Source organism: Sinohyriopsis cumingii, chromosome 17 (genome assembly GCF_028554795.1).
Source record: "Sinohyriopsis cumingii isolate HCF-2022 chromosome 17, ASM2855479v2, whole genome shotgun sequence".
Classification (NCBI taxonomy): Eukaryota; Metazoa; Mollusca; class Bivalvia; order Unionida; family Unionidae; genus Sinohyriopsis; species Sinohyriopsis cumingii.
The window spans coordinates 84,535,412-84,607,500 of NC_142977.1; the positions used below are offsets into that span (position 1 = coordinate 84,535,412).

General features: G+C 38.8%; 2 protein-coding genes across 2 annotated transcripts; one reads left to right on the plus strand and one right to left on the minus strand.

Moving 5' to 3' along the window:
* Positions 1-13,307: 13,307 nt before the first annotated feature.
* Positions 13,308-14,205, minus strand: LOC149779346 (uncharacterized). The gene is made up of 2 exons (XM_089938423.1): positions 14,009-14,205; positions 13,308-13,503 (listed from the first exon to the last, which is right to left on the minus strand). The coding sequence occupies exons 1-2, from the start codon at positions 14,203-14,205 to the stop codon at positions 13,308-13,310; spliced, it is 393 nt and encodes a 130-aa protein (XP_089794549.1).
* Positions 14,206-16,916: 2,711 nt separating this feature from the next.
* LOC149779347 (uncharacterized) lies at positions 16,917-58,827 on the plus strand. Its single transcript, XM_089939968.1, has 6 exons — positions 16,917-17,011; positions 21,379-21,472; positions 22,768-22,838; positions 54,421-54,572; positions 55,726-55,879; positions 58,438-58,827. The coding sequence occupies exons 1-5, from the start codon at positions 16,939-16,941 to the stop codon at positions 55,837-55,839; spliced, it is 504 nt and encodes a 167-aa protein (XP_089796094.1). The 5' UTR covers positions 16,917-16,938; the 3' UTR covers positions 55,840-55,879; positions 58,438-58,827.
* The last annotated feature ends 13,262 nt before the right edge of the window (positions 58,828-72,089 follow it).

Consider the following 72,089-nt stretch of genomic DNA (forward strand, 5'->3'; position numbering starts at 1 on the left):
AATGGAATCACTCTAATATCAGTGGAGAGAGAGGGGATTCTTGCTTTTTATGTTAAATAAATAGATTGAGAAAAATATACATTTTAGAGTAGTACTTTTTCCACTCTTTTGAACCTACAGAAATGAGAGTTGGAAATGCCATTTTACATATTAGGAATCAACCACAAGTACATTTCCCTGCAAAGAAAAGCGTCTAAAATCCGTAAGTGATCCGATGCTAAGGTTGCAGCAGACATTGCTAATTCGCAGTATATAGCCGTTCGCTGTATGATACAACCTTATGAGACACATTTTGATATTTTATATTAATGGGTATTAAAGTCTGAATGCCTTGAAAAGGTATCATTAAGATTGGTACATCAAATGTTCTAACATCGTTATTCAGACAGTACCCGGAAAGTCCAGAGAACGACCATACAAAATCAAGGATTCCATCCATGGAGATTTTGAATCTTAACTTGAGGACTCTATGAAAGTTTAGGTTATCCTCCAGGAGGACTTTAATAATAATAATAATAATAATAATAATAATAATAATAATAATTATGAGGACTTTGTATAGCATCTAAACTTTATAAGCTCTAAGCGCTTTACAACATTAGACAACACCTGTTATATTAAAATCTTATATAATGATATTATTACAACAACAAAAAAACAACATGCAATTAAAAAACATAAAAGAACATTCTGAAAATATTTAAGGTAGGGAACATTATTAGGTCTTTAATTTTGTTTTTAGTGTCGAAATAAGTGAGTTTTAAAATAACTCTTGAATGGGATGACTGTCTTTGTGTCTAAGCTCAGTGGGCAATTCATTGCTGGGCCCTGGTATGCAAAAGAACGTTGTCCATATGACTTCGTTTCCTTAGCGGGAATAATGAGTATACGATTATCAAAAGAGGGGTGTATGTATCTTGCTGGTGTGTACACATGGGTGAGGTCGGACAGGTATGTTAAACTGGAGTCCGTCAGTGAAACGTAGCACAGAGAACAAAAATTGTGTTTGATTCTGGATCGAATGGATAGCCAGTGAAGGGTACAGAGCAGCGTGGAGGTGTGCTCTGATCGTGGTGCTCTAAGTATGATCTGAGCAGCTGTGTTTTAACGTTTTGAGGTTTCTGAAATAGATATTGAGATGAACCAGACAGAATTGAGTTACAATAGTCCAGTCTTGAAAGTACTAATGAACATACAAGCGTTTTAGTGGCATCGACTGAAAGATATTTGCGAATGTAGCTCACTCGTCTCAGCTCAAGATATGCAGCCTTGCATATGTTCATGACATGTTGGTGCAACGTTAGAGTACCGTCCTGGGTGACACACAAGTTTCGTACTGACAGTGTGAATGTAATGTTAGTGTTACCGATATTCATTGTTTGAGGTAAAGGATGTGACTGAGAAAGTCTTTGTGTTGTGATCAGAATGTCCTCAGTTTTATGATCATTCATCTGCAGTTTGTTACATGTCATCCATGATTTGAAACCATAAATGAACCTCTCTACATCTTGGAAGGTAACATCAACTTCCGGTGAGTGGCTAGATTTGCATATTTGGGTGTCATCAGTGTACCATTGGTGAGACACTGGATGATGATCTATGACACTTGAGAGCGGTTGAGTGTACAGAATGAAGAGATCAAGTCCAAGAGCAGACCCCTGTGGAACACCACAACATAGATTTACTTGGATGGAGTGTATTCAATTTGCAGGCACAATTTGTGTCCTGTTGAACAAGTAGGACTTGAACCACAGTAAGGTTGTCTCATGAATGCCAAATACATGCTGGAGACGGTGAAGTGATATATCATGGTCTTTTGTGTCAAATGCTGCAGACAAATCAAGGAGGATGAGGAATGTAATCGTTCCGCTATCCAAAGCAGAAGGAATGTTATTAACTACTTTTTAGAACAGTAGTTTGAGTGGCAAGGGAGACATGAAGATTGTACATGGATACAACTTATCTTTGAATTCAGATGAGATACAAGCTGGGATAGAACAATATTTTTCTAAGATTTTTTTATATGAATGGGAGATTAGAAACTGGGGGATAGTTCTTTAAATCGTTATCGTCGAGTGTTGGTTTTTTCAACAGAAACAATTGCAATGACAGTTTTGAAACAAATATTGGGATTTCTCTGAATGAGAGAGTGGTATTAATAACATCAGTTTGTGAAGACAATGCTAAGCTATACACTCAAGTGGCACTGATGTTGACATTGGATCGAGTTCATACGACGTTTGGTGTGCTCTTCATCACGATTGTACGTACTAAATCCATAGAGACAGGTTCAAATGCTGCAAATGGTTGACGCTGAAATTTGTATCCCAGCTGAATGGCGACTTCATCGGTCGTGGAAAAGAAGTCAACGCCCGACGATGACTTCGTCTTTGATGACTGTAACGCTTCCTTAAAATCCTTGAGTACATCACAACATGATTGTTTGTCTGCTGAGGACGCAATCATATATAGCCGATCCAACGTTAATCTTCTCATGATCAGGTTCAACAACAGTTTGTGATTAACGCTAAAACGGAGAAACATATCAATATGACTCAGTGGTCTGCGGTTTTCCTGCGCAAAGAAGTCAATAACGATTAAATTTCTTTTATCGTAATGCCATATTAAATATCAGCTGTTTCATCAGATCATATTGCCTTCATAGTGTGTGCAATGTCGCATGCAAACACATGCTGCAAATCCAAAGTGGGTTTAACCACATACTGGTCTTTTTACGACCACTGGAACTGATGTCTCGTGAGGAGCAAAAAATTCAAGTTTATGAAAACCGGACTTTTATTTTATAAAAAATAATACTTGGTGGTGATTTCGTTGCTGCGATATTGAAGCTATCGGGAACACCGTGTTAAATCACGCCATTATATATATATATATATATATATATATATATATATATATATATATATATATATATATATATATATATATATATATATATATATATATATTTCACCATTTACACCCGAATTTAACTGAGTGTTGTAGACTTGAAACCTCAGTCATTGTGAAACATGGTGCTGAGAAGTGGTAGCAATAACTCCGGGAAGCCACTCGTGAATAGGCGGAAAAACTTAGGAAATTCTAAGTAAAGACAAAGCTTCGTAATGTTTAGCGAGTTATTTGCTCGATTGTTGCAGAATATTACGGCATTGTAATGTGCAGTATGTATACTTCATTACTAGAACCATTAGTACGTATAATTACCTGTGTAGAATTAATTTACATGCGTATTTGAGAAATGAGCTATGATTGTGTAAATAATTATGTAGATTGCTAGCTTGTAGTTAGAATTAATATTGTAATTTGCTATTCGGTTAATTCGTATTAAACTAGTGCATTTATGTATGTGATATTCTATATTTTGCAACTGTTGAATTGAGTTGTTACTTTGGAAAATGGTTGCAGTGTGTAAAATTAGTTAATATGGATATTTGAATATTTGTATACACTTGTGGGATTGTAATGTACAGAGATGCGTCTGATTATTGTGCTATCGTTCAGTATAATGAGAGTAAGATATATACGGATGTGACGCAACTTATCGATGTCAGTATGATAAGTAGTTGATACCGTGCTTTTATTACGATGTTGTTTAACATACAAGAGTGCAAGAGCGTATGGGTATCTAGATGTGCACAAATGCGTGACCAAAAAGTGTAATAGCCTCTATCTGATGATTTGATGTTGGTTTAGTGTGAGACGAGATGGCTAAGGAAATATGGTAACGTCCTTGTGTTTTCACAGGAAGGTTTTAGGGGAACGACTTCCGGCGTGGTTTAGTCACGAGTTTCTTTGAGTGACACGGAATAGAGACTAGTGTAGAAGTCGATTGTGAATCGAAGGCTAGATGGAGAGCAGAATCAAGGAGGAGGAGGAAAAGGAGTCGAGGAGGACAAAATGGAGAAGGAGCAGTCAAGAGAAGGAGTTAGGAAGGAAGTCGGAAGGAGATAAGGATTTTGCGGGATAGGAGAGATACAGATGAATAGAAAGAAATACAAGTGGAAAAGCGGTCCCACACTATAATTCACAGGATGCAACAGGTGATCACTTTGGTCGAGAGGAAGATGAGTGATTGGGAAATTATTATCATATAAATATTGAATTGAATTTAAGTTGTTATTTCTTTGAATTTCACCTTTGTGTTCTAAATAGTTTAACTGTCGGTATTGCTGGCAGGGGGCTCAGAGCCTTACCTCTCTCTATCACTAATTTCACTTCCTATAACATCGAGCCTCGGTGGGACGTACTTAGTAATTTAAATAATATATTGGGAGCACCCCACCGCAACCCTACCAAACACCACAGAGAAGTTCTGAAGACTAAGATTGGTCTTGGTGATCATCAGCGTGTTACTTAGTGGTGGACGAAATTCATTCATGGGCAATAAAATATATTGATAAAATAAACAAACACACATAAATACGAAAAGCGTAGCTTCCCACCGAACTCTGCAAATTACTTCCTTCAGTCCTTGTGGTTATTGGAAAGATGAAGCTACCGTTGAAATTTTAGCGACGAAAGTTACTCATGAGGTTATTTGATCATGGTTAGCCAAACAAACGTTGTGGAACTTTTAGCTAGCAGCTCCAAAAATATTCCCGGTGGATGGTTTTATTTCACAATGCCTAAACAGAGTTATCAATCGAATTATTTTTCTTCCACATGATAGGGTACCGATATGCATTAATCACTATAGACGTTGTCTGCTGATACAAGGGAGCGGAGCTGCTAACGTATAATGTTTCAGGAATTGACGCAGATGCATTTATGCGTATTTTCATACATTCGCCATTAACCTCGTAACGGCTGTTACAAGTGAATCCAGGCAAAGAATTTTCCTAGAGACGTTGCAGTATTGTTAACAAAACTCAACGTCCTGTGTGAATTTCAGTGGTGTTATCACGGTAACACATAAGTACTATAGAAGATTCATTCTGAAGAACTTGGAACTGCCTCCTGATTAGTGAAAAGTTAATAGCTTAATTAGGATTATTAGCATTATATTATAGGAATGTAAGATTTCTAATTCGTTCACTTTGCTTAATATTTTATTTTATTTAAATAAATTAATATTTTTGAAACTTCATTGCCTGTTTTTGGTGAGATAATACTAATAATAAGGTCTCTGTGTAGCGCCTAATCGTTAGACTCTCTAAAAGTTATTGGTGAGTCATTTGAAATGTCCTTTTTCTAATCTATAATAATATTGCCTGCTGCACGCAATACAAATATCTCTAACATGGAAAATATATATCGAGTGGATCTGACATAAAATCTCTCTCCACTTCCTGCATCCAAACACACTATACTACAACAAACACACACAACCCTATACCAAACCCACCAAACACACACTATCATATAAGCAAGGCGAGCGTTATAAACAAATACATAAACCCTTGCATACAGACACACAGTAGATAAGTAAGAGGTTTGTATTAGGAAAACGACACACACAGACTCAAAATCACCAACACATCAACATACAAACAGTATGATTTTGGCAATTGATCAGTCTCTTTTCTAGAGATCTGTGTAGCCTTGAAGACGGCTGTATTGTTTTGTCAATTCCACCCCTTAACATCTGGGAGGACAACCCCGTCTCGCTGCAGGCATTCCCACGGGATAAGGTCACTTTCTTCGAAAGAAAAAGGGAAAATCATTGGTGTCCATTCTTAAATCAACAAGGCATCTCTCTTGCCCCTGCTATAGATTTTTCTTTTGCAGCTGCCTCTACTGGATCTTCAGCATATACTTGATTTTCCACACTTCCTGCCCCTTATTCATATCTTTTCTAAAGACCTCTTCTATCAGGTCTTGCGCCAATTTTATCATCGTTTATTCTCTGTTTCTCCACGTTTCTTACCTAGGTGCTGCCTGACACGATGCAAATGCACTTGAGCCTCATTTGAAGCCAAGTTTGTCTATTGACGAGTCATCACTGTACTGATACGATAAGATATAGTATTAATGTCGCTTTCGGCGACTAGACGTTTGTGACGGGTTTATGCCCGATATAATTGATCATGAGTGGTGAAAGTTGTCACACCACTCAAGTGTTTATACACACAATGTGTATTAATTACTTCAACTGATAAGCCGTGAGGTAATACAGGCGAAAACGACTGATATGTAGGTTGTGGTGAGTGAGAATAGATACAATACACACTCATTTAAATCACGCGCTATTGCTTAAAGTATTGTCTTCCTTTGCAAAATGCTCACTAGATAAACATCGAATCGATGACCAGACAGGCGATTACGATTTATATTCCTCAAGCGCGGACGCGATGGGAAACATCCAAACGATACGGGAACGTCATTGATAGCATGATCCAGAGGGTTAGAAAGTGGAATAAGCATGTGTTCAATCAAAGCGACATAAACCAGCAATTCGAACAATTTTTTGAACATATTCATATTGTTGACCTCATTGTGAATTAAAACTCGACTTCCACTGATCTAAGCCATTTTCCATCGAGTCCCACTATATTTCCCAGATAAAGAAGCAAGACAAAATGGACAAAACCATCTTTCTACTTCATCATCGTTTAAAGCACTATTTCTAGCACAATAAGTTACTAAATGTTCTAAGATATATTGACGATTACGCTGATATAGAAACATTACATAATATTTTCCACACACCAAGGAATCTTGTTCTTTGTAATCAACCACTATTGAATTGAGCCGTCTTTGCATCCCTAGTCACAAATTCGATGATATCATCTTCCACTGGCGGGGATCCAAAATAACCGAAATAGTCTACACTGTGATCGTTAGGAAATATGGCGGCAACCAAATGGGATCCAGATGGATGACTGTCGTCGGTGTTGATGACATAGGCATAACGATCTCGAGGAATTTTACCTTTTGCATACATGACAGCATTACAAGAAGCTGTGTACGAAATGTGCGTCAGAAGGTAATAAAGTTCCCAGATATCCAGGATTTCTTTTCCACAGGTAATCAATTCGTGAGTTCATTCTTCACTTTGTGTGAAGTAAGTAGCTGTACGCTTCGTCTCTTTACTATGTGACATGAATGCTTCGACGTCAATGCATTGGATCTCCATATGTTATTGAATTTGTATTATAGACTTCACACCACAGATGCAACACTTTCTTTTCCAAGAGGAGGCCCCAAGCGTCATCCAGGTATTCTTCCAACGTTTCATCTTGGCTCATCATCATACATTTGTCGTATTGAATCTGACAGCTATAACATATGGACATTATTCAAGTACAAATCCTTTTCGTTGAACAAGGGATCCACGACAAAGTCGGTATCAAGAACTTTGATATTCAAATACAAGTGACTGCTACTCAGATCAATTTAATCCTCTGTCTGTCCTTTGATTTCAAATTCGATGAGGTGTGATGTACTTAAAGACAAGACTACATGAAATTATACCCATTGGGAATCTTATTTTGTCATCAAGATGGATGGCATGGCAAACCGATCCAGTTCTGACTTGGTACATCTCAAGACTCTCAGAGCGTCATTTGCTGACATCAAAGTATGTGGCTCTTGTTCTTTCCTTAGTATTTCATGCAATGTTTTTATGAAGTAAAGAGGGTTTTCTTCGTCTTATTCTTCCTTGTACTCGCTGTGGCGTGAATGATGAATAATGCCTTGGTCGGCAACGTAAAGGAGTCTCTCGTCGGGCCAAAATGTTTATTCCAGGTTAAACCAACACAACTTTGCCTGTTCTCAAGAAGGCGTGTTTGGGATTTTATTGTCGATCAGTACATTCTGGATAAACTCTGTTACTTGGGTCAAAGAGGCATATTTCAGAACTTGCAATCCTCTCGTCACCATCGGTTTCAAGATGGTGGCCTTCTAAAGATTTCAGCTATCTCCTAAACCATGTTCTCGTTGTCGAGTGCCTCCTCGGTGCACATGATTAATGACTTACGAGTTTTAGCGTGACATTTCCATTTGAGAATGGAATATTTTGTTTAAGATCGCCATTTATACCAATATTGATGCTGTCGAAGTACGACGTAACGACAGGAAAATAACGAGGATGTACAAATTCATGGTAAATATGACAGGCGTTTCCATTCTCATCGTAAGCAACGACGGCAGTATTCACTTTGAAATAGTAACTCTCACCAACGGAGCAGCTCTATTTCCCTAATGTTATACTCCACAACATTGGATACTACAAAGGTCATATTCAATCCTTCGTTCAGTTACACAGGGGAACTAAAATACTTGTAAAATGGGTCAATGTTGTTGTAGTCTATGGAATTCAGAAGAATATTAACGTGTCCACCCTGATATCCAACAAACTGGGATAAACAGTTATGGACAACATTTTGGCATCCGATATTTTGTATCTGCAGTCGAAGAGCTATTTTATGGTACTCGATCAGGAATTTGTATTTCGTTTTGTCCACGGCTTTACCAAAGAGAAAGTCGACAACGGCGGTAATCGATTCCACCAGATGTTGAGCGCTAAATGCAGGAATATTCGTGGTATACGTTCTCAGTTGAGGATTGGCTTACACAGGTCTTTTAAATTCGTAAAATCCAGGATAGTTTTTATCCATGTGTTCTTGCGAAAGTTCGACTGTAAACCTCGTTTAACATTCTGGACATGGGTTGCACGAATGATATCTACCAAAGTGACTTCCCAAGGCGACTTTACAGTTTGGGTGGATTGAGGTAATTTGGTCATGAAACAGCAAAATAAGCTGTTGGGAAAAACATTGGGAAGAACTGCCACAGGGTGAAGTTAAGTTAAATTGATTATACATAATTGGAGGGTTCATCTTTCAGAGGCGATACTCATGGTCAACGGAGAATGACCTTCCAATTATTACATAAGAGGACTGTTGCTAATATTCTGAGAATAAATTGCGTTGGTCGCATGGCTCCCCTTGTTACTGGACCATTTCACGGAAGGATTGGGCTGAAAGGTAAGATATGCAACTGTTTAATAAAATGGTCTAAAATTGCTTGTTTCCTTGCCGAAAAATCAAATTGGCGATGGCGGATCTGATCACACAAGACACCACACGGATTTATCAAAAAATACAATTTGTACTTTAGGCAGAGGTTGCTTTTATAGAATAGAAAAAAACATAAATCTGAGAAGGTGTAGTCCCTACTGTATTGTTGAGGGGCGTGATGGTCACTTCTATTTAAATTTGATGGCTTGAGAAGCGTTGATGCAAGTAACAAAACTTGGGAAATATCCTTTCCGACACGCCTTCACTTTCTTGACTCGGCGTTTGCCAACTTCACGGGTTCTTTGTTTGAAAACGCGTTCGATGTTGTCCAAGTCGTCTCCTTTTTTGGTTACCCGTAACTTGGGCAAGTAGAAAGTTACTTTTAACACTTAGCCGTTTATATCGGGGCTCTTCGAATGAGTTGCTGTCGCATGGGTCTATGTGCTTTCGACAGTACCGACAACACGTCACAATCTTTGTCTATAGAAGAAGGAAGCTCTTACTCGTTATAAAACTTTCCATTTTGTTTCCTGTTATATTCATATAAATCTATTAATGCTTTACTTACGTGCATTCATATATTTCATGTATCTTCGATAACCAGCTCCGTTCACAGCTCTTTGTCTTTTAGGTAGTTATTGCATAAGTATCATTATACAATCTTTCTAACTAAAATTCATTTATCAATGCACGTTTCTCAGCTCAAGACAATTAACATAATTCTGTCACTGTAGCTTTCAATAGTTTTCCACTTGCGATGCTATTTGATGCAAATCCAAGAAGTGTTGTCACATATGTAAATTCGTATGATATTATTACTATAACATTCTTCTCAGCCATATACATACACACAATGCATTAATAGTTGGTCTGGACACGAAGATATTAATTATTTTAACCATGTCATGGACAATGGAGAGTAAGATGAAAATATAAATTAGAGAATATCTTCTTATAACCCTTCCTCTCTATAAAGATTTTAATAGTTCAGATTGTAATAAACATGGATAACTTATATAGCAGGAACGACACTTTTCCATGTAACTGGTGTTGTCTTAACTTTTGTCTTAACGCTGATCGTCGATACCGATTAATTTGCAAACTCTGTTCAAGAGACTAAGACCTAAATATAACACTACGAACAACAGAAACATTAACGGGGGCACAAAAAAAATAAAGGAACAGTAACTTTGTTTATATACAGTTAGCAGTGAACATGCTTCTATATATAAGCATTTTCACTGCTAACTGTTTATAAGTAACGTTGTTTCTGAGACTAAATGTATGATACCAGCTGGTTTCGATGTGGTACAACTATAGAAAATTAACAAATAGTGTATCAGTCCTAATTTGAAGTGGTACAACCGTAGATAAAGAAACATTATCACATCAGTGTTGGTCCGAAGTGATACAACCATGGAAGAAGTACCATATTAGCGCATCTAACCGGGTTCGAAGTGTTACAACTATAAAAGAAGAAGCATACAGGCACATACGACGCAATATGCAAATTGATCAGCAAGAATTGCCATCATATACATTAAAACTTCACATCACCCGAACTAAAAACGTCATCTTTTGGGTCCACAAAATCAAAATAATAAGAAATACAACTTTTGGGCACTAGTACAGTATACTCTATCATAACAATTTGAATAAAAATATGAGCCTCCCAAACATTGCAGGAGTAAAGCTCATCTCACATTATGCACATTAACCTGAAACTCCTAAAATTTACCAGCGCATTATTGAATAGAGCAACGCGCCTCCCTCCCGATCCGAACAAATAGCGGATGTAACGTCATTTGATACACTGTGCACACACCGGCACTATTGATAATGCAGTAAAGCGTTCTATGTATTGGCTGTGCTTGAATGTTCAAATTATGGCGACTGTCGGTGATGACACTGATGTAGATGACATTCCCGATGTAAAATATTCCATTAACGTCCACCATTACATGTATGAACCGGCGGTAGATTCGTGTTCCAAAGATGAACAGGAGTTGTTAGAGTCTGACAACGGCGATGATCTGGTGACTACAGTGGATTATCGTCGGCCTGGAGAAGCAAAGTTACTCGAAAACACAAATTGCTATGTAATCTTAGTCTGAACAAATATCATTTATAAAATCCTTTTGATTTTAAATATTAAATTGAATAGCAGTACAAAATCTAATTGAACAAACAGGGATTGGGCTATAAATTTGTGACGATTAAAAATAAAGAAAAGAAATAGCTGAAACGTGGCTTTTTATATAAATTCCTTTTCTGTTACTTTTGTCATCTTTTTTTTCTGAATTTTATATTTTGTCAAGACAATATTAAAGAAAGGAATATTACAAATCAGTGGAGGAGTCTTTCTTGCCATCATATTTGCGGCTGGAAATTGGTTTTCATTTTCTATAGCCTGGATTAATCCAACAGGTATTGATTTTGGAATTGTACTTGTCATAATTGGATGTACGTTATTCAAAGTAATGGACATTTATAATACGGAACAGTTTTTAGAATAATGTTTACCCTTTTCCCACTCAGGTGCTTGTGTATTAAATGTGTGCCAAAGTCCAGCCACGGAGAGATTATTTGTTGCCAGTCTCAGTCGATCGTGAAAGAGAGAACTGAAGAATGTTTCTTTATGTGCACTAGAGACCACGAGGGATTCGTTGCAAACTGTTTGAACTTAGATGTCTTAGAATCTTCATTTTATGGGCATGTTCCAGACAATGGTAGATTAAGGGAGGACGACCAGATCCATACTTGAGAACTAATCTTGCAGCAACAACAACAAAAAATCTCTTTTAGATAAAAGTTTTTAGGACCAATTCAGCTGAATTGTGTGTGTGTGTGTGTGTGTGTGAGAGAGAGAGAGAGAGAGAGAAAGAGAGAGAGACAGACAGACAGAGACACAGAGATAGTAAGAGAGCACACAACACGTTACACTCCCACCGCCTTCAAGGCACCATAAACCCATATGCTCAAAAATTAAATACCATGTATACAGTGATTGGATTGGTTTGAAATTATGTGTAATAACTATAATATTAAGCAAACTGTATTTGGTCCTTTCAGAGTCTACCGACACATAGTATATAGACTATTTGTCCGCTGGTAGTGGAAGATACTTGGTAGAAAAGATAGAAAGATATTACGATCATGTGTAGTGAATACGATTCGCAAGACCTTCCCATCAGAAACCTACACAGGATTAAATTATCTTCGCAGCTGACTGACCATCATGTGTAGTGAGCACGATTCGCCAGAACTTCCTATCTGAAACCTACACAGGATTCAATTATCATCTCAGCTGACTGAAAATCATATGTAGTGAGCACAACTCTCAAGAACTTCACATCTGAAACCTACCCTGTGTAGAGAAATGTTTTTGTCCAAGAATTATGCGTGAGACTAAAAAATTTCCAGGAAAAAAAATTAATCATTTAGAATCCATATAACCTGAATTAAACTTAAAATGTAACTCCAAACGGATCACAACAAAACGAACACATTGACATAAAGTGTTTTTAAGCGCAAATCGAGACCTATCTCTCTAAACATCACTAATAAATCTCACTACAGCACAATTTCGGAAAACTCAGAAGGTTGTTTACAATGTAAAATCACATACTCCTAGAATAACCTTGATAAAATCCAATCATTTTACTCGAGAATAAAATAGAAATAGATGTTTGTTTACTTGTCTCGGTGATTTCTGAATCAAGGTCGGAAACTAAGTCAACATAGAAACAGTGTTTCTATTATTAGATATTTAGGAAAAGATTCAGGTCCTAACTGAAGTTTCTGGAAAATATCAAATTCCTAGAAAACAAAACTGAAACACATTGACATGGAATTAAATTAAAAATGAAACAAATAAAACTTATAAAATACAATTAGATTAAATCAAATATATATAACATCATAATGTATGCTAATATTGATGTTTGATGAATATATATAGTTCTACAGTATTGCATATTCTGTGTATGTGATCTATGTTGCAGAATAAAATGTAAAACGTCTTTTAATTTGTTTTATTACATCCAAGTGAAGGTTATAAAAGCATTTTTAATTTTAATAAATGACAGTTCAATAGGATTTAATAAATGGAATTTTTTAAGAGCATACTGACACAATACAGAAACAATTACATCAATATATATGCCTAGAGTTATCAAATACCCATCATATCAAGGAGAGATGGGTAGACTATTCATATACTCTAAAATGTAATATGACTGCATCATTTAAAATTTAACATTATCAATATGTTGTACAACACATTACCTAGCCTGACATGATCCTGTTTCTTGTCACATCGTCATGTCAACACTTGGGAAACAAGTCTCTATTGACATCTGATATGTAGTTCAGGATACTGGCCCATTTCTGTCCCACCAACTCACCATTGCCCTGGCTGCTAGCGGCACACCAATACGTGTGGTTGCTGATGGGCCGTGCACACTGTGCTACAATATTAGTAACTTTTTCTTTCCCACTGCTTCCAGCGTTTTGCAGACTCCTAAAAGAAAATGGATTAAATAAACATAGCTGAAAAATACTATTGCATAACTGATACAACACTATGTTATGATCACAAACATGTTTATAAAGCCCTAAAAATGTGCAAAGTTACTTTGTGACTATAACCAACTTGAGGTGAACTTGATTCTATTACTCTTTTAATGAACAAACACGTATGGAATGCCATCAAACGATTGTATGGAATGCCATCAAACGATTGTATGGAATGTCATCAAACGATTGCATGGATTTATAATAACCGAATGCAGCCTATTAGAAATTTTGTGTCATATTGCTGGAGAAATACTGTTATAACTTTAGGCTAAATATGCTAAACTTTTCTGGTTCGCAGGCTTTAAATGCATTACAAATAAAGTCTGTATGCATTTTAATCAGTTTGTCCCAAAGTACTATGACTTTAATCTGTGCAAAAACACAACAACTACAGCTTACTAGTATACCATATTCATTTTAGTCTCGGGAGAGAAAATATAATTTGGTACATTAAGTAACCCATGAAGATCTCTGGAACATATTTACCTTTTATCATAGGCCATACCTCAAACCAATAGTTGATCCCTTCCTGCTGTGTCCTCATGTATTTCTTCACCTGAATATGGCGATCTGTTACCAGATCAGATATAGAAATTTCCTCTTCTCGCATAAACTGAAGACTGCGTGTCAAACCGTGAAACTCCATGGCATAAGAATTCTTGACCTCACTGCACTAAAAATAATATTCTAATTTGTGCTGTTTTGTGTAATATTGTTTCCAAGGATAAAACACTATAATACAATAAATATATATATGATTATGTACTCACTATATTGTCTTAATGTACGATTTATGTAGAACAAAATAACACACCTTCACTAGTTAGATGTCCCCAACTTTGGATGTCGACATCCATCAAAGTATAACTGCCATATTTGTCAGTGTGGCCTGGGGAGGACCACCTGGCGTCTCCACTTAGCTTCAACGACTGTCTTGTGGCCCCACCTCATATAGGTAGAGCTGCTGTCTATACTCCCAAAGTGACAATTTTGCAGACACAGTATATCATGACTGGATGGTATTGTACGAGATCAAACTCATCCCAAATGGTCCATCATGGCTCAGAAAATTAAACGTCTGCACTGGACTGATGCCACTGAAAACAACCGCTGCTGCAACAACTAAATTTCCCTATGGCATGGAATGATGCAGTGGTTGACTTGTCCAACTTATTTGATTGCCACATATACAATAAGTCTTAATACACAAACAGCTTCCAATATCAAAATTCTGCTGCTAAAAATTGGTATGTTTACACTTGGGGCACACATCAAGCAGTTCCATCAATGACATTCCAAACGCAATATACTTCAAGGCCTTGTGTGGGTCTGATATATATATATATATATATATATATATATATATATATATATATATATATATATATATATCGTGCACGAGGTGAGGAGGGCTTCATTTACGGATTTAAAAACATGATTTTTTAAAATTCCGGTTGTGTGATTTTTTTTATCAAAACAATGTTTACCATATGGATGGATTTTCATTTACACACACTGGTTAAAGAGAAGAAATGGAAAGTATTATCACTGGTGTTACCTGTATACATAAACGTACAATACTTGCAACTAGGTTGTATGATATTTTTAGTACTAACTGAAAATCTTTACAAGGGTACATCTTGTCGTACACACTTTTCTATCAAAAACATACAGAAGTCTGTCTGGGTCTCCATGTGGATCTAATCCTTACGGCAGCTGACTTGTTTTGGTGTTTTGGCTTCATCAATCACCCCATACTTGAATAAAATAGCACTTTTGCAATTGGCTGATCCACATTCTCAATATGGCTGATCTCAGCTATAATCTCAGCCATGATGCGATTAGGAAAAATATTAAAAATAACAAAATTTTAATCCACCCATACTCCAAATTTGGGGTGCACACAACAATTTCAATGGACAAAGGAACACTACATAAATTAACTCCTTTAATTATAAATTCAACCTTAAAATGAATGTAATTATTCATGCAGTTGATGTGACGTTAACCTTGAAACTAAAGTGCATTATATGCCGTCAAGGACTTTATATTGAACTCCGTCGACTACCACAGACCCTAATGTTTGTATTGCAAGATACATTGTTCTAATATATATATATATATATATATATATATATATATATATATATATATATATATATATATATATATATATATATATATATATATATATATATGTGTGTGTGTGTGTGTGTGTGTGTGTGTGTGGTCATTGCTAGCATCAGCATACATGTGGACTGTCCGATTTTTCATATACCAGATAAGCAGTAAAAATGGTTATTATCCCAGGCATTCTCCTCTTCTGCATAGCTCTGCTCCCTCACCAATGCCGACTACGACTCGTCGGCGTATTCTGTCTTGGTGTCGGAGTAGAAAAATCTAAAACAGTCGGCACTGCATCAGGTTTCAAGCGTAAACATTTTGGTTCAAACACAATATTTAGGGCGAGTCTCGGGTCTTTTGAGAAACATTCAGGCTTGAAATGTCTGGCACCGTCTGGTGTGTTGAGAGGGCATAAAGCCATTCTCTCTTTAATTTGACCGCACACACATATCTCCTTTTAGGTTCATTTGGAAATGTGAAAAAAAAACTAATCTTCTGTCCGGAACTGCTATTATTCACACAATTTAGAGCCGTGCATTGAACCATATAATTTCTACATGACACTTCGCTGCACAAACTGATTATGACGTTGTACGTTAATGGTCTCAAATGACATCACATCCTGTTTGTATGGAAGAGAGCTAGCAAATTCGGGGCAGGTTCTTTCCGTTTGATCTCGGAATACAGGACATTATTTTACGAAATGTTTGTGCAAATACAATAGATGCAAAGAAACAAAATAGTCGGGATACATTATATACACAAACTACTTAATATCCTTTTATTTACAATAAAACTGTTCAGGTAGGGTTTTTTGCCCCTTTAAGTATTAATACTATTATTGGCCAATTGGAAAACATCGCGTTGGTCTACTAAACAAACAATCCAGAATTGTTGTTGTTGTTGTATGGTTTAACGCCATTTTTCAGCACACAATAGGCTATACATGGCGGCCAGTATTAATGTTGGAGGAAGAACCCGGGAAATCCCCGGAAAGAACCAACGACCCACGAGAAGCTACTGGCAAATTTTCTCACATGCCCACATTGGCCGAATCAGAGACTCGAACCCACGCAGACAGAGGTGAGATGGCAGTGATCCGTAACGGAGAGCACTTTAGACCACTCAGCCACTCCAGGCCCTCAGTCGGAAACATCGCGTTGGCCTTCTCAACAAACAATCCAGAATTGTGTCGAATGGCGTATCAAAATATTCATTTAGTTGTTGATCGTTTTGTGTCATCTCCTTAAAGGATATGCCTTCTCTGTCTGCCTATTTACTATTCAGTTTTGGATCTTTATCTCCATGCCGATCAGGATGTCGGCCAGGTATTTATGATTTCAAGTTTAGCAATATAGTTCCAAATAGTTGACCCCATTTCTTATTTAGTTGTGATGACTTGCTAAACTCAGTCGATATTTCTTGATTTTGATTTAACTTTGTAAATTGTGTTTACAGGTGCTTTTCACAAAACGAAAAATCTTGAATGATCACTGAAGAGCTTAGTTTGTGAATCATCAGTTTGTGAGTCGCATAGATTTTGCACGTTGTGAAGCAAATCAGTTTCGAACGAAAGTAATTACTGCATGTAGTCCGCGATCCCATAAAGCGATTTCGATACATATATATATATATATATATATATATATATATATATATATATATATATATGTGTGTGTGTGTGTGTGTGTGTGTGTGTTCTTTATGTTATATGTGTTGTATAATGTTGTAAAGTGCTTAGAGTTTATAAACATTATGCGCTATACAAAGTCCTATTATTAGTAGTATTATTATTATCACTTGTATTATTATTATTAGTAGTAGTATTATTATTAAGTGTACGTACTTGATGGACATTGTGGCACTACAACATGATATTGGCCAGTGGTATAAGGTTAAGATAAAGTTCGAGAAATGATGTATACATTTTAAAAAGTTTACGTTGCCTCCACCAAAGCGTCAGAATCTAAAGATGACGAGAGAGAGAGAGAGAGAGAGAGAGACAGAGAGAGAGACAGAGAGAGAGAAACAGAGACTATGATTATAAGAAGAGGGCAAGGATGTACCAGATATGCTGAGAAAAAGCATACGAACAGATGGTATATAGGAAAGATGTAATGATCAGTAAACACTAAGGATGGATCTAACTGTTGACACAAAATATCTAGAGGGGAGAAAATGGGACACAACTGATACTTAGTGCATATTTACATAATCAAAAGTAGTAATCAAAACAAAAAACTATTGTAATATTTTTAAACACAAAAACAGCATTGACATTCTAGGAAGTGTAGCATTACAGACGATAAGGATTCACATTTTCGAGCAAAATGAAAATAAAGATGAACATTGTTACGCCTCATTCGAACACTTCAGATTCTGGGAGTTAGTACTGTGAGCGTATTTTGTGGTTCAGTTTTTAAATACCAGACAGTTCATTAACCCTTCCCAGAATCTAATGACAATCAGCTAGGGTCAGTAACCAAGGTGCGTCCTTGGGCAAGACACCTCACAATTGGCTCAGGACAAAATGTACTATTTGTGATCCTGTTCCGTAAAGCACTATACGGCACCAAATCATTTTTCCTTTGAAAATGTTTTCAACAAATGTTTAAAGAAATGACTTGAGTATGATGTCCGTCTCTTTGTTTATAACGTTCTCCTTCCTAAACATCTCGGTGGAAATGTACTATTCTTTGTAGTAAAATGGACAAAATCGTGTCCAGCATTTTGTCGTCATTTTGCGAAAAGAGTTTTTTTTTATTTATGTTTCATGTTTCTGTGACTTTGTTGCAATTTTGTATTTAAAGTTAATTTAGTACGTTTTGTTCACTTTAGAGTTATGAAACGTGTTAGTAATCATAATAAATGCTGCTGCATGTTTTATACTTGAAACAGTGATCATACAGGCTAATCATTCAATGATAACGAGCTTGTTATTATAACCCGGTTATATATGGTTATATATGACTTATAGGGTTGGCAATGATATCTGAAGCTCGTTTAACTAAAAATACTTTGAAGAAGAACATAAGAATATCAAAACATATCCTTTGTCTATATGTACACATTATAGTCCTCTGCTTTATTATCACAAAAAGGAATGTTATTGATTATGTGATGTATTAGACCTTGTCACATTGACCAACACTGTTTAGGTCACGATCAATTTCGCAATAAGTATTTCTTCATCGCGACGGTAGGATACGAAATGCTATATAGAGGCCAGATACATTCCGTATGTCAAAGAGTTCTCATTTATCTATAAATAAAATCCCAAAATATTACCTTCGAAAGTAGTATCTGCTATTTATATTTTTACAGGGCTTAGTTCGTCGTCTCACCTGGTATCTTTTAACTGCTGTAACCTTTGGTCATGGTCATATCTGAAAAATGACGGTCCTTTGAGGTTATGTAAATATACGGGGTAAAAGTAAGAATATTAATTTATGTTACTCTCAACGGATTTGCACGGATGCTCACGGGTACATCAGGCCTAACTACTAAATCGACTTCTCTCTCTCTCTCTCTCTCTCTCTCCCATTATTCTACGAACCACGGGAGTGTATTTGTTTAGTATTTTCCCCTAAAGCCTGCCTGGAAAACTTTATTATATTTACATATCACAGATTATTGGACAGCTATGCAGTATTTTTAAGGGAAGTTATGTAATAGTCAAGGGAACGGCAATCTACTCGAACTCAAACCAAACTAATAGCAATAAAAAAATCCGAATGATATAAATATCGACACGTTGAACGAGATCTGTTAGCTATGTCAATATAGACCGATTTAATCAATAGTAGTAAAGTATTCCTAATCGTACACCTGAAAAGGAATCACTCTGATTTCAGTGGAGGGAAGGTGGTACTTGATTTTCATGCTAAATAAATGAATTGAGAAAAATATAAGTTTTGGAATAGTACTTTTATTTCCACTCTTTTGAAGCTGCAGAAATGAGAGTTAGAAATGTCATTTTACATATTAGGAATCAATAATGGCTGCAAATCCTAGCAAAGAAAAGCGTCTAAAACCCCACTGTTCCGATGTTAAGATTGAATCAGGCATTGTTCATTTTGTTCGACGGTTGACACTAAACACGTACTAGAAAATCCATATGAAGGCAGAATAAGTGCAAATGTAAATACCGTATAAACCCGACGATACATTCTATATCATGTGATACAGTTTAGAAACTGTTGTAATATTTTAAAATCGTACATTTTAAAATTGATAGACGGAATTGTAAAACGTGATATCGCATTGGCAGAAGCACTAATGTTTGAGAAGTAGAAACTCTGCAAACTATGATATAAAAAAAACAACAACCCACCCAAACAACCAAAAACAAACAAACAAAAAAGATTAATTTTGTTTTAATCCTTTGTTGTTTTTTGCTGCTAGTTGATATCTCATGTCAAATATGACCGAATTGGAACTGGTTTTTTAATAGGCTGAATGCTTTATAAACCTTTATTTGTTTTACTGGCTGTTTTCTTGTATTCTGACAGCCCTTGTAACTAAGTACTGTAAATGATAAATGGGTACTCAGATTCATCTAAATGTTCTTTTATGATATTCCTTTCTTTTCTGAAGGCACCTGTTTCATACAACCTGTGTAAAAGGTTTATTGTTGTTGGTTCTGGTAGTGATGATGATGTGGGGGTACAAAGTTGAAATATTTCCTATGATTTGAAGATGCGCAGAAAAAGGCATTTAATAATAATAATAATATTATTATTATTATTATTATTATTATTATGAACTCATATTGTGCCAAGTGAAAAGTGGAACAGGACACTTCAATCATAGGGTCACCAAACGAGCCCCAACTCTGTTTTATTCTATAGTCTATGCTTTCTGTCAGATAGTTTGTTATAACAACGTGGGTGTGTCCTATTTGCGAGATATAAGTCATTTTGAGATAAACAGCTGTTATAACAATGACAGTGGAAATTCTTGTGATGACAAATAGTGGCAACTGCATTAAACTCTGACGTGATCGTTAACAGTGGTCGGATGTTAAAGAATACCATCTTCGTCTGTATTATCAGTAAACCAAACCTTTATTTGAAATTATTTACAAAGACACAAGTTGACGTCACATCTTGACTGTGAACATGTGATTTGTTTTGTCACTTTTAACATCATGGCCTTATATATGACCGTTTTACGGCACAAGACCGCATGTAGATTATTTAGTACTGAGACAATCGGAGTAAAGTATCTTTCCCAGGGAGACATGAGTGTGACACAAAGGTTGAACCGATGCAAGGAATCAAAACCTCAGCCATTCAGTCTTGATTATCAGATGCCATCCGCTGGGCTGATGCGGTTCCACTTTCGACTTATACACCCATATTGTATTTTCCAATATTACCCGCGTTCAATAGCACGCACAGATATAAAGCCATGAGAACATGGCGTGATATACATGTAATTTAGAAATCATCTGCAGTGATTGGTCCGTTTGTTTACAATAACAAAATTAAAAAAGGTAAGGTCATATATTCGTGGGTTAGCTTGATGCTCTATGCAAATAATAACGAAGTCCTCTGCAGTGATTGGTCTCTTTATACAATAACCAAATCAAACAGGTAAGTTCATCCAATCGCAAGTTAACTTGATGCTCTAAGCAATGAATAATGAAGCCATCTGCAGTGATTGGTCTCGGTCTTTCTACATACAATAACAGGGTTTGCCTGGAGTAGATATACCAGAACTTGGCATCGTACAGAACACACCTATTACTTCGGAAGCATACATCGTAAGGAATTAAAAGACATTCTGTAAGTACTAGTTTCTTATTTAAAATTGTAAATCTATAAGTGTGTTTGATATAGTACACATTCATATTACATATATTCATAGTTCGTGAAATTGTTAGGTTTATGACCTTATTTGGTATTACTTGAAATGAAATCTTAATTTTTGGTATTACTTGCAAAGAAAACTCCCAAATTAACGAGCAAAATTGTAATGGTTCAGACTAAACATGGGTCCCTTCCGGTAGCATAAGTAGCTAGAATGTCCACCTCGGGATACCAAATACTTATAAAAAAAAAAAAAAAAAAACTAGCAGCTACCTGACATGGCGCTCATTGTAGTAATATGACTGAAATGTTCTTAAAGCTAAGTTAAAAATCCAAACCAAACAAGAACACACTTAGTTCCTTAAATAAATTCTGTACGTATTTAATGATAAGTAAGCATATCTCCTTTATGTAAAAAAGGCAAAATTGCCGTATTCCGTTCTCGAGACAGAATTAGATCTCTGTCGCGGAGGACCACATTTTACCTCTTGTAAATCTATTATCTAATACTTGAATTTCTAAAAAGCGAAACTCGTGGTTAATAATTAATTGTAAAATGCTGACAAAATGGGATGGGTCTCTCTGACTGAGTCTCTCTTTTTCTCTCTCTCTCTCTCACGTAAAAGAAGAAAGCAATTATATATATATATATATATATATATATATATATATATATATATATATATATATATATATATATATATATTGAAAACAAATGCTGATTAGTTCTTCTTGTGGCAACAAAATAATAATAATAATAATAATAATAATAATAATAATTAAATATAACGTTCCTTGTTGAAACACCAACATGGGCATTTATAACCTGTCTGATGAAAACAAGCACACTAAAATAATTTGATAAACATTGATTCATTCTTGTTTACATTTTTTGAAGAAAAACTCTTTACTAAAGCATTGATAGTACACAAAAACGTATAATGCAGGAAATAAAATCACGTTCATTTGCTTTTCTTTAGTCTTTTAATAATGCAACATAGATTCAGTATTGGAACAATATAAGTACAGTATATATATATATATATATATATATATATATATATATATATATATATATATATATATATATATATATATATATATATATATATATATATATATATATGTGTGTGTGTGTGTGTGTGTGTGTGTGTGTGTGTAAAACTGGATGCTGAATGAATATATATATATATATATATATATATATATATATATATATATATATATATATATATATATATATTTTCATTCAGCCTCCAATTTTTGTTTAGAGAAAAGACCCGATCATCAAGGATGAATGCTGTTTTTGTCTTGGCTCTGGTTTTGCTGACTGGAGTAATAGGTATGTAAAATATTACAATGCTAGAAACATCTGTTGTTTTATTTTTATGTACCACGTGTATGTGACAAAAACGTTTTGTTAAAAGGTCCAAAGATCACAAAGCTTCCTGCGTTACTTTACTATATTTATTATCGAACTTTCTATCTGGGCCGCTACATATTTCCATAATTAAGTCAACTTCAAACTGTGAGAAACATATTTGAACTCCCTTTCATTATGACGCTTCAGATGCATTATGTAGCTTTACATATAATACGATTTGGCTTCAGATGTATTATTTAGCATTAAAGATTATACGATTTTGGCTTCAGGAGTAATATCTAGCATTAAACATGATACGATTGTGCATTAGATGGATTATTTACCATTACATATGGTACGATTGTGCATTAGATGGATTATTTAGTATTACATGTGATACGAGAAAAAGTCATGTCAGTATGATGTTGGGATTAATTATGTCCTATGTATCCATGGACGTTCAGACATTAAAACATAAGTTTGAGCACATTTGAAATTAAAGGCATGATGCAAGTAAGAGAAGCTCATTAAAATCTTTCATCGGGTACATTAGTAGTTTAAGTATATTTGATTACCAGTTTCATTCAACAGTAGTAAATGGGGGCACCCTAGCCACAATGGGAATTAGCATTACAGACAGGGTCCCGGCACTCAATCCTCAATGGAAATTGAACATGGGGAATACAAGGCCGGCACTCTAGCCTCAAGGGGAATTGAACATTGGAAAAAGTCTTGGGCAACTCTAGCCTCAAGGGGAATTTAACATATGGAAATTGAACATGGTGGGTCTGTACAGCGGCAAGGGGAATTGAACATGGTGGGACTGTCTAGGGACAATGATGGTAGAGGGTCAAACACAACAGAGACAGAGACATACATACACTAGTACAAGCGTGAGATTTATATATAAAGCATTACCAAGACCTGAAATCTTGCTGGGGTGTTCAAAAATTTGCATAATTGTAATGATGCTATAAATAGCTATAATCAAGGAAATGCTCAACGACAAAATGGATGTGACTAAAAGTAACGCTAAAATGACGAAATTGTCCCAGAATTTAAAGGAAAATAAACATATCCCCGAAAATTAAGTTACAATGGTTTAGACTAAAATGGATAAAATTAGTAACTACTTACAATATCAACTTGTGTGACGATCGTGGATAAACACCCATGTATCTATTTATAACTATAATCAGCTAAAATTCCTATGAAATCCCACTATCTATTTATACTACAACTTGTGGGTTATTCCTTTGGAAAACCCCACTATCTTTTTATAGCCTCAGCTTGAGTGACGTTCCTGTTTATGAACTCTAGCAAATATGTATAGCTACAACCTGTGGAAATCCCCAAGTCCATATTTATAGTCTCGAAATTTCCAGCGTCAGTGACGTCACTGTACTGAAAACTAGGGGATAAATGTCAACAGTGTTGCAAGTGGCTGACCTGAATACACGCTACTGCAGGTAGGTAGGTAGAGTGTATCTGATAGGGATAAAGTGAGTTTTATAGGGACAAACAGAGACCAATACACACACACACACACACACACACACACACACACACACACAACGTACGCGCGCAGATATATACACACACACACACATAGACACACACACACACACACACACACACACAGAGGGAAGAGGAAAAAACAAACCCCAAATATACTATCAACACAGAAGGGAGATAATACAAATAAACTATTCACACAAACGTACGCTAACGCGTACAAACCCCAAATATACTATCCACACAAAGGGACGCGAACGCATACAAACCCCAAATAAACTATCCACACAAACGTACGCAAACGCATACAAACCCCAAATATACTATCCATACAAACGTACGCAAACGCATACAAACCCCAAAATATACTATCCATACAAACGTACGCGAACGCATACAAACCCAAAATATACCATCCACACAACGTCGCTAACGCGTACAAACTCCGAATATACTATCCACACAAACGGACGCGAACGCGTACAAACCCAGAATATACTATCCACACAACGTCGCTAACGCATATAAACCCCAAATATACTATCCGCACTCGGGAGGAAGAAGAAGAAAAAAAACAACCAAATATACGATCTACACAACATACGCGAACACACACACACACACACACACACACACACACACACACACAAGAAAAAAGAGTCAGTGTTTATATTTACACTACTCTACATACACTCATTGGCAAATCGATTACTATTTCTTTTCTAGAGTATTGGGTAGCCCTGAAAAGGGCTGTTTGTTTTTGAACTCCAGTGACACCTGGTTAATGGTGGCACCTTCCAGGCCTGGCACCACACACACATCTTCTTCCCCAGTCTCCTTCTACTTTTTTCTTGAGAGCGCAGAGGGAGGATGATTGGCTTCAGCACCCCAATCCTCTGTCTCTGGTATCTTGTAAGCCATCCTCTCTCCTATTTTCTTTTCCTCCTCTTCCTTCTGTCTTCTCTCCTCCTCTTCCTTCTTTATTCTTCCCTCTTCTACTATGACCTCCGCTGCCAGTTCATTTAACAGGCGCCTGACATATTCCAGATGTATCTGGAGTTCAAGAAGTTTGCTTATTCTGGTATTCATTGTCTTGTTAACGAATGAACAGGGTAGCTAGACTGCCAAGCGAGTTTCAATTTATACTAAAAGCGCGGACGTGAAGGAAAACATCCCTTAAAACAAAATTGATATTACCTAGATCATGACCAAACAAACGCGCGGACCTAAAAGAGACACTCACTCACTTTTTTATACTGCCCATCACTATTCTAAAAAATTTTATTAAACAAATAATATACTATCCACGCAAAGCAATCCAATCAAACCCCAAATCTACTCTCCCCACACGTCAAACAGCTAAAAAACATGATCATAATCTACTATCCACACAAACGTACGTGAGCACTTACAAACACACAACAAACGTACGTGAACACTTACAAACACACAATCATATACACAAACACATACACTCACACTATAAAAAGAGTCAGTGTTTATATTCACACTACTCTACCTACAAACATTAGCAAATGGATTACTATTTCTTTTCTAGAGTATTGGGTAGCCCTGAAAAGGGCTGTTCTTTTTGTTTGCTAAGGCAATCTTTTAGTTTCTAAGAATGCGATGTCCTCTGACGATAGACTTTCTGACGATAGGTCTGCTTCTTCGGAAAGAGAAGAAGAACTCTTTGGTGTCGATACGACAATCGACAAAGCCTCTGTCAGGTTCAGGTTGCTGCTGCTGCTGCTGTTGCTACTGTTGCTGCTCTCTCTGCTGTTTCTGAAGTCTGTACTTCTCTGTCCATTCTTCTTTCTCCCTGTTCACTTCTTCTCTGAAGAGCTCTTCTATCAGGTCTTCAGTGAATTTTAGTATTCTCACATTCTCTATCTCTTCTGGCTTCGGTATCAGACTGTGTCTGACCCTGTGCAAATTCACGAAGGCTTCGTTTAGCTTAGCTAGTTTGGAGCACATCTTCGTAGGAGGATGAGTCGACAATGGATGGTTAGACTGGAGGCTACCCCGGCTTTAAAGTCAAAACGCGAACGTGAAGGAAAACATCCCTCCACGGTTTTCTAGCCGGAACGTTCAATGAGTGCCATGAGAGGGATAGTAAGAAGTCAAAGAGCATGAATCAAGATTTCCATAGTCAAACAAGCCACAAAGGCATTCTTTTCAAAACACAACATTTTTTATTCAAAATCCCTTAACACTAACAAACAACTCTAACATTTTTAACAATAATCCAACAATATAACATCAAATGACAAACATTTTTTTCCAACTCACACATTATTTTGGACAGGGCTGACAACGTTGTGAATGAAATTGTGATTTCCACTGTTGGAAGTCATTAGGCCATTGATGGACACTACGTTTCCTAGCTTGAGACAAAAGATAAGCATAATGGTCACAAAACCATTGATCTACTTTCACATCGTTTCTAGAAGAAGAACGAGGATCAAAATGAGTCACTAAATGTTCTAAGGAATAACCCAGACTGCGATGATGCAGTACTGTCCACACACCAAGGAATCTGTGCCTTGTAATTTCACATTATTGAATCGGGTGGTCTGAGCATTTCTTCTCATAAAGTCAATGATATCGTCTTCCAAAGGGGGCAATCCATACGAATCAAAATATTCCACACATCCTTCTTGAGGAAAGTAGACGGCTACCCAGTGGGTTCCTGGGAGATGACTGTCGTCCGTGTTGATCACTTAAACTAGATGGTCTTGAGGTTTGCGATGAGGGAGTTCATCTTTAGCACAGACGACAGGATTCCAAGAAGCCGTGTACGAACTGTGGTTCAAAAGGTAATAAAGTTCCCAGGTATCCATTGATTTGTGTGGTTTTCTTCTTCACAGGTAATAATAAGTCATCAATTCGATTCTGACTTTTTGCTTGAAAATGTCTGACAAATAACCGTTTCTTCGCTTCGTCTCCCCACTCTGATTCAGGAGAGCTTCGATACGATAGATCTCTTGAGTGGTTAATGGTGGACAAGAATGTTCACGCAAGTCTTTATACCACTGATGCAACACGACTTCGTCCGAGATGAGACTCCAAGCTTCGTCCAGATACTCGTTCAATTTTTCTTCTTGACTCAGCATTAGGCATTTATCGTGTTGAATTTGACTGGGATGATCGTTTTGACATCCATAGCAATCTTTATTGATCAATTCCGTCATTTTTTCGACCAAGTGTTTGGCAAAACAGGAGACTAAATGTTATTCTTGTTCTGGCCATCTAGACTTCATCATGATAACTTCTTCGTCTTTGTCTTGAGATTCTTCTTCCCCGGTCTCCTCACATTCCATCTTCAAAGCTTCTCCACTAGGCAAAGAGGGATAACAGTCTTCCATGGCTTCTAATAGTCTAGAATGACTTCTCTCAAACTGTTGATTTCAATGGTATTGTCAAATTCTGCATACAGGAGGACGTTCACTGTGTGATCTGGAGGTGGATTTGCAAACTGAAGTTCCACACGAATCTGACCCGATTTTATAGGGTGTAAATGTCCCTCGTCGCTGCCTTGGTCTGGAGTGAATTCAAAACCCCACAAAGCATAGCCTCCTGCATAATCGTCGTACGAAATACCGTGACTGGTGTTGGTTCCTAACTGTACCGTGGCTTCGTACAGGGACAAGTACGATCTCAAATAATTCTTCGCGAAACCAAAGTTGGGCTCAAAGGGTCGGGTACACAAGGTCTTGCCATCGCAACTGATTTCGATCTTGGACACATTGTAATGTTGAAACTCAAAAGGATTTTGATCGTGGGTTCCGTTGAAGGCTGAATTCCTGACGATACCAACAATCAAACGCTTGGGTAACTGTCCTTGGAACAGATGATCTTCAATCATAGATCGCTGTCCAGCGGGAATGGTGAACGTTTTCACTTCTACGCGTCGTATCGGATACTTGGTGGTCGTTCTGCTCAACGTCTGACTGACGTCGTTTCCCACTTTAGGTAACACTTCTACACGACGCACGTAAAGTCGGGCTTCTTGAATGATAGTTTTGTATTCATTGGCATGGGCTATCAAATGGAAAGCGGCACTGCTACGATTCAGTCTCAGACGGATATCCACCCCGTTCAGCAAATACTTTTCTTGTAACAACATGTCCAAATGCAAACGATCCATCAGTTCTAAACTTCGAGCTTGCAGAATTTTCTTACGACGGTCGTTAAACCCCACATTGTGAGGATTGTCATCTTCTGTCAGGACTGTGTCGCTAAACGTGTTTACACCTGCCGTGTCAGGTTTCCGTACCACGCAAGCATCCAGATGAGTATTCTTGGCTTCTTTTCCGTACGTCAAGAGATTTTCCAGGTAGGCACGATATGGGTAAGTATCCATGCTGCTGCTGACCAGTTTGTTATTCAAGTACAAGTCCACTTCGCTGAACAAGGAATGCATGAAATTGTTGTCAGGAGCTACTCTAGCATCGCCTCCTGGATTGGTGTTGTCCGTTTTGATCACTTTCACTTTCAAATACAGGTAACTGCTATTCAGATCTATGTAATCTTCGGGTTGTCCTTTGATTTCAAACTCGATGGGAGCGGAATCCGTCAAAGAGGAGACGGGATGAAATTCCACCCACTGGGATTCTTGCATGGTCATCATGGTGGGGGGCATCGCAAACAGATCCACTTCCGACTTGGATCAGGCGCAAGACTCTCGATGCATCATTTTTTTCTCTTTCTCAATAATCGAAAACGTCTAAGTCTCGAACGGTTCTTCTTTTCTTTGCTTTTCTAGCTTTAGACGTGTGAAGTCTGGTGAAAGGGTGTTTTCTTCGTCGTCTCTTTCTGCCTTGTCCCTGCTGAATGCCTGACTCGGTAGCGTGCATGGCATTTATAGGTGTGTCTCGTCGGCCTAAAAGGTCTTTGCCCGTTTGCAGCAAGACATTTTTGCCTGCCCTCATGAAGGCTTCTTTAGGATTTTGTTTGTGATGATGACATTTTGGAGAAATTCTTTGCCTTGTGTCAATGCCGCATCTTTCAAGGCGTGCAATCCGCGTGTCACCATCGGTTTCAACACCGGGGCCACCGAACGAAAGGCCGATTTTAACATATCTCCTAAACCGTGTCCTCGCTGTCGAGCAACCCCTCGGTACACTGGATACATGACTTACGAATCGTGAGAGAACCGTTTTCGAAAATGGAGTTTCACCGTGACTTTTCCTTTGGTGAATGGAATATTTTGTCCCAGATCTCCTTTTATAGCAATGTTGACCGTGTCCAAATACAACTTGCTGACAGGCAAATAGTGAGGATGTACAAATTCGCGGTGAACGTGGTAAGTGTTTCCACCTTCCTCGTCAGTGACCGTGGCAGAATCCACTTTGAAAGGAATGACACGCAGTAACGGCACAGAGGTGTGTCCCACCACGTTATACTCCACCACATCGCAGTACACAAACATCAAATTCAGTCCTTGGTTCAGTTCTACCGGGGCACGAAATAACTTGTTCAAAGACTCGTTGTCGTAAATGATTGGTAATTCGTTTTTCTTGAGCATGGCCTTTCTCATGTCCATGTCTCCGCCCAACATGTCAAACAATTCAGGACAAAATAAAATGGACACGATTTTACCCACTTCAAATTTCATCAAGAAGCGACGAGCTACTTTGTGGTATTCCGTGGTGACACTTTTTTGACACTTTCCAAAGCTTTCAGAAACACGACATTAAACCTGGAGGCTATGGTGCTCACCAAATGTTGACCACTAAAATAATAGCCTGGGGGAACGAACAAGTGATAGGTGGTGTACTTTTGATTTTTATGCCAGGGGTTTTCTTGTCATATTTGCCATGGGCATCCAAGTACTGTTGCACTTGTTCGTCATGAACTTCCACATCAAAAAATTTTGATTGGGAAGGACATTGAGGACATGAGTCGGGTGAATGATTTCTACTGAAGCCACTTCCCAATGGGCTTCGTGATCTAATGGGATGGTCTGAGGTAATTTGGCCGTGTAACAGCACAACGTGTTGTGGGGAAACACCTCCATGGAACTGTCACTGGGTAAGGTCAAGTAAAATTGGTTTTGGTGACTCATAATTCCAGAGTTCTGTGGCTGTCCGAGGGGTTAGTGGACGTCAGAGGCGTGTCTCCGCCCAAAATAGGGTTGTTGTTGTTGTTATTGGAGTGGTGACTGACACTGGCACTGGACACAAGGTTCCCGTGGTTCCCGTTGGAAGAGAATTTCAGAGAGGGATTGGGAAGCAGGTAACCGATGCAGCTGCTCAATAAAATGGTCCACAATTGTTTGTCTCCTTGTTGCAAACTTAAATTGGCGATGGCTGCCCCGATGACACAATACACCACGAAGATTTGGCAGAAAAAGACGATTTGTGTTTTAGGTACACGTTCTCCACACTACACCCACAAGGGTTGTTTTTGCAAATCTTGCAGAGAAGAACTGGGTGAAGGAGTGGTAGCAGTAGTAGCTGCGTCTGTGTGAAAGGGCATGATGGTCACTTCTTTTTATAGTCGATGACTTGCGAAGCGTCGATCCAAGAATCAAAACTGGGTGAATATCCTTTCCAACGTACTTTGACTTCTTTGACACGTCGTTTACCCACTTTACGGGTTCTGCGTTCGAGAATGCTTTCGATGTCGTACACGTCGTCTTCTTTTTTGGTGACACGTTGTAACTCGGGTAAGTAAAACGTTCCTTTGAGCACTTCTCCGTTCATGTCTTCCAATTTATAGACGGCAGGATGACGGCCATGCACTCGTTCAGTGACACGAAACAATTCTGTCGTCCAATTAGGTAAGTAACCTTTGTCGAAGTGCGTTTGGCTTTGCCAATGCGCACCCAATCTCCTACGGTCAACACTCCACTTTTCTTGGGGGCAGCCCTCGTCGGGGATGTACCAAACAGGCGCTCAAACACCAACACTTCGTTTTCGGGAGTCACCTCTTGCGGAGCACGTCCGATGCTTCGATGGTAAGATTGGTTGTACGCTTCCACCAGGTGCGGTAAGATGTCGATGTATTTCAGAGTGTGGTGATGCGTAAAATATTTCCACATGCGTTCTTTCAAAGAGCGTTAAAAACGTTCCTCGATGCTGGCTTTGGTTTCAGGATTCTCAGTGGTAAAAAAATGAATGTCACGTTTCTTTAATTCTTTTTGGAAAGCTTGGTTCAGAAATTCGGTGCCTTTGTCCGTTTGCCATCGAAGAGGGTGACGACCGCTTTGTTTCAACACTCGTTGCAGGGCTCGCACTAACTCACTGCTCGATTTGGAAGTCAAGGGTACGACCCAGGCAAATTTGGAAAAGACGTCGATGACACAAAACAAATATTTGTAGCCGCGATTGTAGCTGGCCAAATGAGAGACATCGGCTAAATCGGCTTGCCATTGATGATCGATGCCTTCCACTTGGGTGCGACTTCTGGAAAACGTGCGTCGAATGGGTTTGTGTAAAGTGTAGGTAGCTTGTTCTTGTAACCATCGTTGCACTTGAGGTAAACGGAGACTTTTCAGTCGCATTTTGGCAGCACGATACAATTTCTGAACTCCTGCGTAACCTGCAGGATGCGAGGGATCGTAATAAATGCTGGCTAACACTTTTTCCATTTTTTGTTTGTGTGTTAATAAGGCACCCACTCTTGGAAGATGCTACTCTTTTCCTCTTGGGGTACTTTCTTGGATTGCAATGCTTTGCGTGTGCGACCAGCAATAGGTGTCGCAGAGGAGAATGCCGGAACAGGGGATATCGGTTCTTGTTTCACTTCTGTCTTCACTTTCTTTTTCTCTTGTGATGAAGAAGGGGTGGTCATCATCTTTTTAATCCATCCAATTCTGGAGGTAGGTGGTGTTGTTAACTTGCGTACTTTTCTGGTGGAGTTTGAAACTCTTCTTCTTCTTCTTTTTCTGTCTTGCTTGGACAAATCCAGTAAACTTTGTAACATGCCCGATCTTTCTTGGACTTTGATTTTGGGAGAAGGTACTTTGTGAGCAGCAGCCACTGCCACTAAATTGGAGGGTCCTGCCACTGGGGAAGTTCTTGGGGTCATCAACGGAGAAGTTCTTGGTGTGATCAACGTCTCCAAGTACTCTTCAGTTCTTGGTGTCATCAACGGAGAAGTGGATGAACTTGAGGCTGCCGGAGACGCAGTCACCGCCCGAAAGGATCTTTCAGGGATGTCCACGACAGTCCTGTCCTGAGTGACGGGTTCTTCTGGTACCGTCACTAACACAGGTTGAAAAGTCGCAAGGCTCACAATCGCATTCCACTTCAGAAGCCCCAAACTTGAATTGTGCCTGTCTGAACTAGTTTTGTGTTTCTCTGAAAGTATTCATCTTGTTCACTTGGTCTTGGTAGTCACAATGAACTATCGATCTTGCCTAGGGTTCCCTTTTATATACAGACCAATACCGGCGTGTCCATACGGCAAGGTGAAATGATTTGGAAGTCGCACTCGCTTCTGGTACACGATTTGATAGACTTTTTCCAAGGGTCGACTGACGATGTGGTTAGTGGGTAAACGTACAATCTTGTTGGGTTGATAGGTGGTCACTTTAAAGTGTTCATCCTCTCCAGATTGCAAGGCTTCTTTCAATACCCCAAAGTTGACCACACGACTGGTACGAGTCAATCCTTTCACTTTACACTTCTTGTGCACTTCTTGTGGGTCCCGTATTCGTAGCCGTAATTTTTTGGACCGCCACTGACGAAACTTAGAATCTTGTCGTCGGGATGCTCGTCTGTCCAGGCTCCTAAACGGTCTCCTTCGATGTCAGGGTGCTGTTGACTCGGGTGATGGATGTAAATGCAACTGTCCGTGTCAAAGTACAGGACGCGTTCCCCTAACAGTTCTAAAGCTTCGTACAATTTTAAGCGAGCATGAGCTGTCACGTAAGCCGCAATGATGACATTTCCAAAAGGGTCGTCTTGTACAAAGTCCAGATCTTCTTCGTAATTGACCAAGATCAAATCCTCGCGAACGACGTCCACGTGTTTCATGAATTTGGTTTTGTCGTGAATCATCTGAAAGTAGCGGGAAGGTTCTGTCAAATACTCCGTCTTGGGTAAACACGGACGTTGTGCCATTTTACCCCACAAGCAAATTAACATCACTTTGGCAAACGATCGCCTGCCTTCGTTTTCCTCGATGTGATCTAAAGTAATGCTTTCTTGTGCCCAGTATTTCTCTTTGAATGTCTTTTGGTCTTCGGGAGTGTGACACCAGGAAGGATAACCACTGGCTTCTTGCTTCAGTTTCAAAAAGGCATCCACGTAGTCGGCGAAAATGCCTTTCTGCGTGGGGTCGCCCTTGTAGTATTGTTGTGTTTTGGGAAAGTGACAAATTTCGTACACTTCTAACAGTTGATATCCCATGTCCAGAGCTTTGAACAATTCTACGCTGACCCAGGTTCCCGTCAAAGCCCGTTCTTCCTGGGTGTGATGACAAGGCTGATCTTGGTTGCACGTTTAGGCACAAGTACGGCACAAAGGAAACATCAGTTTGCCTTGGCAATGGTGAAGTAAGACGGGATGGTACAAGTCCTTGGGAGGCAAAACTTTGCACTTGATCAAGCCTTCGTATTGTCGAATGTTTTTCAGGTCGATGTGTTCCGTGAACAATTGTGGGTGCCCTGCAGGAAAGCGACAATATTTGCACACGTAGGGATACAGCGAACACACGTCCATGTATTTGATTTCTTCTCCTTTCTCTTTGTCGGCTTGGTACAGCAAACAGGTGGCATTGCTCCTTCCTCCGTACAAACTATCTCTCGGGTTCAGCGGGTCCATGAACTGGCAACTTTCCACGAGGCGTTTAAACTCGGGATCGGTTTTCAAACGGTGATCGTATTTGTGTTCCCACATTTCCACCACTTGGTATCCTTGCTGTTCTAACTTTAGGCGTCGCTGACAAGTGGCCTGGTACAAGTCTTCCATGGTTCGTTGTAAAAACTGATTTTTTGTGCCACGGTCAGGGTAACAGACGGGACATCCGTGAAATAAGCAACCGTTAAACTCGTACACGATCTTGGGGTTTTCTAAGTCCCAGCCATCGACCGAATGCGTTCCGATGGTCTTTTCGCCTCCTCCGTTGCGGGCATGCTGAATCCATTTGTCTTCCTTGTCGCAAAAGTAATGTAACCAGCGTAGGGCTTTGACCGAGTATTGACGTTTGACATAGTTGGTGGTTTGAGGACTGATGACAGCCACGGTGTTTTCAGGCATGAATCGTTGCCGGTACACTAAGGAACACGCTTTGGCAATGGTGCAAGCTTCTTTCAAAGGATCGACCCCTCCGTGTTCGATGAACAGTTCTCGAAATTTTCCACAGCAACGTCGTAAAATGTCCACGTCGGAACGACAATACTTTAACATTTCTACCTGAAAGTCGAATGGGTCGGAGGCGTGAGCCTGGTACCAAGCGTAGAAAGCTTCTCGTTGTTCGGTACGCATGTTGTCAGGGTCGTAATAGTGAGCCTCGGGTAAATGGGGTAGAACGGCATGTTGATTGGCTTCCGTATTGAAAAAGTATGGAAAGTACCCTTTAGCCATTTCTCTCATTCCAAACGTTTTAGGCATTCGGCTCAAAGGCATGGCCAAGTAACTCATCGAATCTTTAATCTGTACTTGTCCCACTTGCATGAAAATGATTTTGGCTCCAATAACATCTTTTTGCGTCCAGTCCCTTGAGGAGGAGAGACGTGGGTCATGTCCAGTGTGGCTTTACCATCGGTGATGTCAAACTGGTCATTGGATTGTTGTACGTGTTGAATTTTGTCCATGACTTTGGAAGCAGTCAATTTTGCATGGGTGCTAAACTCGATCCAAACAGGGGATTTCAAACCGTCGTGTTGTATGGAAAGTCTCAAGCGATCGTCTTCTTTGGGTTGACATTGTCGCTTGAGTGCGGTGAGCAAAGAATCCCACACCCCGGTGATGAACCCTTCTGCTTTCTCTAACGGTACTTCGGACTTGAAATCTTTAAACTTCACCGTGTATTTGTAAGCCGCGGTTCTAAATTTTCTAGAGGAGAGCTTTTCTGTCTCTCGAATGGAATAGTACTTTTCTGGGTTAACTAAGGGTGGTGAACTTTGTTTAGAGGGTTCGGATTCTGGTTCACTCATGTCCTCTTCAAAATCACTGGCATGAATTTGTGCCAAGACTTCAGCTCTGGTACGAGGCGATAGATCACGTTTCTGCCTGTTACTTTCTTCTTCTTTCTTCTCAAATGAATTGGATCGTTTCATCTTGAGTGAAAAAAGTCAAATGACTAAAATTTAAACACCATGGACTACTTTATAGTCCTAGCAGACCAGTGTATATAAAGGGTATGTGTCTTGTCCTTTCATTATTCATTTCACTCTCAAACCGAGCACAACGATGGAAGAGACTACCCAGATGGAACGTTTCATCAGAGCGTTGCGAGGGGTCATTAGAAAATTTTCTTCAGACCAGCCGACGGACTACTCTCCTTCCTTTCGAGATAAAAGTGAAGATACTTGCTATATCTGTCAGAAGAAAGGGCATTGGTCTTCAGAGTGTCCAGACCGTCAAAAAAGAAAAACAGGGGTCAAAAGAGACAAAGGTCAAGATACCTGTTATTATTGTCAAGAAAAAGGACATTGGTCTCCACATTGCCCAAAAAAGAAACAAGAGGAGTCAGAAGAAGAGAGGGAATCTTCAGAGGAAGAAGAGGAGGAAGATAGCAGACAGGTGAAGAAAAAGTAACAGAAGAAGAAAAGAAGAAGGGAAGAAAGTGAGGAGGAAGAGGAGGAAAAGACTGTGACGGTGAAGAAATTTAAAAAACAGAGAAACTAAACAGTGAGACAGAAGAAGTGAATGTACTTTTTAAAGTGCTCTGTTGTGAATTGTGAATTGGATTGTAACTATTTATAAAAGAATAAATTAGGTATTAAAAGGTAAGTGTCTTTGAGTTTTGATTTTAAATAATAAGTTACACTCACGCACTCATATAGCAGCAGGGGGGGGGGGCGGCGAATCCGACATTTTGTCCAATCGTCATTTGGCTTAATTAATACTTTCTGCAACTCAACGATCTAGTGTCGTCAGCGCCTGGTAAAAAAAAAACGACGTCGTCGTCGAGGGGATCGTCCGGACGTCATTTGGTTTAATTAACACCTTCTGCGCGCCGATCCCAGCGTCGTCAGCGTCTGGTAAGCACATCGACGACCGCGTCGATGTCATCGCCCCCCCTGCTGCTAAGTGGTTACAAACAGAGTGATCACTAACTCCTCCTCTTGTAGATCAATTAGGTTATTTGACTGATCGGTAAGTCTAAAATTAATTCTCGTTAAAAACCGTATATGGCATCGCATATAGACCGGATTAATCGGACTCTCAACGATTAAAAATCCCAGAGGGGCTGTTGGTGAAAATGAATAAAGAATATATCCCTGTTGAGCCTGATTTGATTGCTTGGTATCCACCTGGTAACTCCCTTCGATAACATCACACACTAGATTAATCGCTATCACCGATGCGATATTTACGTTGTACGGGGCAATATGCCTACCATCATCTCCGTTATCGTGTCTGAGGATATAAGTTGATGAACCGAGAAAATCATTAAGAGACTTTCTTAGTTCTGGCGCGTTGTATCCTTTAAACTTGAAATCGGGTAAATCGGCTTCTGTGATATTATACTCGGTTAGGAATTTTTGTTTACTACCATCGCTGTTATCGGATATTATTTTAACGACTCGTTCATTGATATATTCCATGTCTGATATAAGTTGATTTAACACCTCAACGTGTTTTCGTTCTTTTGTTTCCCGTAGCTGTTCTAGTTGTAATTGGTAATAATGATTAATCTCGGCAAACATATCAGTGATATCACTTAAGATAAATATTAATATGGCGACCGATTCAGTAGTTTCCCTATGCTGAAAATACCACTGCATGATATTCCTGTGCTGAAATAAAAACCAACTGGGTGATAACGTGCTTTTTATAATAGATAATTTATATAGATAATTGGGATTAATCTCATGATACGATTTCTCATTCGTGTGCAAGTCCGCGGGTTTTTCCTTAGGCCATCCTAGTATGGTTCTTATTGAACTGTTATAAATATCAACCATATACCCCGGTGTGCTTATTTCAATCGTCGACGATAACGTCGGTTCATGAACCGTAATAGCGATTTTTGATTCCTTTCCTGTGATCGATTTTATCCTGCGTTGAAATTCTCCATTGATTTGTTCTATTTGGTATGACCCAGTTGGTATTGTAACCTTATTCCAGTCTGGGGTCCCATCGGGCTTATTTGTCCACGCAAAAACCAGCGAGTTATTAGGTTGTTGTCCGTTAAATGCGTCCGCTCGGATATTAGGCCAACTGTGATATATTCGCAATTTTGCCAGCGCTATTTCCTTCACTGGAACCGGCGATGGGAAGTTCACACTGAATTCGGGTTTCGTTGACGTTATCGATATCATATTTGTTTGTACCGGAGTGGTATTCTCCGCGATCCGCTGAAGTAATTGAAACCCTTCGGGGTTCAGCGACATTATTATTATTCGTTGTCTTTAGTGTCTAATTTCAACAACCAGGTGGTTCCGGCTTCCAGTTAAAAATCCTCGATTTTTGACATCGCGGAGCTATACAACTGAACCATCGTGGAGAATTCAACATCGGATATGAACAAATTATCAATCGATAACGAGATCAACCCGGATAATTTCGAGTACGCGTCGGATACTATTTGATGTTTTACTGTATACTCGTCGAGTTTTTTCTGAAAACACGATGATATCTTTTTAGTGATTGCGTTGGCGACTCCAGCAATTGTTGTCATCGCGGAGATAGCGATTGGAACAGCGATCGGGGCTATCGTGGTCACCGTGGATAAAATAACACCGGTACCGGCTACTATACCCGACACCGAGTACACGACCGCGTCGATGGTGGTTATTTTTCTGCGGTATTTTTTTATTTTTGCGCGGTATTGTTCGGAAAGCGTTTTCAAGTTCGCGGAGAATTCTTTTGCGGTATCGAATCGATATTGATGTGACGTCGGTGATACCTCTGATTCAATTACCCTGGTGGTCATTTTTATTTTAAAAGAGCTAGTGTTTTTAATTAATTAGATTCGCTACAAATTCCACATACCATGTGATGTTTGCCCCGGCTAGATTTCTATCAACGGCATAAATTGTAAACTGTTCAGTTGCGTTCTTGTCTATAATTGTTGATATTGTATTGTTAAACCCGGATGAACTCGACGATAATATATTAAACTGCATCATTGAAACCAGTGTCAATCGATAAATGCCCTTAACAGTTGCGGTGATATTTACTGTATTCTGTGTAGGAGTCCAATCGAATGATCCATGCCGAATCGTGTATACTGTGTTGATGGTGTTCTCATGAGGGATTTTTATTTTTTCGAGTTGCTCTGCTACTCTCGGTAGTCCGTCTTTAATCGCTTCAACATCAGTTCTAATTATTTCCATTCTCAACAAATTCGCGTCCATATTATTCTTGCTCGCTGCAACATTAGTTTTGATTGTTTCTATTTCCCGTGTATTCTCGGTTATACTTTTTTTGTTCGCTGCAACATCAAGTTTGATTGTTCCTATTTCATATGTATGCACGTCTATATCTTTTTTGTTCGCTGCAACATCAGTTTTGATTATTCCTATTCCTCGCCAATACGCGTCTACATTTTTTTTGTTCGCTTCAATATCAGTTTTGATTGTTCCTATTTCCTGTGTATGCGCGTCTACACCCTTTTTGTTCGCTTCAATATCAGTTTTGATTGTTCCTATTTCCTGTGTAGACGCGCTCATATTATTTATGATCATTGTAACATCAGTTTTGATTGTTTCTATTTTCCGTCTATGCGAGTCTACATTATTTATGATCGTTGCAACATTAGCGCCGATTATTTCTATTTCCCGCTCATGTACTACTACACCATTTCTGTTCTCTGCAACATCAAGTTTGATCGTTTTTATTTCCTGTCCATACGCGGTGATATCATTTATAGTTGTTGTAATCTCATCCAGCTTGGTATTTTTTTTACCAAAGAATTTATCAAAGTTGTCATCGATCCTGTTAACATTTTTTCGTAACGTGTAAAATTGGCCCGACAGCGTTGCAAAATCCAAAATAGCATTCCTTATTGTTGCAAGATTCGGTTCGGTTACCGTCGGGGTCCCGAAAAACCTAGCGGTAGTGAGTTGTATATCGGTGATAGATTTTTTCACCTCGGTGGCAGATTTTTTCACCTGCGCGTCGAGTTCGGTCATAAATAAATTCAACCCTGTAAAACGGTCTCGGACGAATGTTATCCTATTCATCACCTCCGACAGATGTTCACCCGGTTTGAGTCGTCCGTCGCCGGCATACAGCGCGATAGTGCCATCGGCGGTATCACGCCGTCGTGTTAAAACGTCATCCAGCGACACATTACTGGATTTCAATTTACCCTGGCGGTCTTGAAATACGACTATTTCACCTGGGTCAACACTTGTTAGATTCAACGTATCAGCGATTTCATCCTCGATTAGTTTTTTTATGTCATCGGTGGCGAGCGTTTCCGTGGATTCTTTCAGCGCCGAAACCGGTCGTCCCCAAATATCAATCATCGTTATTGTAAAAAAAAACGGCGTTTCTAATTAACCCGCCGGGCCCCTACGACCCCACTAGTGTTTTCGTTTACAACCACATGAGGTGGTTTTCGCGATGATGAAATCGCTGCGAGTACGTTCAATACCTCACGGCCACATATCGGTGGGTCACTTAATCGCTGTGTTGGCAGCGTGGAATAAAAAACCCGGGCTGAACACGCCCGGATATACCGCATGAACTCGTTCGGCGGGGCTAACCCGTATGAATCAAAATAGACGATCGCACGCGGATCAATCGCGTACGCAACCCAATGAGTTCCCGCTCCGGAGGACCCATCGAGGTTAATTATGCCGGTTTCAATATTCCTTGGTGCCGCCGGTAATTGATCCCTCATAAAAACACCTCTGAAGTTTTTTATCGCTAGCGCGTTTGCGGCGTCTATTAAATCAAAATTAGACATGGGAGTCATTGACTCCTGAGTCAATAAACGGTTCCCGGTAGTCTTAGACCCTTTCCCGAGTACCATGAATACGGGGTCCCCGGTAGTCTTAGACCCTTTCCGGCTACGGGTCGTTTTTTTTTATAGCCTTTCCCGGTTGCCTTCTTCAGTGCCATCCCCGCCGCGGTACCAACGGCTCCTAACGCCGCCGCCTTCGCCACTGCTGGTGCGGCCGCGGCAATTAATGCCGGAATCGCAGCTAACAGCGGAAATATCCCACCGGTCTTTTCCATGTTTTTAATCGCTGCGGCTGAAAAATCTATTTGAACACCCTTTTTATTCTTCATCGCATTATTGAAATGTTTTATTTGACGCGCCGTCAACGATATCTTATGATTACCACCCGCCATCTGCGACGGCTTCAGCGTTATTGTGGTCCCGCATTGTTTAGCCGACTTTGATCGTAATTTCTTGACTTGACCATCAGTCAACTCTACACTGACGACACTATACGACATTTATTGTAAACGCGTTTGTGCTTTCAATTACATGTTTTCCACTGGCGCATCAACGATTCTCATTCGTCCACCAACACCTTCCAACAGCATTGATTTATCGCTGAGAATGACAGCAACCGCTCTATAATTGGCACCACCCGGGGCTATACGAGCTCGGAAGTGTATAACAACGACGGATTGTCTCGTTAAATCAAGATGTTCCAACGAAAAATAATAAATCGGATACAGCTTTTTAAAATCAGATTGTGATATTTGCAAACCAGTGTCGACGTTTTGATCACGACCCATATATGACAGCAATCGATGATACACACGTGCGATATGGTTGTCGCCGTAATTAAGCTGTATATCCTCGGATGGTTCCTGTTGTCCGTTTATTCTCAGCGAAACATCCCTGACTCCTAATTGATCAAATATCATATGGCTGCGTTCTTGACTGCCCAATCGTTCCCTATTCTGTAGCGCTATGAATATATGACGCGGGGCTGAAACACCCTGTTTTGATGCCAAGTGCCATGTAAACGTATCGGCGACGTTATCCTCTTTAGCATCAGTTGTTACCGCTAGCCAACTCAACAACGATTTCCCTCCCTGTTCCATAAATGATAACAATCGTGCTTCCGTGGTAACTGATGGAGTCAACACCGGCATCCACAATGCTATTTTAGTTAAAACGACTTTACCGTTATCGACGCCAGCAGCACGCCATATTGCATTGTTATCATCGCCCCTTCGCGTTAGCGCGATTGTATGCTTAGCCCCATAGATAACTTTTCTGACATTTCTGCAAAACCCAAATATGTGATGGAGTGGAATCGCGCATGAAAACGTTCGGCGTGGTCTTTGCAACATTGTTACTCGTGCTGCGAATCCCATATTGTTATTATCGTTAAGACTTTTCATAATATTGAACTCAGCGCCCGGTCTTGCTCTGCGGTCTGGATTGGCTGCTTCAGCTTGATTAGCAAATACGGTATCTCTTTCCACCAGCACGTTGACGTACTGAAGATGATCAGCGTTATCGGCGGAGTCCTTTGCGAACATCATAGATGGGCCCGCCGATCTTGTATAATCATCCGAGTATCTCGCTAACCCAATTATCGTCGTTGCAACATCAACCTCGCGTTCTATTGATTCAATTTCTCGCCCGTCAATAAGATATCTGGCGCTCTCAAATAACGCCATGATACCGTTGTTGACAAAGCCAACTCGAACACGATTGTCATCTGCGTATGGTGCATTATCGGCAGCATTTGTCACGAGTTCTCCCTCAATTTCGATAAACGCTTCACACGGCAAAAAATATTTACTGGTATCTTGGACTTGAAGTTCAATTCGCGATCGTAGGTCGGGTTGCGCTGCATAATAAGAATAATATTGATAATCACGGACAGAATCATCCCTGCGCACTGGGGCATCCATATCAAACGCGGGATCAGCGGTTCGCGCAAACATTTCTATTATTATTCATGTCGATGTTTTCAATTGCGATTTTTTCGTCGTAAATTCTTTGAATTCTGTTTAAGACCACTCCCCCGCTATTGCGTTCATGGGCGCGTTGGTGAGTGACTGAGCCGCCAACGACTCTAGTTTTTCTTCCACGGCGTTATTTATTACTTTACTGACATTTGCAGGCATCACCGTCGTTGATGGCATCACCGGTGGTTTTTGTTTTTTTCTTCTCACCAATGACATTAGTTTGTCCTTTGCTGCAGAAAGCGCCTTTCCGGCAACATCTCCAATAGCACTAATACCCTTATCACGAATAACATCAATAGCCTTCATTCCTAATTGTTTGGCTAACGGCGCTACTTTTGGAGCCATTCTTGTAAATAACCCCGCAATGGTGCTACCGAGACCATCTCCATAGTACGCGCGGTAAACAGGCAATCGCGAGTTTACCACGTAGACGAGTACTGGTTTATCATGGTTGTAGTGTATGATCATCTTTATTAAAAACACCAGTTTTCCAATTAATCATCCACTAACTCGTCTATGAGCGTTCGATATGCATTAATGTCCATAATACCGCCCGCAAATAAACGCTTGCAAATATCAGCGGCCTCATTGATTATTTCCGGAGAGTTATTTCCGGCTCGTTTTCCTCCGATTAGTACTTCCAGCCGTGATATATCACTGAGAACACTACCAGGACAAGTAACACTAGCGTTTCCAACTAAGCCGCTGCCTAAATATCCATTTCCAGTTGTTTCTTTAGTTGTGTCCCATTTACCAAGAAATCCAGTTGACTTTTCTTTATCCACTCTACTCAATACCATCTTTTTAAAATCCTCAAAATCATTGCGAATATTTTTTGTGATTTTAAATTTGCCGCGTTTTGCCAGGTATACTTTTTTTATCCAATTCTTGTCATTTTTTATGTACTCTTTATACATTTTGTTTACAGCGTTTTCTCTTAGATCAGGTGAAAAATTCAGCGCGGTGAATCTAGCTAATTCAGTGACATCTAAACTTTTAATTTTATTGTATACATCGTGTGTAAATATACTTTGTGGTGAATACATTTTTTCTATAGTAACGTCTCCTTCCTCTTCTTTAGTATCACCTTGTCGTCGTAGTTCTTCTAGTACTCGTTCTTTTTGTCGTTGTTGCTGTCCAGTAGTTGTTATATCCACGGGAAGTGTTTCCAGAGACTTTTTTGTTTGTTCGGTCTCTGCTGCTATCTTTTCAAGTACAGGAAGAAGAGGCACTTCTCGTCGCTCGCCCTCCTTAGGAATATCTCCATATATTGATCGTTCTGTTGCCGCTGTAACATCCTTAGTCGCTTTAGTTACCGGGGCAAATAAGTGTTCACTTCCAACAGCAAAATCAGTTTGCATTTGTTGCCGCGTTTGAAGTTTTTCTCTCACTCTGTCTCGTAACGGTATAAACTTTTTAAGCGCTGCTAGCCGCTCTCTGGCTAGCCGAGTAGTAAGTGATTCACCTACCATTATTGTAAATTGATCCGCAATTTCAAATAAAATTTTCTAATTTTCCGCCGAGTCTTTCCATGGTGGCAGAAATATATCGAAGCGAAAGTTGTGTCATTGTGTGTATATGGATAGGTAATTAAAAACGTTATAGTACGACTTTATCGAAAAAAAAATAAACCATTACTTTTTCGCATCACATGTATATAATGTTACATTGGTATGCCGACTTCGTCACGCGACGTGGGCACAGGTAACTTCAAGCTGAGGCTCCCCACAGGGGTTTCGTCTATAATCCTCCTAATGTTTTTAATCTTACTAGAGATCTCGCGGCGTTTTTCATAAAGCCGCCCGAGTTTTTTTTCGTATTGTTTCAACGGCAGTGAATAACCCAATGAATACGCTTACGTCATTGCCATACAGGTTCTCATTAATTGTATGTTGTAATCGTTTTATAAAAGAATACTCGCGGGCTAGCGTAAAACGCCCTCGCTTCGATTGTTCGTTTATAGCCTCATAATCGGATAATATTTCCTCGCTGTTGAGCCTATCAGATAATACAATTCCTTGATTTTTTAATTTTGAAATCTCAGTTAATATATTATTGATGTCTTGGGAATCCATATTCTTATAAACATCTTATTTCTAATATCAAAAATTTTAATAAAATTTAAGTTTAAAGTTTAATAAAATTATTGGGGGTCATTTTTGACCCCGTTTTTTGTATGGACAGTACAATGCCGTAAATCTCCACTCGAGTGTTGTGGCAGATTACAGGCATACATGGACAGTACAATGCCGTAAATCTCCACTCGAGTGTTGTGGCAGATTACAGGCATACATGGACAGTACAATGCCGTAAATCTCCACTCGAGTGTTGTGGCAGATTGCAGGCATATACATATACTTAATTAAGGACACTCACATCTTGGAACCCCTTGGGTGCCCTTCGCATCCATCTGAGCCCAAGGGAACCCCAAAACATACATCTCCGGGAGGGAGGCCTAGGGTGACAAACGTCATCGTAGACCGCCCAGAAGATATGCTTGGGGGGACATCACTACATGTACTTAATTAAGGATGAATATATTTACAATGAAATGATTGATGGATGATGGGACGGCACAAGACAGCACAAACATAAAACGGCGGGGCGGAACTCTACGGCCAATTCAACCAATCAAAAGCAACCCAATTAAATTAACCCGGTTGCATGATTGTGAACAAAAGACAACCACACGCCCGGGTCAAGAGCGTGGGTTAGTTTTGATTAGTTGAATTGGCTTTCGAAAGCCCCAGGCTTATAACGAGTCATCTTATATATAAAGTGACTAATACAGCGGCGTCAGTCACAAGGTGTGTGTTAATTTGAATTCCCTTGAATCGTTAAACCCTGAAATACTTATTAATGGTGTTTCACGGCATTTAAATGAAACCAAATACTCAAATAAAACATTAAAAAAAAGAATACAGCTGTTAGATAACAGCGTGTATTTCATTAGTTTTCATCGTAAAATGATTAATTAATCGCAACATTAATTGGACTTCAAGGGACGTAACTCTTGTCATGCGACGCTATCACAAAACGAGTTATCTCCCTTTGATGTTATATATGAAAGTCGAATTCTGTGACTCGTCTTTTTTGAGATCGCTGTTTTAGTTATATTCTCCGCAACATCTCGAACTGATTTACTACAAATATCGAAGTATTTACCATCCGCATTCATAGAGCGAAATATTTTTTCTTCGTGCGTTATTGTATCAAATGACTTTACGGGTTTTGCCTTTCTCATCCCTCCTGTTTTTCCAAATTTGGAATTTTGACTCGGTGTAACAGCTCTTAGATTACACAGTCTGTTATTTTGAGGACATCCATCAATGTGATCAATAACGAGACCGTCGTTGATCAGTCCGTTAAACGCTTCATACACCATCCTGTGAATAAGACAGATTTTTTTCCCAGCATTAAATCGCAAGTATCCGTGATTATTTACGGTACCAACCGGCTTCTTCAGTCTACAATTTCTAACAACGCCGTCGCGAGATGCCTCGTAATTAACAAACACAAGGTGAGGTCTGAACTCTTGGTCCATTTGTATAATAATACTACTTGTCTAATTCATTATTTGGTTTAATTATAAACCTTTCAATATAGTCTTGAGGAGTTTTGATGATTTTGTCTTTGACGGAGTCGGCGGTGGGGTCGATGACGGCGTTTTTAATTCGTTTATCGTAATAACGTTTTAACTCTCTGTATCGTTTTCCACCGCAGCTGATACACAACTGCGATTTTCCTCTTACACCAACGCGGCAAACCAAGCACGGAAGAGGGCCAAGGGACCCGTTGCGAACGCTTTGTAAATGATACCCACAGAATTCACCTCTACATGATTTATTGCACGGGGTTATCGACCCAATCATCAACCATTTGCATTTATTCATTATACTATATTCTTTTATTTAAATACTTGTTTTAATTATATGGATGAGTTTGAGAGATTAGCAGTAATTAAGCCCTGGAAAAATATTAAATTCAATCTCGATAGAGTCCTCAAGGACACACCAAAAGCGTTAATAAACGATAGAACCCTGTTGAATAAAATACGCGATTGTATCGATGAATTCAAGCGTGATGGCGCATCTCATAGTTGGTCAACATTTCGAATTGATGGCGTTGTTGATGCTACCATGAACGACAACCGCGCAGCAACGATAATATCACAACTTGACGGTAAAAAGTATTTCTTCAGAGTAAAATTCATTGTCCGGGTGGAATCAGGTGATTGGATCATACGTGATAAATTTGAACCAGTTCTCAGCGACAAGAAAACAGTTATTGTTAGCCGCGACTCCAAGCCGGGGCTGTTAACCGGAATTGACAGACCATACTATGAACGAGCGTATCCTGAAACAGCAGTTGTTTATGGAATATACCCGTTAAATAAGAAACCTGATATCGGAAAACTGAAACCAATGAAACAGTCAACGGGGATAAATTGTGTAGCAGAACGAGTAATAGAGCATTTTACAAATGCATGTCGAGGAAACAAATTGACTGATTTACGACGTAGCAAAATCAACCAGTGGGAACTAACCGTAAAAGAGCGTGGAGCAACCATCAGCGACATAGCGAGATTAGAAACGTCGTTGAGATTTCCAATAACCGTTACAACGATAACCGGTGAAGTATTATACGAATCGAAGTATAAATCAAATGGGGCCCCAATCAAAATTATTGATCATAACGAACACGCATGGACGCCCGCGATCACAATATTTCCACGGGATAGAACAGTAAAGTATATACCCGAAGAATTTTTGGGAGAAGAATTCTCCCGGGATGGTTTTCTCGCGGAGAGGAAACTATTTGATGCTATTGCCTACTTGTGTAAAAACGACCCTGTATCAGTGTGGTTACTTCGCAGCGCTGAAAACGATGCGGATACCTTTGATCAGTTTGTAAGACCAAACGGCGAATTATATCGCACTGAAGCATTTCACAACAGGATGAAAAAAACCGCCATGGAATTTGAAGAGCATGATGAACAACTGCTAACAAATTGTTTTACGATTCCATCGGTTGTAGCTCATGTTGCAGCAAGGAAAAATGCGTGGAGACCAACGCGCAAGGAATTTCTGCCGGATGTACAATCCAGTTGTTTGGAATACTATCACGGTGGACTATGGAACACTGAATACAACCGCGACGCTATGATCTCGGTTGATATGGTTGCCTGTTATCCAGCGAGTTTTCTCGGGTATGGATCCGCCGCTGAGTACTTTAGACGATTTGGACACCCCAGTCATGAAATGACTCGTGTTGCTATTAATGGACCACTGCCTGATTTTGATTTAACCGGATTCGCTCGCATAGTATCATTTGAATTCGCGGCAGGACTCCATCGCTGTTGCTATATTTGGATCGGTAGACACATGGCTGAAAAGAAGTGGCTGCCAATAGCGCTGCTACGGTATATGATTGATTGTAGCATGCTAGTTTCGTTGATTGTCAGTGACGCGATTATATCATACCGGGCGCAGACTGAAGTCTGGTTACCAGAACCGGAGCGTCTAGATAGCATAATTGACGAGTCCAGAAAAAACATTGATGCCGACGAGGAATATATCATCGAATGGTCCAGGAGGATATTTAACCAACGAAACCGCGAGGCAAAAGATCTCGGTAGAAGAATAATTGGTAAGTTCACACAAGGTGGAAAAAACCACGACTACAAACGATATTGCTCACGGCTGATTATAGATGACGCAGAATATGATTTCGTAATCAAGGACGCAGTGGCAAAAAATAGATACGTGAACTGCAAAACAGCTTTCTTGTCCAATGGAACGAGGTTGGGTAGAGTTGTTACCTACAGCGATGGAGACAGCCCGGCGTATCCACATTTGAGGGCGTCTATGCTGGGTTATGCCGCTATCAATTTATTCTCGATGATAAATAGATTCCCCGATACCGCGGTTAGAGTAGCCGTTGATTCATTTTATATAGACGTAAAGTATAAGGGAAACGTAGCCGAGTTTACTAGTCCGGACGAGAGTTGGGGTACATGGAGAATTAAAAATGAAATACGACGCGATTATTCCCCGTCAGCAGATGTCACCGTTGAGAACAACTACTTACGCGGTGATAAATTGTCAGAATGGTCTGATGCACCATCGTGTTCTGATCCAATTTGTAGACACAAAACAGTTTATTTAAGCGGCTGTGGCGGGTCAGGAAAGACGACTCGGGCAATTGAATTATTTCGAACGCGGGCAAGTATAATCGTACTTACACCGACCCATAGACTAGCGCGAGAGATAAAACAACGAAATGTTGACGCCGTTACTTATCACAGCTTTTTTCGATACAGCGGCGGTGAGTGGACTCCTGATCGAATGGGTGAAAAATTTATTCCTGAGGTTATCATCTGGGATGAGATATGTACTGTTTCGTTAGATGTTTTACAAATGTTTCTTGATTGGTTGCTGCGCGCGAATACAGCGGTAATCATGTGTGGGGATCATGGCCAACCACCACCATTTGTCGGCGAGGGTCCACATGATTGGTTAAGGGGTTTTGTGGACTATTATGAAGAAACCGATACTGATTACCGAGCACTTGATGAACAACTGCGCGAGGTTAAAAAATTAATCAGATTACAGCCGGATAGAATTCAATGTGAAATAATCCGCGAGGTGATTCCGGAAATGAATTCTGGGAAACATGGAAACCAAACGATTTGATTGTAGCGAGTAGAAAGATAGTCAGAGACACACTTCAGCGGAGGTTGTTTACGTTGCATAAGGAAAAGTTTCCAACGCGCCCAGTGCCGTTATGTTATAGACCCGTGGATACACGGCGGCAGAACATTGAAGTTGAAATTCCAGGCCGGACAGAAAAACAAATTCTCGTGCTGAATGATATCGTGCTCGTTGATATCAGCGTCGTCGAGGACGCGCTACGTGCTAATAAATCCCCTTGGACGCTAGGATACGCAACAACAATACATTCCTCGCAGGGACTAACCATCACGGACACAATTGTTTGGATAGTTGATAATCGCATCGAATGGTCAAATCTAGTCTATCTTGCAGTGTCCAGAGTACGAAGGATAAATCAGCTTCGAAGAATTGTTATTGACGGAGTCAGTGACGGAGTCGCCATCGATGCAAGCGTCATTAATAGAAAACTCTCGGGTTACCGTCAACAGGATAAAAAAAAACAGCGGCGTTTTGATATTGATGCCGAATTAATAATTGCGTTACGACAACAACAGAATAATCACTGCGCGAGTTGTAATTGTATAATAAGTTGGCGTTATTCGGATAAAGACACTCGCCAATTTACCGTGGATAGGATCGATAACAGTCTCGGTCATGTCAAAAACAATGTGAGGTTGACCTGTCTTGAGTGTAATAGACGCAACGGCGCTAGTTAAGACCACGCGGGGGTAATTGAGTATCGTCAGGTATCACTTGTAGTTGCTCGCGTGTAAATCCGCGCTGAGGAGCAGTTGAATCCAGTCTGTAGATCGGTGGTCTACCAGTTGATCGTGTTATCGTTGATATGTTATGCGTGGTAACACTCCAAATAGGATCAGTAGCTCTTTTTTTACCGCCTTCAAGCTCTCCTGGTTCATACAGATATCTCACGGTGACATCGCCGAGAATCGGCTTGGAAACGCTATTTATTTTGATTTTCCGGGTATATACTCGTATTTAATCGCGTCGCTGGGCTTCATGTTGATTGCTCGGGTAATCTCGTTATTTAACGCTGCAATTATGCCTGGTAACCTTTTGACCCATTCACGAGATCGTTTTTCTTGGATGAATTCCTTCGCGTATTGATATCCAAATAACCGTTCAGCAAGAGTCCGATTGAATCGTTCAACAATTGCCTGATCACGATGTAGCGCAGTATGACCTCGTCGTACCGCGACGCTATGATGTTTCAGCGTTGATAAAACAGCGCCGCGAAATTCACTACCGGGATCAACTTGTAATAGATTTGGCCAGCGCAGAGGACCTCTTCGATAAATTCTTTCAAACGCAGCGGCTACTTCAGTTGCTGACTTTGTTTTTAACGGCTCCGCTTGTTTGTATCGACTCGCAACATCAACTACGGTTAGCGCGTATTTGTAACCGTTGTCATGCGGCAAAAATAGTATATCAGCCTGATGAACTTCATTAGGTACGCTGACATCAAAGCGCGAGAAGTTGATTTGTTTAGGCGGTGGTAGATAGATTTACCATATAGCCTGTTTGGATAACCAATTAGCCGCAGTGGCCTTTGTTACCTTTGCAGCGCTTGCAAGCTTACCAATTGCGGCCTTCCCCTTCCAGTATCCTCTCGGAGAATAATAGATGGATTCCATATTGTTATTATAAACGCTAGCGTTTTCAATTACCAGCGCGAGAAGCTCCGCTTGCAATCATTAATTTACCTTTCATAGCCGATTTTACCAACCATGAAGCCAATTTTTCTTTGACGGATTTATCAGGAATAGCATTTAACGCGTGAATTAATTTTACGTCAGCGATATGACGCTGTTGCAGATCGCTACTTTTGTAAGCAACATCATGAGCATGACACGCCTTATCGATAGCATTTATTGGGTACTCACCGGGTTTGGGTTGATTTTGATCATCGAGTCTGATATCTAATCGTGTTCCGGGGCCACAGTAGCTATATCCTGGGAGGTGTTTTTCTCCTGGATACTTTGCCCACGGGGTTCCGGGGAGTTTTGATAACTTGGCTGCAATATCACCTCCTCGCTTTTTTTTAAAACATCTCCGGGTCTAATAGAAATAAATCTAAATTTCTTTATACCGCATTGTGCACACTTGCCAGTAAGCGCCGATCTGTTATTTCTTGTTGTAACGGTTGTCATATCATTTGTGCCAGTACGCACTCTACACTTTACACAATATAGATCCATAATTTATGTATAGAGACATGAATATAATTGACTTTTCAGCGACTAAAACAAGAGAACCAGTTAAGCATGTTGCAGCGTTACCAAACTCGATCCGGATGATTATCATCGGACCATCTGGATCCGGCAAGACGCAATTACTACTTAATTTAATAATGAGATGGATGAAGTGGGACAAGTTGTATTTGGTTGCTCCTAGCGTGGATGATCAACGATGCTACGAGGTGTTGAAAGATTTCAACGAGAATGCATCAGCGATCGCTGAAAAAAATGTTATTGAGTTTATTACAGATATCAATGATGCACCAGGTATTGATGATATTGATGGCAACGTTAACAATCTAGTCGTGTATGATGATGTTATGTTAGACAATCAAAAAAAACCCAGCTAGGATATTTTCCAGAGGCAGGCATAAAAACACTGACGTGATATATGTCACTCAACGATACACTCAGATTCCAAAAGTAATCAGAGATAACTGTAATATTCTTGCTGTGTTCAACGGCGTTGATACACACACGCTACGAAATATTTGGCAGACATGGTGCGGCGGTGACATGGACTTTAATGTTTTTCGAAACTTTTTTAGTCATGCTCAGTCGACCCCACATGGATTCGTAACGATAAATTTACATGACCCTCGGACACGATATCGTATCGGACTTGACCAAATATTCGGTTAGTTGTAAATAATTTTCATTGTAACCACTTAGCAGCAGGGGGGGGGGGGGGCGATGACATCGACGCGGTCGTCGATGTGCTTACCGGACGCTGACGACGCTGGGATCGGCGCGCAGAAGGTGTTAATTAAACCAAATGACGTCCGGACGATCCCCTCGACGACGACGTCGTTTTTTTTTTACCAGGCGCTGACGACACTAGATCGTTGAGTTGCAGAAAGTATTAATTAAGCCAAATGACGATTGGACAAAATGTCGGATTCGCCCCCCCCCCCCTGTTGCTACACGTACTATAGGGGTAAAATGGGTTTTTTTTCGGTTTTTTTTTGAGTTATTGGCAATTGAAAGTCTATCTCTTTTCGAGAGAAGTGGGTGGCCCTGAAAAGGGTCTTTGGATTTTGGTGTAGGGGTGAGTTTAAGCAATCAACTTTAACTGCCTTAAGCCTTTGCAACGGCCGAGGCCTACTTCTGATGATGATGATTGGGTTGAAATCACTAAGGGTGGTACGGTAGGCTTAGTCACAGGGTTGGCATGTTTAGCTCGGGAAGGTCGTATTCTCTTAGGTCGTGATAAAGAAGTCTGATACATTTGTTTCAGACTTCTTAACTCCGCTAAAATGTATAACAGTACCGTGACGTTTGATTTTCACCCTCTTGTTTCTTTGCTGCTGCTTCTTGTTGTTGTTGTTGTTTTTTCTTACCTCTTCTTGCTGTTGTTGCTGTAAAAGAAAAGCTTGTTCCGCTTCCTTTTGTCGTTGTATAAATTTCTCCAATTCTTCTTTCTGTCTCTGTCTAAAATTCTCCACGTGTGGTAATGAAGGTGACGAAGGTTCCGGAACAAATTCTTGCGAGGTAAGAAAATCCACAAAATTCCAATGTACCTCTTCTGAAAGTAAGTCCGGGTTCCCTTGTGCAGTCTCCACTGCTGGTGCACCCCAATGGATCGTTTTCTGAGTTTCCGTCATGTTGAATCACTGTCTCGCATCGATTGACTGCACACAGGCGTAGCGAATCTATATAGACCAAGTGACGTCACAGACTGTTCTCTTCGGATTGGATGCGGGCTGAATGAATTTTGTAACGCGTGTTTGGAATGGTCAATGAAATCAATACGTTTCAATCCTTCCTCTACCTATAAATAAGCGCAGTTCACTGCATTGATTTACCTGTTCTCGTCGCCTCAGCATGTGGACTGACGTTGAATCTTCCACCCTTGTGTCAACAATGATGTTCAGGACGGACATACCGATGTATGTCCGATCCGAATGGACAGTTGTCCATAGGATCGCCAGCAACCTATGGATACGTAGGATTTACGTGGAGAGGCAAGGATGCCTCAAAAGAGTCCTGATTTACGGTCCTACAGTGAGACGAAGCCTAAGGACAAGAAGAAGTCACAGATGCCCTTCATGTTAAGGGGATATATAAACCCAAAGGCCCTTTTCAGGGCCACCCACATTTCTCGACAAGAGATCGACTTTCAATTGCCTACCCCTTTTTTTATTTAATATATATGTGTGTGTGTGTGTGTGTGTGTGTGTTCTATCCCTCTCCCCTGTTCCCTTTCCATAGACCCCTCAGGTCGGGACCTTATTAAAATAGGGTCCCGACCCTGTTCCATTTTGTCGCTCAACAGACCCACAGTCTATTCCCATGTTAAATTTACATAGTCCCCAGATTGTCCGATGGGGTCCTGTAATGGTAATTCCCATTGAGGCTAGAGTTGCCCAAGACTTTTTCCCATGTTCAATTCCCCTTGAGGCTAGAGTGCCGGGCTTGTATTCCCCATGTTCAATTTCCATTGAGGCTAGAGTGCCGCGACCCTGTCTGCAATGCTAATTCCCATTGAGGCTAGGGTGCCCCCATTTACTACTTTCAACTTGTAGCTTCCTTAGGTAGTTTTTGTCTTCTTAAGTTAGGTGATATTCGGTTTCTAATTAAAAAGCATTTTTCAAAACACATTTCTCAGCACGAGACAATGGAAAAGAATTCGATCAATGGATTTATCATTTGTTTCCCCCTCACGATGAAATATTGGATGTAAATTCAAGACGTGTGGACGTGTATGTACATTTTGTATTATATTCATACTATAATGTGTTTCCCATCCATATTCATAAGCACAATACATTTAAAAGGTAGTCTGGAAATGAAGATTTAATTCGTTTTAACATTGTCATGGGCAATGGAGAGTAAGATGAAAATTTAAATGAGGGTACGACTTCTGATCCTCTTTCCTCTCTATAATGTTTTTGATAGTTCAGATTGTAATATACATTGATAATTTGTTTACTGAGTACGACACTTTTCGAATTAACTTTTTTTCCCTAATTGAACCTAGTGCTGATCGTCGATGCTCAATTATTTGCAAACTATGTTCAAAAGACCTAATCCCTATTACAACACTGCAAAGAATTGTTGTTGTTGTTGTTGTTGTTGTAGGGATTAACACCATTTTCAGCACAAATAAACTACACATGCCGGCCAGTAAAATTCGTGGAGGGAGAACCGGGAAGACCCTGGAGAGAACCACCGACCCACGAGAAGCCAATGGCAAGCCTTCTCAAGTACCCACATTGGCCGATGCCGAGACTTGAACCCACGCAGACAGAGGTGAGATGGCAGTGATCTGTAACGGTGAGCGCTTTAGACCACTCGGCCACATGATTGTTGTTGTTGTTGTTGTTGTTGTTGTTGTAGGGTTTAACGCCATTTTTCAGCACACGATAGGCTATACATGGCGGCCAGTATTAATGGTGGAGGAAGAACTCGGGGAAAACCCCAGAAAGAACCACCGACCCACGAGAAGCTACTGGCAAGCTTTCTCACATATCCACATTAGCCCATCCTGCAAAGAGTAAGAACCTAGATCGAAATACAACATTGCAAAGAGTAAGAAAATAGACCCAAATACAACATTGCAAAGCGTAAAAAATAGACCAAAATACAACATTGCAAAGAGCAAAAAAATAGACCAAAATACAACATTGCAAAAAGTAAGAAAATAGACCCAAATACAACATTGCAAAGAGAACGAAAACAGACCCAAATACAACATTGCAAAGAGTAAGAAAATAGACCCAAATACAACATTGCAAAGAGTAAGAAAATAGACTCAAATACAACATTGCAAAGAGAAAGAAAATAGACCCAAATACAACATTGCAAAGAGAAAGAAAATAGATCCAAATACAACATTGCAAAGAGAAAGAAAATAGACCCAAATACAACATTGCAAAGAGTAAGAAAATAGTCCCAAATACAACATTGCAAAGAGTAAGAAAATAGACCCAAATACAACATTGCAAAGAGAAAGAAAACAGACCCAAATAGAACAATGTAGAGTAAGAAGCACGACCCAAATATAACGTTGCAAAACGTAAGAACCTAGATCCAAACACAACATTACGAAGAGTAAGAACCTCAAGACCTAAATACAAAATTGCAAGAACCGAGACCCAAATACAACGCTGTAAAGAGCGTGCACTGCTTGGGAGGTACAAACAAAGAATAACGGAACCGTAAATTTGCCATCCCTATATTATCTGACTTTCTCGTCAAGATAGTCACATTGTTAGTCTGACAAAGACAATTATACATCATAGAAATACAAACTTTCGCCGTGGAAAGGTTCGGTTTAGTATGTACGTATGTATGTATGTATGTATGCGTTCACCATAAATTAGATAATTTATTTCTAACAAAGTTTTACAGTTTTTCTACAACCAGTTTTCTTTGATGTTAATTTATTTATTCTCTGCATTAGATATACCAGCTGTTGAGGCCGACTATGGATGCCCATATTTTGAGTACGTATGTAACAGGCATTGTGTATTTGATCTACACTGCGTGCGTGGCCATTGTAGGACGACCATTTTAGGGGATGCGTGCAAATGCATATGTTGATTCTTCAAAGAGAGGTATAGTCATTAACCTACTGAGTAATTAATCACTTAATTTACTAAATGACTGAATACTTAATTTATTCGTTCTTGCTCTTCTAACAAAGTTCAAGAATTGTATCATTTCACATGTCGATGCGCGAGTCAGTCTCTTCGCCTTATATTTTTCAACAAATCAAAATTGCAAGTTAGAGAAAGGAATAAGTCTATTGTTTGTAAATATTTACAACTCACATCTATTTTGAGGTATAATCTGTGTATATATTTATATTTCTGTTATATAATGGCTATAAATCTATGATTATCCTCTTAGGAGCACATTTAAGTGTCGTATATTTGATACTCAGAATAAAGACATTCACAAAATTACAACGTTCTTAATATTCCCGCAGTTCTATCTATCTATCTATCTATCTATCATGTTGGTTTCGATATCAGCGTATCACCATTATTCTGGTATATAAATGCTGATTCAAAGTTGTATAGCTGTAGACAAATAAACTTATTGATAATTGGTACCAATATTGAAGAAGAATTAGTATCACATCAGTCCTGTTTCACACTGGTACAACTACAAAAGATAAAACATAAACACATCAGTCCTGTTTCACACTGGTACAACTACAAAAGATAAAACATAAACACATCAGTCCTGTTTCACACTGGTACAACTACAAAAGATAAAACATAAACACATCAGTCCTGTTTCACACTGGTACAACTACAAAAGATAAAACATAATCACATCAGTCCTGTTTCACACTGGTACAACTACAAAAGATAAAACATGAGCACATCAGTCCTGTTTGAAAGTGGTGCAACTATAGACGAAGAAAAAAAACATATAAGCACATCAGTTTTGTTTGAAAGTGATACAATTATAGAAGAAAAACATATTATCACATCAGAAAGATTAGCAAGAATGGCCATCATACGCATTACAACTTAAAATCACCCGAAATAAAGCGTCATCTTTTGGGTCAGACTAATTAATGTAATAAGAATTACAACTTTTGCATACTAGTAGAGTATTCTAATTCTACCAGAACAATTAGAATAGAACATATGTTTCTGTCAAAGATATTATTCTTTTCAAAGTAGCTGTCTTTACAATGACAAGCTTCTAGCTGACTGCTCAATAACAAAAAGAATGTTGTAGACGTCTACTCTGACAGAATGAACAGTAACTTAAAATTCCTAAAATTATCATCATATGTTTAGAGTCTATCAACCCACCCACCCCTACATTCTCAACCAAACACGAAACTGCTGCCACAGTTGTAACATTGTCAAGCCTGGTAGGGTTTAAACAAAGTGTAGGATTTACACAAGTATGCATACATTACGATTCTGTCTGTAAGGGTTACCAAATGATAGAATTTGTTCAAAAATATAAAACAAATGAACAAATAGTTTATATATATATATATATATATATATATATATATATATATATATATATATATATATATATATATATATGTGTGTGTGTGTGTGTGTGTGTGTGTGTGTGTGTGTGTGTTGCTTTGACACGAAAACATTTAACTCGTGATGTGTAGATGACGATCACGAAATATTTCCGGCCACAGCTCAACTCTCTTCGAGAGGATATGGAGCCACCACGCACGGCCCTCCTCTACCATTCACAACCTCCGCATTACCCACAGTAACGTTAGTCTGGAAGTAGTGGTAACTCACTGCAAATAAACTACTACCGTCCTCAGGGCCAACCTCACCACAGACACCATACCGGTTACCCAAAAACCGACAGAGTTCTACGAGTCCTACTCCGTACAAAAGCAGCTAAAAGCAATGACTAGATCCATGTACTACACTAAACACGGTTAAGTACGAATGCAATGAGATACGTTGCGCATGCGCACACATTAATTTGCTTCTTTACAGATTAAAACATTTCACCAGAACTACTGTACGCGATTATTATTTTTGTAACCAGATTTGCACACGAATCTGTATCTAAAAATAATCTTACTGAATTAGACCACCTCATAAATTGCTCATTCAATGCAGGCAACATACAATTGAATTCCTTTTACCTATCCAATTATTAAAATGACTAATTTGAAACAGACTACATATAATAATTATGATAGCATGACGTTATATCACACAGTTCTGACCATCTGAAGAATATAGAATAAATTCTGGAACATCCAATGTATCAAATAATTCTATCACATAATACATATAGACTGCACTTTTATATTTCACATTCCTCAACAGCTGAAGAGTACTTCAGTAAAGGTCATTTGTGAAAGCATTTTTAAATATACAATACATACATGGCTTGGTTGAGCATAGTTTGCTGTAATATATTTTGTCTTACATGCCTTTTGTTTGGTCAGGAAACCATTTGTAAACGTTATTGGTGTAAGTATCTTTCAACACAGTCAATTCCTGGTTTGGTTGGCAAAGCCCGCGGTAAGACGTTTTTTCTTAAGAACATTATGCTTTGTTCAGAAAGTCATCCGTGAAGTGGACAGCTTCCCGGCAAAACTCTAACAAAAATTAAACAAGATGTCATTAATCTCATCATTGCAATTTTTTTTTTTCAGTATCGATGTCTCCAGTTAGGACTTTGAAAACAGGAGAGCAACAAAGATATAATCAAGCTTCCTCTCGTATTTGTATATTTGTTTCAAACCAATTTCTATTACATTTCTTATTTACAACACTAATTATAAACGTATTCACCCTGTTGCTATTGTTCTTAATATTGACCACAATACCACAAGGGAAGTACAGCTATTACAACACTAATAGTAAAAAGTATTCACTATGTTGCTGTCGTTCTTAATATTGATCATACATACACAAAGGTTGTTCATCTATTACAACACTAATAATAGACCGTATTCACTATGTTGCTTTCGTTCTTAATATTGATCATATATACACAAATGTTGTTCATCTATTACAACACTAATAATAAAAAGTATTCACTATGTTGCTTTCGTTCTTAATATTGATCATACATACACAAAGGTTGTTCATCTATTACAGCACTAATAATAGACCGTATTCTCTATGTTGTTGTCGCTCTTATTATTGACCATACATTCATAAAAGGTTTTCGTCTATTACAACACTCACTATGTCACTATTGTTCTTAATATTAAACAGTAAAACACGGAGGCAGTACATCTATTACAACACTAATAATAAAACGTATTCACTTTTTTTGCTGTTGATCTTAATATTGACCAATAAATCACAAATGCCGTACATCTATTAAACACTAATAATAAAACGTATTCACTTTTTTGCTTTTTTAAAATAAAAATTGACCAGAAAATCACAAGGACAGTACATATGTTACATCACTAATTATGACATGTAATCATTCTGTTGCTGTTGCTTTTAATATTGACCAGGAAAGCACAAAGGCAATACATCTATATCAACACGAATTAGAAACGCATTCAATCGTTTTCTTCTGTTCTTAATATTGACCGGAAAATGACAAAGACAGTACATCTGTTACAACACTAACAAAATTAGGTATTCACTTTGTTGCTGTTGTTCTTAATACGTACTTGAAAACCACAAAGGCATTACATCAATTACAGCACTAATAAAGGATCATCTTCACTCTGTTGCTGTGGTTCTTAATATTAGCCAGAAAAGCACAAAGGCAGTACATCTGTTACAACACTAATACAGAAACGTATTCACTCTGTTGAATTCTGTATGTTGACATAGAAAGTACAAAGGCGGTACATCTATGACGATTTAATACTTGCATCTATTTATCCATAGATTCTACTTGAATCTCACGTCGTGTAATCTGAAGCACGAGAGAAAGACAGCCATTTTGTAAGTTTATAAAGGTGAAAGAAAAAAATGAATTCCCATTTGTAAATAGTAGTATAAGTAGTTCTGGATTTTGATTAGATTTTACACCTTTTTCCAACATTTATGGGAATATTGATACTTCCGTGAAAGTAGCATGTGAAGCCACGCGCATGTTAAAGACACATATTAACAATGAACACTAAATTAGCGAGAGTACAGAATATGGGACAATTATTTTAGAAAACGGATGATATCAGATCAATGATATTAGTCAACGCTTTGGCATAAGCTATGTACGTACATACAAATATAGATGCTTAGACCGGTGTTTCTATTCTTGACACTTGGGGTGTTGTGATTTCAGTTTTATTCAAACATCAAAACGGCCCTGATGCAAGAGAGGCATTGTCTTTTTTGTGTTGAATTTGTGTTATTGTTACAGGGTATCTAACTGATATACTCTGTGTCTGATAATACAAAAATAACGAATATATACGGCCTGCTGTATGCATACGCTTGTCTTTGTATGGACAAAAAACTTGAAAAATCCTAGGGCGTTTTTATTTATATCGTAATCCACTTCTATGACATAAATGGGGATGGGGAATGTGAAATAAATAGGCCAATATAGAGACTTAGGGATATTAATATAACTCCTCCATTTAAACGTTTTGGAAAGAGGCCACTATGGGTTAAATAAGAATTATGACATTTTATATCATTATAACGTTTTCAATTGTTTTAAGTCACTCTATTAAATGGCACTAATGTGGCAAGGTGAATGGTATTGATAAAAGTGTCAATAGATTGATCAAATGTACATTTAACTTTAAGCATACCGTCTGATTGACTAACATGAACACCTACTGACCAACGCGCAATCTGACTAACCAGCACCCATGCTTACAAACCAATACAGCGTTACTGACCAGTACCTATATCTGCTGACTAGTACAAACATCTTCTTACCATCACCCACACCTCCTGAAACACGCAGCCTTAATGCTTATCTCCCATTCCTACTGACCAGACGAGTCTTAATATCCAGCACAAACATCTACTGAATGGCAAAACAATGATACTAACCAATGCACATTCTTACGTACCATCACTCACCCCTATTGATGATTACGATATCTAGTGACTAAGCACTCATACATATAAACAGATGTGTAGGTGTCGGATGTAAAAATAGCTAATCAAGTAATGAGGATTAGTACCTGAATTTAGACAAACGCTCGCCTATTTTTAAAACCAGACAGAAATGCGGATTTGCATATATCATTATTTCTCCAAGTGCTGTTAAACTTTTTCGTTGAGTATTTCTGCGACGAAACTAGCTTAGACTTCAATAACATTGAAAGCTTGAGTGGAATGAATGATATCTACCAACGCCGCTTCCCGACGAGTTATGTTGGCTCGTCGTATGCTTTTAAGTATTTGTACCGTGAAACAATACAATGTTTTGTTGGGAAAGACATTGACAGAACCATTAATATGTCATGTCAAATACTATTAATTATACATAGTTCAATTGTTATTTGATCATGAGGTCCATAGATTAATTTTAAGCGGTTACAAAGGGACTTTAATGTTTCTGGTTGGAGCTTCTGTTACAGCGTTTGAAGTTGGCGGGTGAATTTCAGTCAGAGATTAGAATAAGATTATAATTATGCCCATTTGTATCGTTTTGTTGCGAGATCAAGTCTGTAATTGCCACCCGAGCGCCAAAATAAATCAAGATGATGTGAATTAATGCCAACTGGTAGACAATAACTAATTCTCCTCTAATCAATAAATGACCACAATATATCCCAACTTTGCATTTGGATCACGACTTCACTATTGCATGGCAGCTTCACAACTTCATGGTTTCTTCTTGACTGAATTCCGTAGATTAACACAAGTACTTGTTAACCATAATATACATATGACAACTCAAACACCCAATGCGATGAACTACGATTGTTAACCTCATTTTACGTGTGACCGTCCATTATATTTACTATTAAGTCGTCTCCAGATAATGGAACAACTCATTCTCAATTATTCCATTATACAAAGTCTAAGTTAATATCACAAATACCTCACGTACAAATACATAAAACAAAACACATTTAAATCTATATATGAATTCCTTGGCTTAGATCAGGAGTAAGATAAACAAAACAACGGCTAAGGGAATCAACTCACAAGAAAGACATGCCAAACAAAGCCAACACTTAAACCCTCACCAGAGAGGTATACAAAACAACGCCAAAAGAAAAGCATGCAAGACAAAGAAAACACTCGCCAGAAAGGAAGACAAAAGAAAAACAAAAATAAAACTCCCCAACAAGGCATAAAAATGAAAAAGAAACCTCGCCATAGAGGCATGCAAATAAAGACAACGACAAAACTTGCCAGAGAGGCATATCAAAGAAAGATCAAGGTCAAATGTATAAAAAGGGTTAAATCTTATTTTCACAAAATGTGATATTTTTTCTACCATATTTTAAGTAATAATCGCATATGTCTCAACATGCGGGAAAACCTCTTCCTGTCAAAACTTAATAAAAGCAACTACAAAACAACAACAACAACAATAACAACAATGCCGAGTATTAATTTAAAACGAGCTTCTCGATACACTGAAGCAACTGCTAAAACCACCTGGACCAACATCATTTTTCTGTGTCGATTATAAGTAGTGGAAGTCCATTCAGTCTGGTGGGTTTTCCACCCATTCCAGTAGAAATTCGCTCAATGTAGTTCTAGTCCGTCACGGATTTTATTCCACCTTGCTGATTATATTGAATTCTCTCCGCGAGTCGACCCACGTAAACCAACAGATATAGCAAACCCTTACAGCGTAAACCCGACCAAGGCCGATGCCAATTTCATACCATTACCTGTACAAAGTTGTAACATTTCTTCTTACATCTATCAGCGGGCCAGGTAGGGATATAAAACGACGAAAGCGCACAACGTAGAAAAATGAGGTTTTAAACATCATCAGTATCTTTCCTCCCTGTCCATAATGTAGCGCACATCACATGAAATTGCTCTGCTACGATTTGCATCAACATACTGTCCTGCATCAAGCAGTAATATCGATTTTCATTCTGAATAAAATATTATTTCATAAAAGTGATTCGTGCGCTGGTTAATAATTTGTAATAGTTTCCCTTTTTTGACATACTTTTCCTAAAATCCACATTGAAGCAATTAATGAAAGTAGTAATACATATAAAATTCGAAAAGAGATTACACACGAGCATTTAATGGAGCACAGCATTTTGATATATGCAGAAGTAACGATAAAATAGTGTAATTAATGCTGATGTAATATTTATTCATATTTGGGTGTAAATATCGTACGATATGTAGATTCAATCACATGCTCAATGACCATTTTTTTCCATTTTTTTTTTTTTTTTTAACTTTTGAAACATCAAATATCGGACGGTACATGCAATAACTTTCAGGACCTTTTGTGGCCGAGTGGTCTAAAGCGCTCTCCGTTACGGATCACTGCCATCTCACCTTTGTCTGCGCGGGTTCGAGTCTAGAATTCGGCTAATGTGGATATGTGAGAAAGTTTGCCAGTAGCTTCTTGTGGGTCGGTGGTTCTTCCTGGGGTTTTATCCACCATTACTAATGGCCACCACGCACAACCTATCGTGCGCTGCAAAAAGGCGTTAACCCCACAACAACAACAGCAATAACTTTCAGTATGCTCTTTGCTTATCTTGACACGTGATAACTCTCAGATTTGCTAAGGTCTTTAGACAACATTTTTGATTGCCAACAGCAAATTCATCTAGAACAGCCTTCTTAACATTAATTTAATTCTGTTTAACTTTTCTTGCATCAAATCTGTAAATTTTAAAGATCCAATTATTTCACAGATTCCGTCCTATTACTTTGGTTCGCCTTTTAAATCAACAATGATCCACTTGACCTGATGCAAAATTGCAAACAGTTTGATTTAAAAATGAAGAACATGCTCTACAAGTTAATTATAATTATACTCACAAATATTCATATTTATTGTCTTTATCTCTCAGTCACTCTTTCTATCTTAGCATCATTATATTCTCGATTTTCACCAGAAGTATGTTTATGTAATATGCATATGCGAACACACATTCATTCGAGGATATACATACCCATGCACCAGATGAAATTTGACAGACATACATACAGACACACATGTAGATAGGTGAGAGCCACAAATGTCATATACATGCATAGTGTGTCTAACATCGATATTTCTCCTAACTGTATACTCTAAAATTTCCAACCGTTCAAGGAAATAAAATTATAATAATCATCAAGGAGACTCGTACATGCGCCTGTCTGTTCAAGCGTGGTTGACATTTGTGCATTTTGAAAAAACGCAAGTTATTTCATCAAAAATATAATGAACATTAATAGAAAAGCAAAAGTCTAAATCGTTAATAAAAGAACCTTAAGAATTTATAATAATTTTCTCGTTGTCGTTTAACCTCCGTTAACTGTTATGATTGAAGCTGTAAAAAAAACTAATAAACATATTTTTATTATTCTTCAAGCGAGATAAATTGCAAGAAATTTTTACGTAGCAATACACTTTCGCACATTCAAATAATACAAACTAGAGGGGGCAGGGTCCAGTTTTTATGTACAAATTTAATGCCGCAATCAGCGACCTAATATAAAAAAATCATAAAAAATCAAATACACAAGTGAGGTCAAAAAGGTTCATATTTTTAGATACCTATATTAAAACAAAGCATAAGAATAGTATTCACTTGACCAGAGAAGTCAATGGCAGTTCATAGCAGAAGAGGTTTATGCACCCCAACCACTATTTTATACCTACATTTTTCACATCCAAATGCCATTTTTGACAGCATGTAGTGCTCACAGTGCAAACGCAAACCCTTTCCCTGGATGAAAATTTTGAAAAACATTGTCTACTAAATAGTTTGATGCAATTCAGAATAGTTGTCATCCAAGCCGTTTTTGAGATACTCGGCTTGCCTTGAACCCACATGTCTACTGCTATGGAAGGCTAGCTCTTCTTCCTAGCCAGCTATTGATATTTCACTATCAACATACTGCAGAGCAACTATGGAAGGTGTACATGACTGACATCAATTTCAAGAACAACACAAGCCCAAAACACCTAGTTCACAAATATATCCATATCTATAAATAGTAATCAATAATAGCTGAAAAAGTCACACCATAGCCTTAAGTTAAGAAATTTGCCAGGGGCCAATTTACGAAACTGGACCCTGCCACCAGAGCATATGGTAGTAATGAAAAGATGAAGTTCTGAAATGGGCAGAGAATATTTATTTGAACACTGGGAGCAGCGCAAGTTAGTGAGAAAGGAAAGATGTAAAAACAATTGATCAAATATTGATAGAATTTCTTTTCAAGGTAGTGAGATATCGATCCTGCTTGTAGAATGTGAACGGTCTGTCACATTTTCTTGATCTACATCTGCTATCTTAACTCATTGAACTATCCGGAAGTCAGTTGCACCGAGATGCCCTCAGGTGTTTTCATGGGGAGATAATAAGCGTGAAACCCCCGATACTGCCTGCATCGGACACGTGCTAGTGTGTGTGTGTGATTTCAATTTGTAACGTAGCTTTAACAATTTTGCAGGCATAACACTAAGGCGTCTGCAGTGTGGCAGTTTATCGTGATGTCTAGCTGTGGGCATCATGCCGCAGATATTTAGCATCCTGTCTTATAAAATCTATCTCTAATTGCACTGATTGATATTATTATGTAGCTTCTTCTTTTGCACAGCTTTATGCAGATATCCCTGACAGATCTCTGAACTGGAGGTGGAAGGGGATTTGGCTATAAAGGTTGTGTGAATGTCGATCATTTTCTGCTTATTTTCAACGGTTCATATATATTGTAAGGTCGTCGCGAATATTGTCACTGTATTCACCTTTATTATTGCGCTAATGATCTTTCATTTAGTCGTCTTTCAATCTATTACATTTCTGGAGCATCAAGTTCGTGCATATTGGTTATTACCAGATTCGACACTATCGTTAATATGAAAATATCAAAAGCACACTAATATGCGAGAATATCTTAAGTGAACCACATTACGTTTCTCGGTCCGTGTTATAAGTTCAAATTTGTTTTTACACAATCAACATAAAATACTTGCATTCAGAGGTTAATGTTTCTTTTGAAACCTCAATGCTAAGAAATAACATCGAAGCTCAACAGCATCGTGTCCAGCCATTATTAATAAGCGTAGCGTCCGACTTCAAAATAAAAATATCGCTCTTCAGTTGGTGATTGATGATATAGCATACTAACTGGGAGAGGGACGGTGGATGGAAGGGTTGCCACGGGTGACAGACGTCTTGGCGTGACAAAACCCGGCCGCCAGAGGTCTTGGGGCTCCAAAACCCATTTGGACCATCGTCGTCGTCGTAGGCCCCTTTTTCCCTTTGTACGCCACTGGACTGATGATAGGTTTATGACAAAGTGATGAATGCAGATACCGTTTTCACGAAAAGCACTTCGTTTATTGCATGAGCAGACACTGATAGTGGAGAATACTTTGCCCATTTTAAAATATTACCATACTTTTAAGTAATCATTCAGTTCCGAAGTCTTCGGATTATGATATATGTATACTGCAAAGATTGGGTGTGCATCAAGGCCATTAGACATTTGTTTCTAAATTAGGTTAAACGGATAGTCTCTAATTGGGAAAATAAACAATATTTTATTAAGTTTTTCATATAACGATATAAACCAGTTTTACGGTATAACATGAGAATTTTGCATTTCTTAGTCCAATTTGTTTCTCCAAATTAACATCACTTTAGTTTTAAGCTGTGTTCTTTTGCAATATTTTCTTTCAATAGTTAACGTGCATCTTGAAACTCCGAAGAACTGTCCTGACTGACTATTATTGACTGGATGCAGGGAGCTACAGTATGAGGCGTAGCGGCTAACTTTCAAGTACGACAATCCTTAAGCCAGTACCCGGTGATGCATGCAGAGTTCATGAAAAAATTTAGTACATAAATAACTTGGTATTTGTATTTGAAATCACTTTGTTCATGATATTAATGACTACAAGTTGAGTAAAACAACGAATTCTGAGTACACAATTCCGTGCCTGTGAAAAAAGGCAGTACTTTCTCGTTCACAATGTTATTTGCAGTGTGAAAGGGTAAATGGGCAGAAAACCATTTTCAAAGTATATATCGTGTATCGATTTTATTTTAATATAGGATGCCATGCTATTGTTTGTGAATAAACTTTAAAAAGAATTATGGCATGCAGGTAATAATGTTCCAGTGTTTTGGCTTGTACGTGTCCGATATACCGCTCCGGCGGCCTTAGTGGTTAGAACGTCCGCATCGGATGCGGGAGATCACGGGTTCCAACCCCTGCCGAGCGATACGAAAGACTTATGAAAATTGTATTAGAAGCTGCCGCGCATGGCGTTCAGTACAAAGATGTTAGTATTAGGACTGGTCGGCCCAATGTCAGGATAATGAGACTGGGTGAGCCTTGCAAAATAGGTGGCTTTTCCATAGTAAGCGATCTACGTGCATTATTGAGAGATATGATAATGTTTAGTTTATGCCTGACACCATACAAGTTAAACAACGGGATGGAGGAGTGGGAGTGTCAAAAACTATGAACAAGAAGAAACTTCACTTAGAAAAGGCCAAAATATATATCTTTCCATATAAACCTTTTTTCGTTGCCAACCACAACATACCCACCACCACCCCCACCCCCCAACTAAACAAAGAACATCCCGAAATTGATTTATCCGTCTAATGGAGCTTGTTTAACACAGTACTTGAAGCGCTTATTGCATTATATAGACTAATCATTATAATATATATATATATATATATATATATATATATATATATATATATATATATACAAATTATTTTTTTATTAAAATGAAAAAGTTCCCACTTGATTTGTGCATCTCACTGATTGTGTTTAGTCCAGAAATTGAAGCTCTTAGTACTTTATATATAGGATGTGCGCAACCCAAAGGCAGCATGCGGGGCCTAAGGCAGCATGCGCGACCCAAGTCAGCATGCGAGGGCCCACGGCAGCGTACGGGGCCCAAGGCAGCATGCGGGGACCCAAGGCAGCATGCGGGGCCCAAGGCAGCAAGCGATAAGCCTGGAGCCCCAAATAAAAAAACTGCATTGCGAGTTAGCGCGTTCGCCTTGCCGTAGGGCCGGACCTGTGTAAATACACACTTGGATCCATGAACCTTGCGGCTATAAAACATTTTATTTTCATTGACCTCAGCTTCTTAATAAGGATAATGTATTCAAAATGTGATAATTTGTAACTAAATGGATAAACAATGTTCGCTTGACATTCTTGTACAGTGTGCAGTATTTGTCATGTGATAATTTGTAACTAAATGGATACACAAAGGTCGCTTGATATTCTGGTAGAGTGTGCAGTATTTGTCATGTGGATTGAAAGAATGTACTGTGCTAAATAGAAAAGAATCTGCATTAACTGAATGTAACACATTCAAGTCCATGTCCTACCGAAAATAACTAATGAGTAAACTTTGTTCATCACTTCCCTCTGCCCCATTGGTAATATTACATGTAAACTCGTCAGATGACCAAACTAGCAATCCTGAGTATATATTTAAGCTGTTGGTTATGGATTGCGATATAACTTGCTTTGTAGAGCATGAAAGGTTTCCCGTTTAGGAACCATCCATTTAAATGTAACAAGATGTAATGGTCCCGAATAATAAAAAAAAACAGGAGAGAGACACAGAAAGTGTGTGTGTGTGTGTGTGTGTGTGTGTGTGTGTGTGATTTGGATTGTTAACGTAGCTTTTAGCAATTTTTCAGTCATATAGCTACGATGTCTGCAGTGTGGCAGTTTATAGTGATATCTTGCAATGGGTCATCATGTCGCAGACATGTTTATCTCCTGAAATTATTTAAGTAATTACACTTTTTCATCACTTTCACCCGTCCATTTGGTATTATTTCACATAAACTCAGCAGATGACCAAACCAGCAATCATAAATACATTTATCAAGGTGTTGCTTATGTAATGTGGGATCACATGCTTCGTAGAACCTGCGAAAAACAGTTGGTCAGTGGTAAAATTAAACACGTGTCTCGTTCCTGCGAAAATGTGTCACGTGGACATGTATATTTGGGTCGCAAGTACTAAACAGGCTGGCATAGCAGTAGTTGCATATTAGCTTGCGCAGTGAAAATTTTGTTGCGTGAGAACATGTTAAGCAAACAATTTAAAAGTGACTAGTAGAATGAAAACCGCTAATAATAATAGTTAAGTGTGACTTCGTTCCCTTTTTTTAAAAAGCAGAATCTCTCTCTCATATTAAAATTAATGTAATTAAACTATTTGTATTTAGTGAAACACCTAAATAACCTCAGCATTCTTTGCTTGGAAATCTTTCGGCTGTCACTATACACATATGTGATTGCCTTTTGGTGGGCGAGACTTGGAATATTGAACGTCATTGTATACAACTTATAAAAGAGCCGTTTGTACTGTGTACTGCAGCTGGGCCAACAGGTAAGTTCCACGCGCCGAAGTGGATGTCCGCAGGGCCGGCGCCAGAATTTCTGGCGCCCTAGGCAAGGTTAGATTTTGGCGCCCCCCCCCCCCCCGAAAATATCTGGTGTTGCTGTCAGACTGAATCTACCCGATTATTTGTCTCTGTATGAAATAAACCAGGATAAAAAGCGATCCTAAATAAATCTGAAATGTATTTATTTATTTTTCAAAACTGTTCTTGATTTGTAGAAATGCGCCCCCTGAAATCAGCGCCCTTTGGCGGCTGCCTAGTTTGCCTATATGGTAGCGCCGGCTCTGGATGTCCGTGATTACATCAAGATATTGCTGTCACTTCTAACTGGGGCAATACGACTTAATCCTTCCATTACAAGCCACGAATTGGGCAATGGGCTATGAGCACTATTTTCTGTCCGTAACGAACACAGCATGAAAAGGATTATGGTCCGATGCTGGAACGTGGATTTTCCGTAAAACACGATGCTTGTGCTGCATCATGTTTTCTTACTAGCGACTACTGACATAGGTATACGGTATATATAATGCTTTAAAATTTATCCACGTATCGAGACGATGAGCGAATAATACGAGTCCTTTTGTGAAAATACACACTGTAAAATAAAATTTCATCCAAGACAGACTCGAGGAACATGCATTTAAAAAAATCGTTCACTATGACGGTAAACACAGGATGAAAATAGACTGAGATAAATTATTCATCCGAGATAGAATCAAAGAGGAAACTATAAAAGAATATCTTTGACAGTGACGATTCTGTATACGCATTAATTTTAATAGCTTTTAAAATCAGAAATCTTGTACATCTTTTTGTTGCCTTTTACAGTATTTATGACGAGATAAACTATTCGAAGGCCATGATTCTAGTTAGGTGTGGATATTTGGAATAGTTTATGAAAGGTTAGTCTCCTTACAACATTTCACATTCGGAATTATGGCTTGATATGGGTATTTGTTAATAGTTTATAAAAACGTAGTCTCTTTAACAATGCATAAATCAAACTGGGCACCATCACCTGAGGTTAACTCACTCTAACTTTCTGTCTGTCTGTCTTTCTCCTGAATATGGTGAAATTCAGAATCAAACTGGTTGACAAAAAGTCTTTTCCTTTTAGTCCCCAGAAACAAAAAAAGGAAGTCAGCACGTTTAAGTAGTGTTGGTGGTCATTAATGTAGTAGTGGATCAAAATGGGATTTCTTAGCCAACCATAGTTTTGAACTTGGACGACAGCGTTATTTTACCGCCCCCCCCCCCCCCCCCCCCCGTTCGTGTAAACGTATTTGAAAACAACTTCGTTGTGTCAACGGCATCGATTTCAGTATCGATGGAAATCATCATAGTCGTCAAACAAAAATATGGTTGGCTAAGAAACAATCCCCTCTATAACCACTACAGCGATTTGTATTTTATATTTCACACAAGATCTTCATATTCCTATATTTGATAGTCAAACAAAATTTATAATAATAAAGAATCTAAAGTCAACATCAGACATCTTATATCCTAATGCAAATGTACTGATGCCATCAGAACAATATCGCTTATCATCCAAATTACACAGTCCAGATTTTATGATTACATCAGTCTCAATTTTATGACGATTTGATCTTATTGGCATCATCTGAACATAACCACTACACACCTCTAACGCAGCCTTATAATTATTGAATCATATTACCTTACCTACTACATTTCTACTGATGCCTTTTGCTCGCTTGTTTATAACTTTATAATCTGATAGTTTTAATTTATATTACTTATTTCGTAATCTGATAAAATCAACGAGAGTAACAAAATTTGTTTCATCTCTAAATTTTCATGCAACATTTTTGCTATAGCCAAAGTGAAATCAGATGTTTTGGATAATCTGAAAGGTCAAATAATTCTCGGCTATCGTAAAACTCAGGACATTTAACGGTAACATAATCGTAGTGGAACCAGTACATTAACTTCTTTGATGTCTCAAGTACAGCCGTGCCGACATAAACTGGTTTGTTCAACTTCAAGTTTGTCTTTCTTTTATGAATGGCTACCAGATTTTCATACTAACAAAATCATGAGATGCAACTAATTGATGACGACGTTCCACGTTATTAACCATCTCAATATTTACTAGCTTTCTGATATTTCCACAGTCTTGCCGAAGACGTTGTTCTTGAGCTCCAAAAAGTTTTTTCGACGTTTGTTGTTGCAATTACTCTTCGACTAGTGTTAATGTCGATATAATCTTCCATCCAACATGGCTTTTTTAATTTTTGCACACGATGAACTTTTCTTTATACCAGACCCTCATCAAGTGCCTTTGTTTATATATTTGCAATGCGAAAAGTATCTTCGCTTGAAAAGCTACGATTTTCGTTGTTTTTCTGAAAATAAATTGTAGTCGATTATGATTGATTCTATCCAAAATGGATGATCATTATGCTGATTACGAAGCTCAATAGGATAGTCAAGATGAACTTGAACAAAATATCTAATGCCAGGATGCACACATCCCGCTGTTACGATTGTATCAGTTTCATTATAGAAAAAAAAAACTTTTTTAACTGATCCATCTGAAACCACTATACGGCATAGACTAGGACAATCATACCCGAAGATATTATTTGAACCAATATAGGGTATAAATTGTGATGACGCTGGATTATAATAGTCGTGTAAATATTATTTTTTGTTGTTGTCTTGGAATATTTTTTATAACACTTATTCTGCCTCTAATTCTCCACTCCATGAAACCGAATATATCTGGGTCTGTTAGCAATTCCAATTCTATTTTGCTATGTTTCATTAATGCATCCTAGCTTAGTCCTGGTGCTGAA

Coding starts and splice junctions, on each gene's coding strand:
- LOC149779346 (XM_089938423.1), bottom strand. CDS start 14,205: ATGGAGTTTCACGGTTTGACACGCAGTCTTCAGTTTATGCGAGAAGAG. Junction 13,504..14,008: donor ATCTTCATGGGTTACTTAAT/GTACCAAATTAT, acceptor ATTTTCTTTTAG/GAGTCTGCAAAACGCTGGAA.
- LOC149779347 (XM_089939968.1), top strand. CDS start 16,939: ATGCCTTCTCTGTCTGCCTATTTACTATTCAGTTTTGGATCTTTATCT. Junction 17,012..21,378: donor CCGATCAGGATGTCGGCCAG/GTATTTATGATT, acceptor ATACAATAACAG/GGTTTGCCTGGAGTAGATAT. Junction 54,573..55,725: donor TTGAACCCACGCAGACAGAG/GTGAGATGGCAG, acceptor TCTCTGCATTAG/ATATACCAGCTGTTGAGGCC.